Raw genomic sequence first — 72089 nt, forward strand, 5'->3', positions numbered from 1 at the left:
GGTACCGGAAGATTGTTTGCCATTCACACAAGGGTAGAGTGTTTTCATCCTACCGGTACCGGAAGATACTAAACCGATATGGATCCGGTCACACAAATTGTTGTGTGAGTTGAGTATTTGATAGGTGTGTTTTTTACACCTTGAAAAAACAAAAGAACTTATTTTGGACATAGTAGTTGTGGGTGAGAAAAGGTTTTCACCTAGTTTGTTGTCTGGCTCTGCATCATATTGGTATCAGAGAGCGAGTTGGATCGCTTGGGGAAAGTGATTTGTGGTGTATTTCCATGGAAGAAAGTGAGGGAGAGGCTAGCAACATGCCTCCTAAGAGTATGTCTCAAGATTCCACCAAGAAGTTGTTTGAAGAGATGTTTGGAAACAGAGTGAGGGAGTTAGAGAAGGCCAAAGGCAAAGGAAAGGAGGGTGAATGTGACTCTGATGAAGAAGAAGAACAAGGGGGGGAAGAAGAGACCCCAAGGTAGGAAGCTGAGTTACCTGAAAACCAGAGATGATTTGTTGAGGTCCTAAAGTCCATTGGCAAAGAATCCTCATCAGGTAAAGATGACATCCCTATGTTTAGTGGGAAAATGAATGCAGAAGAAGTGATAGATTGGATTGAGGCATTGAAAAACCATTTTGAATGCAAAGAGACCCCTGAGAATAAGAAGGTTATCTTTTCTAAGTCCAAGATGAAAGGAGCAACGCTCACTTAATGGAATTACCTCCAAGGCAAGAGGGTGAAGGAAGGTAGAGATGTGATAACCTCATGGGATAGAATGTTGGCAAAACTAAAGGTGTAATTCATCTCAGTAGACTATGAAGTCTAAGTCTACAAGAAGTTGCAAGGTTTGAGGCAAAAAGACCTTGATGTGAGTACATATACCAAGGAGTTCCATAGGTTGAGTCTAAGGACCAAACATCACGAGGAGGAACCGGAGAAAGTGGAAAGATATCTTAGTGGATTGAAATATAGTATCCAATATGAGATTAGCATACTAGCACTGAAGACAATGAACAAGTGCTTTCAACTAGCACTAAGAATAGAGGAGAAGCTAAAGAGAAAGAATGATTTGAATAAAAGAAGTAGAGGGGGAAGAAACTTCAGAGGCAGAGGACCTATGAATGGTAGAGGATAGAATCCTAGGACATAAGGAGAGGCTAATCAAGAAAGTTAGGATGGAGATGGTAACATAAGAGGGGGTTTCAGAGGAAGAAGACTTAATCATAGAGGTAGATTTGGTGGAAGAAGCTCAGAGCCTTTCAAATGCTACAACTTCAATCAAGTAGGTCCTACCATAGCTAAGTGCCCTGAGAAGACTGGATCAAGATCCCAATGAGAGAGGAGAACACATTTGGTTCAAGACACTTATTGTCAAAGTGTCAATTCACCTGATTCCTACGCACTTCCAGAGAGAGGAGAAGCCTTGATGATGAGGAGAACATTGTTGAAGGTACCAAGCAATACTAAATCTCCACAAAGGAAGACACTTTTCTAGACCACATGCAAAACAGGAGGCAAGGTATGTAAGGTTATAATAGATTCAGGATCAACTGAAAATTTAGTATCTTTAGAAATGGTAGAGAAACTAAAATTGAGAAGAATTCATCATCCATTTCCATATAAAGTTTCTTGGCTTATTAAAGGAAAACAAACCTTGGTAGAAGAGCAATCATGGGTTGAATTTCAGATAGGAGCATACAAAGACAATATTTTGTTTAATGTTATTGAGATGGATTCCTGTCATCTTCTTTTTGGGAGACCATGGTAATATGACTTCAAGGCCCTTCATTATGGACACAAGAACACCTACTCCATCACCAAAGATGAAAAGGTGATTGAAGTGATACCCCTGCCTGATAACAGTGAGGATCAGAAGGAGAAGGAGGCCAAGATCATGATCATGGAAGGAAAAGAGTTCCTCAAGGTAATCGAGGAAGAGGGAACACCTTGCTTTGCAGTGATGTCAGTACCAAGGCAAGAAGAAGAGCCCATTATAGATGGCAAGGTAGAAAAGAAAAGGGTGGCAGTCCCTAAGGAGGTGAAGGAATTGTTGAGCAAATACAAGGACATAGTTGCAGAAGAGTTGACAAGATCCCTACCACAAATAAGGGAGATAAGCCATTGCATTGACTTCATTCCCGATGCCACCTTACCAAACAAACCAGCCTACAAAATGACTCCCCAACAAAATGAGGAAGTTGCAAGGCATATTCAAGAGTTGTTTAATAAAGGTTTGATAGGGAAGATCTTGAACCCTTGTGCAGTCTCGACTGACTTAGCACCAAAGAAGGAGGGAACATGGAGATTGTGAACTAATTCCTGGGCCATTAACAAGGTAACCATCAGGTATAGATTCCCTATGCCTAGAATAGAATATTTTATTGATTATTTAGGAGGTGCAAGGTATTATTTCAAGATTGAATTAAAAAGTGGTTATCACCAAATAAGGATTAGAGTCGGTGATGAATGGAAAACTGCTTTTAAAATAAACGAAGGATTGTATGAATGGAGGGTGATGCCATTTGGGTTGTCAAATGCCCCTAGCACTTTCATGAGACTCATGAATGAGGTGTTGAAGGAGTTCATTGGTAAGTTTGTCATAGTGTATCTAGATGACATCCTAGTGTTTAGCAGGACAAAGGAGGAGCACCTAAAACATTTGGATATGGTCTTGAGAAGGTTGAATGAAGAGAAACTAATGATAAACATGGAAAAGTGTGTATTTTTGCAGGAATGATTGACTTACCTTGTGTTTGTGAGTTCTAGAGGAAATTTGAAAAATGGATGCTGATAAAGTGAATGCCATTCTCACATGGCCAACTCCTAGAACAATTGGTGATTTAAGGAGTTTTCATGGCCTAACTACCTTTTATAGGAAGTTTATCAGGAATTTTAGCCAGATTTGGGCTCCCATATTAGAGACCATTAGGGGTGGACAAAAGTGCAAATTTTCATGGACCAAGGAGGCAGATGAAGCATTTGAAATGTTGAAGAAAAAGGTATCACAACGATCGGCTCTTACCTTACCAAATTTTGAAAAAATCTTTCAGATTGAATGTGATGCAAGCCATTTGGCAATAGGTGTAGTACTTAGTCAGGAAGGTGGGCCAATTGCATTTTTTAGTGAAAATTTGAATGATGCTAAGAAGAAATATTCTTCCTATGATTTGGAGATGTATGCATTAGTTTTGGAACTAAAGAAGTGGAGGCATTATTTTCTTCCCAAAGAGTTTGTTGTGTATACATATAATCAGCTACTAAGCCTCCTAAATAGTTAGGAGAAATTGAGCCATAGGCATATGAAGTGGGTTGAGTCCATTCAGGCCTACACCTTTACAATCAAACACAAGAAAGGTGTCTCAAATAAAGTTGCATATTCTCTTAGTAGGAGGGCACTGACAGTTTTAGAAATCCAGTTGGAGAGTGTAGGAGTTGATTCTCTCAAGGGTATGTATGCTGCAGATGAAGATTTCAAAGACATCTACAAGGTATGCACTGAGTTTGGTAGCCGGTATCATTTAGAGTATTCTAATTATTTGATTCAAGATCATCTTCTTTTCAAAGGATGCCAATTATGCATTCCTAAATGTTCAACGAGGGATAATATAATTAAGGAGAATCACAATGGTTGTAAGGGGGGGCACTTTGGATTAGACAAAACTCTTGAGTTGGTGAGAAAATTTTATCATTGGCCTAAATTGCAGACAAATGTCAGAAAATTTGTGGATTCATGTGTGGTGTGTCAAAAGGCCAAAGGGACAACAACAAACACAAGACTATACCAACCATTGTCCATTCCTTCAAGACCTTGGGAAAGTGTGAGCATGGACCTTGTGATGGGTTTTCCAAGAACTCAAAAAGGTTTTGACAATGTTTTTGGGGTTGTTGACAGGTTTAGCAAGATGGCACATTTCTTGCCATGCAAGAGCACAAGTGATGCTACATATGTTGCAAACCTTTTCTTTAATGAAGTGGTGAGAATACATGGTTTACCCTTGAACATTGTGTCAGACAGGGATGTGAAATTTGTAGGACAGTTTTGGAGGACTTTATGGAGGAAGTTAGGCACAAACTTGTCTTTTAGTTCAACTTATCATCCCCAAATGGATGGCCAAACAGAAGTGGTCAATAGGTCACTCAGAAATTTGTTAAGGTGTCTCACCAAGAAGCATGGTGAAAAGTGAGATTCCATCATCTCCCAAGAAGAATATGCCTATAATGATTCTGTCAATAGGAGTATCGGAAGAAGCCCTTTCCAAATTGTTTATGGATTGAATCCAAGAGGTGTGCTGGAATTGAGAAATATACCCTCAATTGAACATATCAGTGCTTGTGGAGAAGAATTTGCGGAAGGGATAAAGGAGATTCATATGACCAAGTCAAGATGCAATTGTAGAGAAGTACAGAGAAGTACAAGGAGTAGGCTCACATAAGAAAGAGAGATGTACAGTTCCAAGTTGGAGACATGGTATGGGCAAATCTGAAAAAAGAAAAAGAAAAAAAAGGAGATTGTCAAAAGGGAAACACACAAAGCTCATGATGAGAAAGTTTGGACCTTGTCAAATACTCAAGAAATTTGGTAACAATGCATATGAAATCCAATTACCTTCAGATATAGGTACATCCCCAATCTTTAATGTTGCGGATCTGACACCATTCAAAGGTACAGTGCAGGAAGATGGTACATTCCAGGTGGAAGATGCTGCAGACATACTGAAAGACATTCCAACTCAAGGGCAACCCAAACTTGAAATGATATTGGACACCAAGATTGTGAAGAAAACTAGGAATAAGGTCTACAAACAATAACTTTTCAAGTGGAAAGGACTCCCTAAGGTAGATGCAATATGGATGGATGAAGACGAGATGAAGAAACATGGGACTACATTGCAGGAACTCATCTCAAGTGGACTTGAGATTCAATCACCTGGGGAGTATGGTCCAAGAGCACCCAAAGACACAAATGAAGACACAAATGAATCCTAAAAGAGCCTAATATCACCCATGAGGTGAAAATGATCATATGTAATAGGTTGATAGGTTTGTGAGTCAATAAGACCCAATTGATGTAAGGCATTGTCATGGTTGCATTTTATGAGCCACCATGGATAAATGACCATGTGGGTGAGTAGGAGTCTAGGAATGAGTCAAGCAAATAAATATTGGTCTTAGAAACATCAGACCAATCCTTGGAATAGGTCGAATACACCTTGGAGTTGCCATATTTGAAAGTGCAAGTTGACAACTTTTGTTGTCATTGCAAAATGTTGTAAAAATGGATAACTAATCCTCCAACGGTTCTAAAGTTTGAAAAGTGGTTAGAAATCGTTAGGGAGGTTATATTATGCCCACTTGGATTGATTCTAGGGTTGTTGTTGGAGTAGTTATTGAATTTGATGAAAGTTGATGATGTTTTGGAGCTTAGAGCAATACAATATACTTGGAGTTTCCTGAAATTCTGTGTTTTTGTTGTTCATTTTTTGACTATTACGGATTAGAGGATACCTGGAACCAATTGGATGAGTTAGTTAAGTCTATTACCTTTCATTTGAATAAATTTTGATGTTTCATAACAATAGAGTTGTAGAGATCCATCAAAAACTAACCAGACTGCTCACAAACCCTACCGACCCCTAGGGTTTCATTGTAAGATGCCCTTAATCTGACATTTTTACCAGAAGATTAAACAACCTATGGGAAAATATTAGAGGGGCCATTGTACCATAATATTTTGGTGTTTTTTTGCAGGGAGGCTCCAAGCCCGAAGAGTTCGAATTGACCTTAGGTGAGCATCTCTATGTGACCAGTCGAACTAAAGAAGTGGAAATCACTTGCAGAAGACAAAGAAGATGGGATCAAGTCTCAAAACCTTGGATTTGGTGGTTTGACACCTTATCCCACCTTGCAGAAGGGTTGGTTTAGTCGGCGGACTAATACAAGGGTTACTTGCTTTGTAAATTAGGCCTAATTGTATTAATTAGTTCTGGAAGGACAGTAAGGGTATAGACCTTTCAACTTGTGGTTAGTGTATGCAGGAAAATATGGTGACCAAAATGAATAAATCGAATCTAAAAGACCCACACATTAATGAGACTCTTGATGCAAGTATATGAACTAATTCAATTAGTTCAACTTCCCAAGGGGCATCCCATTGTTCTTTATCTCACAGGATCCCTAAAGTCAATGTTTTGCTCTCAGATCATTGAGCAAATGATTTAGGAATGACAACTCCAAGAATGAGTGATATTTGATCTATATGCATGAATGCATTCTAAGATATATATGATGTGTTCAAACTATGATGATTAAGCTAGTATCAAGATAATGATATGATAAAGATATTGCTAAATTATCCTAATCATGATATGCTAGTATGGATATTTTATTGATATGAAAATGAAATGCTTTTAAATGTTTATGATGATGTTTTAACAAAGAGAGGCTAAAATGATTAGTAAATTAGACTATAATGTAGATGCATGAAACTTGGATATATGGAAATGAAGAATGAGAGCTCTATTTATAGGGAAAATAGAGCAATGGATGGTTAAAATTGAATAATCTTAACAAGGGCTAGGATTGAAAGTTAATCAATCCATGTTTACAATTCTCACCAATGAAATGGTGACAATTGTCAACATGAGGTTGCCTGAGAGGAGATGCAAGAAGCATTAAATGCTTGAGAAGACATGAAGGTTACCCTAGGAGGTAAGGGTTAAGGTTAGGTTAAAGTTATCCAATGGATAAAGCTTTTATTCAAGGGGTAAACTCTTTTGCAAGGGCTAATAGGATAACCAAGGTTAAAGCCATGAATGCTTGATGAGACCCTTGAGTCAAAAGGATGGTTAAGTTAGAGGAAAGTATCTAACCAAAGGTCAAAGATGAGTTAACCATAAATGGTTATGTAAGAGCCTTCAATGGTTTGGAAGACTTTAGAGGTTAACCATTTGAAGACACAAAGCCTTTAATGGTTATTGAAGACTTTTGAGGCTTTGAGAAGTGACTTCTCTTTGCTTAGGAATGTGACAATAATTAAGAGATGAATTAGGCTAAATTGGAAATGATTAGAAGAATCTAGAAGGGGTTTATGAGGCAAGTGATCGATGTAAGAAAATGCAAGTGGGGGGAAAAGGATTTTAATTAAAATAAAATTACTTTATTTTAACTAAAATAGATGCAAATTGCATAAATACAAGTGGGGGGATTTAATAAATAAATTAGATTTATTTATTTGCAATGATCAATTTAATTAAATATAAATTTAATCAATAAGGGAGAAAAGGGAATTAATTAAATAAAGTGATTTATTTAATTAAAAGCTAGAAAAGGTTTAGGTGAATTTAATTAAACAAATTGAGTAATTCATTTAATCAAATAGATGAAAAACGAAGAAATTAATTAAATAGAATTTAATTAATAGGAGGAATGGGGTTAAAATAAATATAAAATATTATTTAAGAAAGTGGTCAGATTTATATGTCTACATTTTGCCCCTCTTTGAAGTGATGTGTGTGCACGTGTTGATTCAAAGAAAAATTTCCAGATATGCCACCAAAATTTGATTGATATGATGTTTGTGTGTCAGAGTGTCAATATGATGCCCCAGATGTAGATTTGATGAGCGCTATTGATGATGCCCCCTCAGGAGATGAATCAAGGATCTGGTGAAAAGTTGTCAAGTTTATGATTGTTTTTTAATTAATTGCGATATGAGAATATTGACTACGTTGGATGCACATTATTGATTCACCTCTCGAAAAAAGATGATGTTGATAAGGTTAATAATGAAAAAGTGGGAGTAAAATGCATGCCCCACTTATTAACCTTTCGATTTACCCTATTAAAAGGTAAAAGTGACTTTGAAAAATCATTTGCACATTTGTCTCTTTGTGATTGTGACATTTGGAGCTCTGACAACAATGCCAATTCCATATTCCTCACATCGATTTGAGCGCGTCAGGCAATATCGGAGACCGGCCACATATGGCCCACCAATAAGTGGCTGAAATCCATCTTTGTTTTTGATTAATTTTATTTATTTTCGTCACGTTTTTCAATTTGGGGTCGGATTTTGCCGGTTTAGTGTGTAGGGTAGGTTGCCTAGCGCATACGATAGGAGTTTTAGCACGTAGCAAACCCTAGGTAGGTTTAGCGTCTTAGTGCCACATTGTAGCATAGTCGGGGGGTAGGTTAGCATGTAGGATGATTTTAGTGCACAAGATATGCATAGTAGCGCAATGGGTAGGTCAGTTAGTGCATAGGATATCTTAGCGCATTGGGTAAACAGGGTAGCGCAAATGGTGTGTCAGTTAGCACGTAGGGTGTGTTTTATAACGTATTCATGGAAAAGGCTAGCACATATGTGGTAGCTTAGTGCTTTGGGGCCCTGATTTAGCACGTGGGGTCCAAAGTTGAAAAAAAAGTGTTGTGAAGAATGCGTCGTGAGTCAAACAGATTAGATAGATTGTGTAGATGTCAATATGAGTCCGTCGATTACTCTAATATGGTTCATGATCCAATGTGAGTCCTATTTTGTGATGATGTCTGATGCGGATATGCTGCTAGATTACGATATGAGTCTATGTTCGATATGGATCTTGTTGCTTTCGATATGAATTGTTGAATTGATTCGAGCCTTGATTTTGATATAGGTCTGATTCTGATTTCGATATGGGTCCTGGAGTCTAATTTCGATATGGGTCTTTGATTTTCGATATGAGTCTTGATTTTGATATGGATTTTTTATTTTCAATATGGGTCCTTGAGTTTGATTTCAATATGAGTCCTTGATCTTGATTGCGATATGGATCTTTGATTTTCGATATGGGTTCTTGATTTCTGATTTCGATATGAGTCCTTGATTTTTCGATATGGGTCCTCTAATTTTCAATATGGATCTTGATTTTCGATATGGATCTTGATTTTCGATATGGATCCGATTTTCGATATGGGTCTTGATTTTGATATGGATCTTGATATGATGCATTGATTGATTCACTGATTGATGTGAATATGTTTATGATGTGTTCTTGATATGCTTCGTTGTTTCAAGTTGATTTGCTTTGATTGCTAATAGATTGGATGGAATTGAGAACTGATGATGGATACTTGTTGATTTGCAGGTAGATCTTGGCATGCTCCAGTCTCGAGAGCGATTTCTGAGGCCATGGACACCTAGCTCATGTTTGTCATAGGTTGACAGAGATGTGATTGAGAGATGTGGGGTATCATCTTTGTTAGACATGCCTCGATATATCATTAACCGAGATTTACTGATAGCTTTGGCAAAGAGGTGGCACAGTGATACGAACACCTTTCACTTGGTGACTGGTGAGATGACAGTCATACCAGAGGACTGTTATCGAATTCTGCGGATTCCTGTACTGGTCAGGGCTTTGTTACCTTATGAGTAGACTGAGGAGGGTGGCACAAAGGCTCTCTGTCATATCTTTTAGGATGATGAGATTAGTGGCTACGAGATCTCATGGCATGAGTTTTTGGATTTAGGTTATGCTTCGCTGCCATTAGTATTAGCAGGTTCCACTGGTGGGTTCATATGTCCCGACCGTAGGTCGAAGGGACTAGTCGTTGGATGGGGATTGGTTTTGGAGGACATGGTGACGTAGGGATGCAGGTTTGCATGGGAGTCTTGCATGTTGGCCCATCTATACAGAGAGATTCACCAAGTAGTATATCTCGGATATACTAGTTTATCAGCCGAGGTGACATTGTTACAGGTGTGGGCCTAGGAGCATATACCAGTGCGAGACTACTTGCAGACAGGGATAGGCCAGTTGGTCTGGCATATGTTTATGGGTATACATTTGTAGTTGTCCAGCGTAAGCTGGGCAAACTAGAGCATTGGCGGAGGGTGCTAGATGATATCGATATGGTCATTTGGACACCGTATATGGATTGTGAGGTGTGGGCAGAGGACGAGCTAGAGATGACCTATGTATATATGTCGAGGTACCTAATTGGGCAAACGCCCTTTATTATTGAGCGATCTTGCACAGTCACGATCATCGACGGTATGGTAGACAACAGGGGATGCCATAGGGAGCCTGTTTGTATGCTCGTCGATGATAGGATGTATTAGAGTGGGGACCTACCCTAAATAGCATATCAGTTGTAGATGAGTACATGTCCCTGGTGAGACAGGTCTGGGATTATGGGGTCGGGATCATGGATGTTGGGATGACAGAGGAGTTCTCCACCTACTTTGTGACACATGTCATGGCACGCATATCTGATTTGGCAGAGCTATTGTCTTCTTTTGATGATGATGATGATGATGAGGAGCCACAGAGGCGAGGGGGAGCTAGATGGAGAGAGGAGGATGAGGGAGAGGAGGTAGGAGAGGGAGGTGGAGGTGGTGGTGGGGGAGATGGAGGTGGAGGTGGCAGAGGTGGAAGTGGCAGAGGAGGTCTCGTTCTTGGTGCCGATGGGGGTGAGAGGCTAGGTGTGGTATTAGTTGTCGTAGGAGGGATAGAGGATGATAGGCGACCTACTCAGAGGAGGAGATCTGACGTTCTATCTCCACCAGCGCCTTGGACAGGGATAGGTTTAGTTGGGATTGCGACATTGGTACCCATTTAATCAGGGTGCCCACCCATTGACAGGATTCACAGATCAGAGTGCTACAGGAGTTGTAGGCACACGTGCTAGCGCAACAATGACAAATTACGCAGGTTATCACAGAATAAGATACAAAGATAGAGTGATGAGGTTGGGCAGAGGCCCTTGCTGACAGGTTAGAGAGAGCCTTGGTCAGTGCCCTAGTTTGGGACACACTGAGAGAGAAACAGTAATCGACCAAGGAGGTTGAGTATTATAGGCGTTTATACGAGGAGGTGGTCCCTTGAGATCACAAAGCTCCTAGCTATGTTGCGGTGGCGTTCACTAGATCTCGTCATAGCCATACGAGGACAGAGAGTAGAGGTGTTATGGGGCCTGCCCAACGTGATCCATCTGGTGGAGATCCGGGAGCTGGGACATCTGGTATCAAACCGTCTGCCTCAGAAGATAGTCATACCTAAGAGACCCGTCATTGTTGCATTTTGATCACTTTTTTTATATTTTGACAGACATGATATCCCTTGTACATTTCGATCATATATATATATATGGCACTGATTTTCTTTGATCCACATGTGATGTGTTATTGATGATGATTGATTTATGATATGCATTATGTTTTGATATGATGATTCTATGAGGATGATTAGATGCTTAGACAATAATGATGTTCTTTATCTTTTGATTTTTGATTATTATATGATGATGTGAATGCATGATTCATGATGAGATGGGTGATAATGTGATGATGTATTTATGTGTTTATTTTAAAATGAGATGCGATGTTATCTGAATATTTATGATTTGTGAGATGTATCTTGAAAATGAGATGTATGATTATGATAATGATGTGAGATGTATCTAAAAAATGAGATGTATAATAATGACAATGATGTGAGATGTATTTTAAAAATGAGATGTATGATAATGATAATGATGTGAGATGTATCTTGAAAATGAGATGTATGATAATGATAACAAGACTAATGCAAGATTTAAAATGATATGCAACTAAATGCAAGATTTAAGAATGATATGCAACTAAATGTAGGTTAAGAATGATATGCAACTAAATGATCACTTTAATTTTGTCGTTGTCATTCCCATTTAGTCACTTGTTTGTGCTCCTTTTGTCATCATTGAGCTTTTGATATGTTCAAAGTTAATACAAGCATCATGGTATAATTGAACCATAAGGACCTAAGTAAAACTTACATGGATTTTGTTATTGCAAAATGACACAAGCGTCGAGGTATAATTGAACCAAGATGACCTGAGTGTTTCCTGCATAAACAGACAAGATTTAACCATTTTTATGTGCAAAGTGGAAAATGTATTCAATGATATGTTTCCAATCATGTCTCAAGATAAATTTGCACCATACGAATGATCGCCTCATAGACAGAAAACCAAAGAAAATATTAGATTCTTTCATTGCTTCTCTAGCTTAGTGCATCCTTGAGTAGCTCAAGAGATCTAATGATTCACAAATCAAGATACAAATAGTCAAAGCTTAATGTTGAATATAATCAAATCATAATTCAGAAAAACCATCCATCGTGTGTGTGTGGAAGTTGCAGTTGGATAATGATCCTGTTTTCTAGCCCGATGAGCAGTTTTGACATTGGTTCCCTAGTATGTTGCGATCCTTGTTTGTTGTATGAATGCTAAAGTGAGAGGAATGTTGCCCCCAGTTATGGATACTCATTAAGGTGGATATATACGTTGATAACCAAGCCATGGTGGGATATGATATGGATAACTATTTAGATAATCAAGGACAATGACTACACTAAGTATGTCCAGGATAATGTTGCTTGTATAAGTATTTGGTGATGGCGATCAGCTAAGACTAGAGGGATCAAATATATGAGTATTGATAGATAGAGGAGTTGTTCTCTCACAAATAGCGCTTGTTGCCAAGTTTTCGCCACTTGTTTTTATTGCACTTTTTGATATGTTTTTCAATTTTTTTTTGTATTTTTTTGATTTTTTAATTTGTTTGCTTTTTTGCTTGATCTGTGCATTGGACGACTCAAGTGTAGAACTTCTTCAAATGGATGTTGTTAGTTGGTTTGTCGAGCACATCCCCTTTTGAATTTGACAACTGATATGTTCCTGATCCATAAACTGATATGATGACAAAGGGTCCCAACCAGTTAGGTTGAAATTTCCCCTTCTTTTCTCGATATTGCTAATTTCTGGGATTTTCTTTTAGTATGAGATCACTTACTTTGAAAGCCCTCGGGATGACTTTGTGATTATAGCTTTTGCATATTCATTTCTGATATTCCTTGAGATTATCATAGGAACGTTGTCATTTTTAATCAAGAAGCTCCAGTTCCTACAACCTGTTCACTCGATATTCCTCATCTAGTATGAGGCCCTTCAAAGTTACTCAGAGAGATGGGATTTCGACCTCAAGAGGTAGAATTACTTCTGAACCATACACCAATGAATATGGTGTAGCCCTTGTAGGTGTATGGATACTAGTTCTGTAGGCCCAGAGTGTCGGATTGAGTTGTACGTGCCAATCCTTGCCAACATCATTTACTATTTTCTTGACGATTTTCAGGATTTTTTTGTTTGATGCTTATGCTTGGCCATTCCCCTGTGGGTAGTAGGGTGTGGAGAAGCGATGTTGTATTTTGAATCATTCACATAGCTCTTGCACATCTTGATTCTTGAAAGGATGTCCATTATCAGTGATGATGGAGCTAGGAATGCCATATCTGCAAATGAGATAGTTGAGGATGAATGATGAGATCTGTTTTCCAGTTATGGTGGTCATCGGAACTGCTTTGATCCACTTGGTGAAATACTCTATGGCGGTGATAATAAACTTATGCCCATTTGAAGAGGAAGTATGAATCTTTCCTACCTGATCGAGTCCCCATTGACAGAAAGGCCAAGATGTGGTGAACGGTTGCAACTCTTGTGTTGGTGCATGGATGAGGTTACTATGAATGTGACATTTAGGACATTTCTTAGCAAATTGATAGGACTCTTTTTCCATCGTCGGCCAGTAATATCCCATTCTTAGAAATTTCTTGGTGAGAGTAGGGCCACTTGAATGCATATTGCAAATACCTTCGTGAAGCTCATGTAAGGTAGAGTCAGAATCGTTACGATCGAGGCATTGAAGAAGAGTACCATCTAGACCTCAGAGGTAAAGTGTGTCAGTAGTTAAGGTATAGCGGGTGACTTGTCGAATGAAGTTGCATTTTTGGTTGAGAGATAGGTCGGGTGGGAGAGTATTGTTTTTGAGATAATCATAGATCTTCCCGTATAGAGGAGAATCTGAACCAGTTAGGGCGTAGATAACTTGGGATAAGGAATTGTCATAGGCTGGAGAAAATAATTGCTCTACCAGGAACTCATAACGACTCTATTTATCTGGAATTTGTAGCAGTGAGGCAATAGTGACCATTGCATCGACAACTCTGTTGTCCAATCTTGGAATTTGCTCAAAGGTGATGTGCACAAAGTATTTTTTGAAATCATCCATCATTATTTTGTAAGGCATTACTTTATCATCTTTTGTATGATAGTCATCGTTGATCTAGTTGATAACTAATTGAGAATCCCCATAGACTCTCAATTATGTGATTCACCATTCTACAACCACTTTGATTCTTGTTACCAGGGCTTCATATTCAGCAATGTTCTTGGTGCATGGAAACATCAATATATAACATCTTGGAATTGTGTGCCCCTCTGGAGTGACGAACAGGATGCCGACACCCGATCCATGTTGTGTATAAGATCCATCAAAGTATAGGGTCCATTTCTTGGGGGTGATAGTGAGCACATCCATGTCTAGATATTCCACCTGTAGTGGTTGTTGGTATGGTAGTGGTGCTTTTGCTAGTTGATCTGTAATTACCCGTCCTTTAATAGCCCATCATTCTATGTACTGAATATCAAACTCACTTAGAATCATGACCCATTTAGCTAATCATCCTATGAGAGCTGCCTTGTTGAGTAGATACTTGAGAGGATCGATTCCTGCTACTAGCTTGATTGTGTGGGCTAACATACAATGGCAGAACTTTTGAGAAGCAAACACCACTGCTAAGCAAGCGTTCTCAATGAATGCATAATTGAGTTCATATTCGTTCAAAGTCTTGTTGATGTAATAAATATCCCTTTCTTTGCCTGTTGGATCTTCTTGTGCTCGCAATGCCCCCAATGATACTTATGTTGTTGATATATAGAGGATGAGTGGCTTGCCTCCTATCGGAGGTACCAAAACTGGAGGATTCATCAGATATTGTTTGAGCTGGTGGAATGATTCCGCACACTTGTCTTCCCATCTCAAACGTATATCTTTATGAAGCAAATGATTGAATGGGAGACATTTTTCTGCTAGCTGAGCTATGAATCGTCTGATGGATTATAGTCATCCCTAAAGAGATTTGAGTTGGCTAATATTTTTAAGAGGTGGCATCTCCATGATAGCCTGAACCTTTGTTGGATCTACTTCGATGCCCTTTTTTGATACAATGTAGCCTAACAGTTTGTCAGATGTAACCCCGAAGGCACACTTCTTAGGGTTTAGTCTGACCTTGAATTGCTCCAATCATTGAAATATTTTATCTAGTATGCCCAGGTATTCTGCTCGAGTGAATGATTTAGTGAGAAAATCATCCACATAATCCTCCATGAAGTTATGCATTATGTCGTGGAAGATTGTTGTCATGACTCTTTAATAAGTTGTACCAACATTTTTCAAGCCAAAAGGTATGACGTTCCAATAATACGTTCCCCCTGGATAGGTGAATGCAGTTTTATCTTAATCCTCTCGGGCTATCCTGATTTGATTATAGCCAAAGAAGCCATCCATTAATAATAACATTGTGTGGCCTGCTGTTAGATCCATAATAGTGTCGATGCTTGGCAAAGGAAAGTCATCCTTCAGACATGCTTTATTGACATCTCTAAAAATTTTACATATTCTGATGCTTTTATCTGGTTTGAAAACTGGTACAATGTTTGAGATTCTTTTAGCATAGTCTATAGGTCGATGAATCCGACATCTAATAACTTCTTTAGTTTTGCTCGACAGGTTTAGCTCCAGGAGCGATGGATAGGTAATGCATGATTAGATTTAGATCTACCCCTGACATGTCAACATGAGACCAAGAAAATTTGATTTGCTTTTCTTTGAAGAATTTGATAAAATCCGGTTGTTCTTCTTCTGTGAGTGATTCTGCCAGATGTATGGTTTTGACTGCTGCTTTTGTGCTGATGTTTATTGATTGAGTTGGCTCAATCAATTGGTGACCTTTCTTGATAATGTTCAGGAAGAGTGTCAAGACTCCCATCTTTAGGTGCCTCAAAAAGGTTTTCACCTTTAGATACGTGCTTTATTTTTACTTTTTTGTCATCTAATAATACCATTGACTGGTTTTCACAATTAGATCGGTTGTTTATTTCATTTTTGCGATTGAGAGACTTGGCACTCCCTTGATTAAAGAATATCATTATTTTGTTCATTGGTGGAGCACGTTTCTGGGTTCACTAAGCACAGGTATTGGACAATTGATTCATCATTTGGGAATATTGGTACATCATGATGTTCGGGTTCTTCCCAGTCCATGAGATCAAGCTATATGAGTGGTAAGGAGTCATTTGGTGGGTTAAGATTAGTTGTTGTAAGTGTCATGATGGAGTCATCGTTATAGTCATTTGGGATATTGGTGAGGTCTATGATATTTTTGAGGTCTTCGATGGTATTTTCTTCGATACTGCCTTGTTCGTATTGTCGTTGCTCGTTCTCACTAGCCTCGTAGATATGTCGTAGTCCATATTTAAGCAATTGAGATTCTGGGCCTCGTCCCTCCTGAGAAATGGGTGTGTATGCATGGATGGTATCCACCTCAATGTATTCAGTAATATCAGAACAACTATCCCACTCATATTCATTGGAATCAGTTTCAGAATCACTGCCCCAGGTTATCTCGTTGTATATGTTGTATGGTGAGAAAAGATCACTGATGATTGATACCAGTTTTGTAGCTTGTCCTGATTTGGGATCGGTGCTTGCTTGTACTCTTTGAATTTGTTCGTACACTATTTCCCTTATGTGAGTAGCAATTTATTTAGGTGGTGGCTCCACCTTGGTTTGATCGGGTTCTTGCACATGATGTACTTTTTAATAAGAATCTCCCTCCTTTTGAATAGCGAGCTCTTCTTGTCGTTTCTCATTTTCTTGATGCTTTTGCTCCTTCCTTGTCTTTTCTGTTGCTTGGTGCAGTTCTTCTTGCCATGAGTCTTCCTTATATTTTTTCTTTTCTCTCCATTGAGGTTTTTGATGGTGATTTTGCTTTTGCCTAGGCGGAACATGTTGTCCATACCCAAGTCTTGTTTTGTCTCTTGCAAATTGTGAAGGAAGTTGCAAAGGTTCTACAATGCCTTCTTGGTGCTTGCCAATAGGTCCTTTTCCTTTGTATCCCATTTGTTGCATCTTCTGAAACCCATTTCCATATTGTTTTGTTGGTATGGCCACTTCTATGGTAGCACCTCTGACTTCTTCATCCTTGTATAGCCAGCGTGCCCAGTTGGATAAATTTACCATCAAACTTAGTGATGGGTTGTGTTTCCTGATGTCTTGATGTGGAAGGTTGTCCATAAGATTTTGGTGACATTGGCAATTTAGATAGACATAAGGGTTCAAAAGAGTACTCCCCCATGCCTTGGTCCTTGATTTTCATTTTTCGCTTGAAATCTATGGATAAAGACTTGATTTTTTCTTGATGGTTGGATGCTGAGGAAGCTTGGGCCTCCCTGTTGTGTGGAACCAGGCTATCTTGAGCTGCCCCCATAGCATTGCAATACTAAAAAGGGTTATTATATGCAAATATTGAAATTTCTTGTCCATTGCAGGGGAACTTGATACATTGATGGTATGTGGAAGGCACCACTTGCATTTCATGGATCCATGGACAACCCACTAGTATATTGTATGTTAAGTCTATGTCCAAGACTTGAAACATGGTGTCTCTTTGTACATGACCTATCTGAATGGGTAATATTACAGTTCCTTTAGATGATCTCTCTTCATCATCATAGGCATTGATGGTGATTTTCTTTTTGGGATCAATAGACTGCTTAGAGAAGCCCAATGCATGGATAAGCTTTAGAGTACAGATATTGAGACCAACTCCTCCATCTATCAACACTCTTTTTACTCGATGTTCATAGACTAAGACTTTGATATGGAACGAGGTGTTATGCGAGTGATTCAAGGAGACACCATCGTGTACAAGAAAAGATATGTTGTGTGGCATGGTCATATGGGCCACCATGGCTTGGAATCGATCAATATCCAAATTATTTGTAACAGTTGTTTCGATAAGTGCTTGCTCCAAGATATCCTTGTGTTTTGGTAAAAGTTTGAGTTACTCAAGTATAGATATCTGAGTGGGAGTTCTCCGTAGTTGGTCAACTAGGTTATAGTGAGTTTTGGGGAGATTTGTTGATGTTGATGTGTTCCCTTTTAAGACATATTTCTGCACTCTTGTGGTTACATTTATCGAGGCATGTTCTTGTTTGTCTTTGATTTTTATGACATTTACTTGATTGTCATATGTCAATATGTGATTGATGGTGTTTTCATATATGTGATTAATACGAGCTCCTTTGGTATTGTTGGACATTGATGATCCTCCTTTGTCGTAATTGGGAAGAGGATTTTTGAAAGCTTCATGATCACTATTGGTTTTATGACCATCAACCATTAAGTCGGCCTTATGACCATCAACCATTAAGTCGCCCTTGTCGACCATGTCTTGAACTATGTTCTTCAGCCTCATGCAATCATTTTTGTTATGGCCTTTGTTTCGATGAAAATCACAATAATGTGAGTCATTCCACTAGGGTGGTTTGACTTGGGGTTCAAAGTTGCTTGTGGTTGGCAATGTAATGATCTTATTTGCCAATAGCTCTCAGAACGTCGATTCTAAGGTTTGTCCTATTGGCGTGTATATTCATTGATACGAAAAAGTATTAGTGTTTCCCTTGTGGTTTGTATTGTTCCCTTGGTTGTTGTTGTTGTTGCCTTGGTAATTTTCGTTGTTTGACGTTGAAGCTCCTTGGTTGGTGTAGTCACATAAATCTGTCCACTTAATTAAATGAATACTTAGTATTTATTTGATTATTTAACCATCAATTAATAATTAATTAAATTAATATTTAATTAATTCATCTTAACCCTCTTCTCCTATTAATTAAATAAATTATTCAATTTATTTGATTTAATTCACTTAACCAAATTCAGACCATTAATTAAATAAATAAATCATATTTATTTAATTAAATATTCTCTCACATTTAAATAAATTAATATTTATTTAAATCCCCCAAAATCCCACCTCTCACACTTAAATAAATTAACATTTATTTAAATCACCTTTATCCTCCACCCACTTGTATTTTCCTACAAATGCAAGTTGCACAATTATTTTAAATAAATAATTTATTTAAATCACCTTTATCCTCCACCCACTTGTATTTTCCTACAAAAGCAAGTTGCACAACTATTTTAAATAAATTATTTATTTAAAATCCTATTTATCCTCACCCACTTGAAACCTTTAATGGTTTCCCTTAAATTCTTCAAACTTAATAGCTTCCTTCTAGAGTCTTCTCAAACCTTTAATGGTTTCCCTTAAAGTCTTCAAAACTTAATGGCTTTAAAGTCTTCAAACTTGATGGCTTCCTTCTATAGTCTTCTTAAGCCTTTAATGGTTTCCCTTAAAGTCTTCAAACTTGATGGCTTTAAAGTCTTCAAACTTAATGGCTTCCCTTGAAGTCTTCTTAAGACTTTAATGGTTTTCCTTAAAGTCTTCAAGCCTTTAATGGTTTCCCTCAAAGTCTTCAAGCATTTTAATGCTTTATCTTCTTTTTTCTCATTTAAATAAATTAATATTTATTTGAATATTTATCCAAATGCAAATTACACCATTTAATTGAAATAAATGATTTTATTTTAATTGAAAATATCAAAATTTCTCCCATTTGCATTTTCCTACAAAATCCACTTCCATGCCTAAACCCCCTCTAGATTCTTCTAAACCCTTCTTAATTAACCTAATCCATCCCCTAAATATTGTCACATTCCTAAGCAAATTGGAGTCACTTCTCAAAGACTCCAAAGTCTTTGAAAAATAATTAATGCTTTGTGTGTTCAACAAATTAACCTCTAAAGTCTTCCAAACCACTTATGGCTCTTACATGACCATTAATGGTTAATTCCACTTGCACCCATGGTTAAGGACTTTGACCCCTAACTTAACCCTCATGTAACCCATGTGTCTCTTCAAAGCATTTATTTCTTTGACTAGGGTAACCATCATGTCCCCTCAAGCATTTAATGCTCCTTATCTCTCCTCTCAAGCCTCCTCATGGTGACACTTGTCAACATGGGATTGGGTTGAAAGTTTCACATGGATTGAATATCTTTCAATCCTAACCCTTGTTAAGATTACTCAATCTTAACCCTTCATTTCCCCATTTCTTCTATAAATAGAACCCTTCTCCTCAAGCAAAGGAGGAAGCATTAGAGTATTGTTGTTATACTAGCATTAGCATAGAGCTTTCTCATAGCATCACTATCTACACTTGCATAGCATTTGCTTATCATATTCAACTATCTTGAATCTCCATATGGCATCCATGGCTAGTGCTAAAAGCTGAGAGCTACACTCATTTGGGACTTGGAGAGGAGAGGAACAAGGGAGGAGCAACTACGAGCATCTTGATTAGCTATTTTATTCTATGTTTATATGCTTTCTATTTCATGCTTAATATCTCTCTTGATATGCCTGTTTAGGATAATCTTTTGTTGCTAACACTAATGTTTGTTTCTTGTGCTTTTGTGTGTGTTGCCATCAAACATATTTTCTAATCCTTTTTGCAGAGCATCATTTGGTGAACCTGACGTGAATCAAAGAGCAATCATTTTGAAGACTACTAACTTTTGAATGTTTTAATTGACACATAGGTCATTCTCTTGCGTTTTTGTTTTCAATTTAGCACCTTCGCAAATTGATACTTTAGTGCTATTGTCTATATTGTTGCTCTTTCATGTTAAATAGCACTTCTGTTTTCACACAGAGTAGAGCTATTGTAACAGAGAGTTGTAAGAAAATTCCTTGTAACCGAAAACCAAAAATTTTAGGCTTGTAGAAGCCCACCAAAACATGCGGATTTTTCTAACTAATTATCTTTTGTGCAGGTTTTAACTAACCCCTACATTAGGATTTTTTAGCAATTTTAGCTTAGGAAATAAATTTGTTCATATTTCTAACTTCGTCTTTCAAGTTAGGATAAAATAAATTCATTTTCCTTTTGGTTTAAAATCAACTACACATTCATTTGGAGTTTTAAAAATAACCACATCTTTCATTTAGAGCTCTAAAAAGAATCACACTTGTTCAAAGTTAAAAAGAATCACAAAAACAAACATGCAAATTATTTTTTTTTGCAAAGTTAGGAACAAATTCTTTTGGTGCTTAAAATCAACAAGACAAATTTTATTTCTTGCATCAAGATAAAACTCACAATCCACACTTCCATTTTTGGTGCAAATAAAATTCACAATCAACTTGTCTCATTTTTAAAGCAATTTTACTTCATGCAACGTGTTTTTCATTAAGTTGACCAGGATTTTCAAATTCTAGTTTACTTAAACAATTGTCTTTGAAAATTAAAAAGAACACCATGATTGTTGGAGCAACATCTCCAAATAGATAGAAAATCATTGCGATGACAAGTTAAAAGGAACAAGTGAATTTTGTGTTTGGCACACTTGTGCAAAAGAGTTGGTCAAGTGGTCCTACTTCTAACACACACTATCCTCTCCCTTGGCTCTTGTGGTCCTAGGTGCAAGAGAAAAGTGTTAGTAACACTCAAATTTTATCTTTTTAAAAGAGGCCTGCCAAGGGATCGATACTCTTGGGAACGACCTCGAGCAGTAAATCCTTTGAGCCGCTATAGAAATCAGGTGTGAGCGAAAGCTGTAGCCTTGGGTATAGCTGTTCCTACAGTGTAACTGGCCGAAATGACAAATGGGCCCCACCACTGGTTACAAGGCTCTTAAGTGAGTCACTGCAGAATGAACTTATGTCCAAAAACATCGAACATGACTAAACACCTTTAAGTAGTAGCCCACCCATTCTATTGATTGAGGATATTTGCGATATAATTTAGTGCAAGAGCATAGATGGTTTTGCTCCCAAGATACTCACCATACATATTTCCTTGAGTAGAAACATAGATTTTTGAAAAGTCACTTGTGGCTTGATAAAAAAGGTGACTCCCCTATCATAGGGATCATCTATTTGTTATGCTTGTGCAAGACTTAGTATATCACATCCTTACCTGCCAAGGCGGGATTCATAAGGTATGTATTATCAAAGTCGAAGAAATATCAAGATGTGGGCTAAATTTATCACAACTAGCCATTTGACCTTAGGGATAAAAAAGTGTTTGAAGTGTGTTCGTTTTAGTCAAGACCAAGTGCAAATTGAGTCGACTTCAGGCTTTGGAAATACACCTTAAAATACATCTAAAAGAAGGGTTATATAAAAGTCCAAGGATTGGGTTGATCTAAACCCATACTCATTTGTGCCTTTGGGGCAACATTCTTGTGTTTGTGTGTTTGCTTTGTTTTCTTGTCAAAGAAAAATCAGAAAATCACTTCCCAAAAACAAAGTATTCATCCAACCAAACATCTGTCAAAACAACCAAAAACATCAAAAACAAGGTACAAACAACAAAGAGTCAAATTTTATGACCATTCTTCACATCTTGCGAAAGAAGAAGCGTCATCAGAAAATCAACTTGAAAAGAAGACCATTGAGCTCAAAGGCTTTGATCAAAAGGAGGAAATTCTTCTATATAAATAGACAAATCTTTGTCTCACATAGAGTCTTTCTGCGTCACATGCGTCTCTACCTTCAAAGAAAAACAAACAAATTTGATTCCGAATCATTGAACCGCAGAGCTTTTATGCAATATAGAGCTCTGAGTTATCACAAAAACCAAGGAGGAAAGATTAATCCCAACTTCTTCCCAAATGTCTGTATCACATACAACACAGCTCAAGAAATACCACCAACACCCGAAAGGGAAGAGATAGAGTTTGTCCCATTTGTAACACAAAGTTTTTATTGAAGTCGAAAACATTTTCATCCATCATCTCACTCATCCATCATCACTTCATCATCAATTCGTCCCAACTCTCAAAATATTAGGAGGTTCTTGTCCCAAGTTCTCTTTTAGATATTGCTTGAAATCAAACACATCACATCACTTTTTAGATTGTTTCTACATCTAGGATAAGCTCATCCTAAGAGACACATCTACACAAGTTAAAACTAGTTCATGAGTGAATCCTCTCATTACTAGGTAGTTAAATCTGTAACACATCTCAGATTTCTCTACACCTTATCACATCAAAACTTATCAAACAAACAAGCAATTCAAAGAAGGAATTTCGGTTACATCCACCTTAAAGGTGCTAGAGATCCACATGCAACACAATTCACCAACCATCAATCTCTCATTTCAACAAAAACTCATCATCATTTTCACACAACTTCAACAAAAAGCTTATAAACAAAATGGCCCAAACCCGATCACAGTCCAGCCAACGAGAAATAGAAAGGGAAGAAGAAGAAGAGGAAAATCTCAATGAATTTCAAGAAGCACTTGGAGGAAATGCAAATGACAAAAACCCAAGTACTCCCACTCCTGCAACAATAGAAAGGGCTCAGCATAACCCTCTCTTTAACAGACTTTTTGACGAAATACTCAGGAGCAATGCGGATGCTCACTTCTTAAGACTCGCTCAAGAAGGAGCAAAACTCCCCTCTGACTTTGATCTTGCCCAATTAAAACAAGCATCAGAAAGACAAAGTCGCCATGAAGAGGAAAGAGGTAGAGATCCCATCAGATATAACATTCCTCGAGGTAACCCACCACCTCCTCCTCCAAATGAAATGGAGATGTTGCGGCAACAAGTCGAGAATCTCGCCCAACAGCTTCATAGTGGTGTCAAGACTAACCAATTCTCACTCAATGACATCTGTCCCTATCCTTTTGATAGGAATCTTTACATGCCACCATTTCCACGAGGATTCGAAACACCCAAATTTGAAAAATATAGAGGAAAGGGGGATCCCCGCGATCATGTTCGAGAATTTCATTCCGCTTGTCTCGAAGTAGCATATAAAGACACATACCTAATGCGCCTTTTTCCCCAAAGCTTGGGAGGAACAACCACATCATGGTTTTCCCAACTACCAGGTGGCATTAGAACATTTGAGGAACTTATCCAAAAATTCCTCGCTCATTACTCTCATAACATTGAACGCGACATCACCATGGCTGATCTGTGCAACACCAAACAAAAACCAGGTGAACTATTCTCAGTATTCCTGCAACGATGACGCCAAATGTCTAGCAAACGTTCTCTTCAGTTACCTGAATGAGAACTAGTGGAAATATTCATTTCCAACTTAAACGAAGAAATGGAATTTCACCTGGATGTCAAAGACACTGACTCTTTTAATGATATGATCACCAAGGGTTAAAAATGTGAACGGGCACTCATCAAGAAAGGACTCATCAAAATCTTTAATGAACCAAAAGATGGTCATCGCTCGCGCTTCAATAGTGATAAACCAAGCTTCTGGAATAAAAACAAGAATATCGTCAACGATGGGGTTGTGGATGCCCAGACTATCCAAAACGCACATCCTATGGTTCGGTTTGCAGGACAAAATCCTCCACCTCAAAACAACACAAATGTTCCTTCTAATCAAGGTCACATCACATCTCATGATGAACCTAGACCTCGTCAGCAAAAACAGAAACACACATACACTCCCTTAGGGGAGCCCATTGAAATAGTATTGCGACAACTCATTTCTCAAAATTTGGTCACTCTACCTAAACTATCAAACTATGAGCCTCAGGTCAAACCGGCATGGTGGAGAGATACTGAACACTATGAATTCCATCAAGGAAGAGGGCACAAGACAAGTAATTGTCACCGATTGAAAGATCTCATTCAGGATCTTATTGATCGAGGAGAAATTGAAATTGAAGGACATGACCCAAAAACAACAAATAATGATAATCTGATGTTCAAAAATCCACTTCCATCACAAGATCAAAGGGGTCCTTCCACTTCTAGGAGAGGCACTGATACCACTGATTATACACAGGCTACGTATAATTACACTGTAAATCATCTGTATGATGCCAATGAACAAGTTGCAACTATAACCTTCAAAAATCCCAACTCAAATTGCAATGTTGTTACGCGTCGCGGCAAAGTTACCATAAAGGCAGCTCCACAAGGCACCACCTCCATCCCAAAGCAGTACAATCTTGTGGAACAATTAGACAAAACCCCTGCGCTTATATCCATTTTAGAGCTTTTGCGTCTATCGCCATCTCATAAAACTATCTTGGATTAAGCACTCCAAGAGGTGTCAGTCCCTGCAAACCTGAATACAGACCAATTTCAAGCAATGGTTGGAAGTCTAAAGTCATCACCTTGTCTCACTTTTTCCGAAAGTGACAACTCTTCCTTCCAGCAACCTCATAACGCTTTGCTACACATTGAAGGCTTTATCAACCAACACAGGATCAAGCGAGTCTTGATCGATAATGGAGCAGGCCTGAACATTTGTACACTACAGTTGGTCACAGCATTGGGCTATGCGGTAGAATCAGTGGATCCTCGCAAGAAGATCACAATCAAAGCCTATGACGATGCAGAGCGTTCATCCAAAGGAGCTGTGGTAATACCAATCTGCATGGGCCCTGTGGTAAAGCACATCATCTATTAGGTTCTAGACCTTCCTCTGCCATACAATCTATTATTAGGGAGACCTTGGATACATGCCATGCAAGCCGTTCCATCTACCTACCATCAATGTATCAAGTTCCCACATAACGGTGTAGAGATCACAATTTTGGGCGATGCAAACCCCTTTGCATTTTGCCATAATATCAATCATCAACCAGAGATTACTGTTCCTAATAATAGAGAAGCCATTTCCTCCACATCATATATAAGTCCAGCCTCTCTTGCCAGTTTGAACACCACTATACCAAAGCAAGAAAAGCTCAAGATGAAAGTAGCAGAGGAAGGCCTTGGGGAATACAACTTGAGTCAACTCTTTTGTGTAGGACAAATGCCTACTTCTCCTCGAACACATGGTAAACCACAACAGTTACTCCAACAACCACTAATCATGCCCGCATGTGCTTTGATGCCTTTCATCCTTGGAAAGAGTCAAGAAGAAGAAACCCAAGATGAGGACTTAGCGGAATGGATCTATAAAGATCCCATCACCACTGATATACCACAAGTTAAACTGCCTACAGATCAGTATGGCAAAGGTCTCCTCATTATGCAAAGAATGGGATATGATGGTCAGAGTGCTTTGGGATATTGCAAACAAGGACGACATGAACCTCTGCTGCCAGAATTAAAGCCCAAAGGTAATATAGGCCTAGGCTTTGAGAAAGAAATCTTTCCTAAACTCAAATTCAAAGGAAAACCCAGCAAACCATTATGTCAACCTACTGCAAAAAGGACACCTTTCATCATTAAAGCAGCCTCAAGCACCATCCCGACTGCCCCATCGAGGTTCACAACCCCAACACAACCATCTACAATACCAATCAAACCAGTAATCCCATTCGCAGCAGCCATTACATCCATAGTACCATTAGCAGTAGCAACTGTATCAGAACTCGCAGCAGCATCTATGGTACCAGTAGTTCCCGCAGAAGCCACTGAGTCAACACTGCCGATACTTCCTGTGCTAGATTCTTTTATCCCCATCAAACTTCCTGTAGCACCGATCACTACAAAGGTACATCAACCAATCACACCTGCAGTGTTTAACTCAAAAGACATCCCAGTATGGTATAGCAATCGGATGCTGAAAAGTGATTCAGAGACCGACTCACATGAATGGGAATTTGATTCGGTACAACTTAATACTTCAGATGAGGAAGACACATCACCACCTCCACCACGCAAAGACATCCCTATTTACGGAGAAGCACAGATAAAGACCACTTGGGTTCCTGAACTGGAAACATCTTCCACAGACCCTACGTCTCATCCTACACCTGATTCTGACAGGGAGAGTACCATTAACGACCTTCACCATAACGTCTTAACCCTCACTGATACATCTAACACACTTAACCTAATCGATGAAGTAATGCCCATTATCCACCCTGAACTCATCGAATGGAACCAACCAAATCCCCCATGTCTTGACTTCTTCCAAAATGATGAGGCCATCATTGACTTTTTGGAATTAAGGGATAACCTACCAAGCGGGGATCACAAAGTTGGATTCGCCATAGAACTTAATAGCGCAACATACTTCAGGGCGGATGCCAAGCCTTTCAGCTGCAAAAATATAACAATAAAACATGGATCTTCCAGTGAAAACCACACTGTGGCACTGTTTGATCTGACAAAAGTAAAAAGAAAGAGCATATCCAACGGTGAAAACCTCTCTAAGGCACCTGAGGATGAAGGGTTTGACATTCTCTCTACTAATGTACAACAGGAACGATCAATGATTCTCATCGAGAAAACCAAAGAATACAATGTGGGGACTCCTGAAAATCCTCATCTCATACATCTGGCATTTCTTCTCACTCTAGAGAAACAACCTAAATTTATAGAGTTCTTCCAGAATCGTCAGATCAACTTTGCATGGTCATATGAAGACATGCCTGGGCTTGATCCTGATTTAGTCATGCATCACCTCACCGTAGCAGAAGGAGCCAAACCTGTCAAGCAGAAGCTTCGTAAGATGCATCCCCAGATTGCAGTGCTAGTCAAAATAGAACTCAAGAAACTCCTAGATGTTGGTTTCATTAGGCCAATTGATTATGCAGAATGGATCTCCAACATTGTGCCTGTCAGCAAACCAAAAGGGGGCATCCACATTTGTACTGACTTCAGAGATCTGAATAAGGCATGTCCTAAGGATGACTCCCCCCTACCAAATATCGACATCATAGTGGATCTAACAGCAGGACATGCCATGCTTTCACTCATGGATGGCTTTTCCGGATACAATCAAATAAAGATCGCACCAGAAGATCAACATAAGACAACCTTCACATGTCCATGGGGCACATATTGCTGGAATGTAATGCCTTTTGGTCTAAAGAATGCAGGAGCAACCTATCAAAGAGCAATGACCACCATCTTCCATGACATGATGCATACCATGATGGAAGATTATGTTGATGACTTACTAGCAAAATCACTCACCAGAGAAGGGCATCTCCACATCTTAGATAAAATCTTTGATAGACTGGAACAATACCATGTTTGACTTAACCCAAAGAAATGTGTCTTTGGAGTGACCTCCGAGAAGCTTCTAGGATACATTGTCTCAAGCAAAGGTATTGAGGTCGACCCAGCAAAGGTAAAAGAAATCATGGACATGCCACCTCCAAAGAATATCAGTCAGCTAAGGACATTACAAGGACGGCTTCAATCCATCCAAAGATTCATTGCACAATTGGCTGATAAGTGTCACCCATTCACACACCTGCTACACAAGAACATCCGCTTTCAGTGGGATGCCCGATGCCAGCAAGCATTTCAGACACTTAAAGACTATCTCATGAAACCACCATTGCTGATCCCACCAGATCCAAGTAGACTGTTGTTACTCTATATCTCAGCAACCAGTACAGCATTGGGTGTACTACTGGCACAACATAATGCAGAAGGAAAAGAGTGTGTTGTTTACTACATCTCTCGCACACTGGTGGGCTATGAACTCAATTACACACCTATTGAGCGAGCTTGCTTAGCAGTAATCTTAGCAACCACTAAACTGAGGCACTATCTGTTAACACACAAAGTACAACTCATTGCAAAGATTGATCCACTCAAGTATTTACTTAACAAAGCAGCATTGACAGGCCGCTTGGCCAAATGGGTGATGATTCTAAGTGAATTTGACATTGAGTACGTGGATCGTAAAGCTATCAAAGGTCAAGTTATTGCAGATCAGTTGGCTGATGCACCACTCATAGGCGATCATCCTCTCATTTTCAATTTTCCAGATGAAGAGATATTCATGATCACAATAGCACAACCATGGAAACTATATTTTGATGGTTCATACACTAGGCACGGCTCGGGGGTAGGCATTCTGTTTATCACACCTTAGGGTGATAGCATCCCGAAGTCTTACAGGCTCACATTTCCATGCACAAACAACATAGCAGAGTATGAGGCCTTGATCACAGGACTCAGGTTAGCCGTACAATGGAAATTACAAGAACTGCAAGTATATGGCGATTCCCAACTAGTCATTCGACAAGCAACAGATGAATATCAAACCAAAGATGATAAACTCATGCCATATAAGCAAATGGTGGACACTCTAAAGACATCATTTACTACTATCACTTTTGAGCAGATACCAAGAGATCAGAATCGAGCTGCTGACGCTATGGCTACCATCGCATCTCTCCTAGATCTTCCACAAAATTCAACACGCTACAAGTTCTTGGTAGAACAGCTTTGGATCCCCGCTTATGATATCCCTAAATCCGAGATGATATGTCGCCTTGTTGGTTCTGAATCGCCATGGTACGGTGAGTTCTACACCTATCTCCGCGATCACACCCTTCTTCCCAACCAATCAAATAACCAACGTAAAACCTTCATTCGCCAAACTGCTCGATATACCATTATTGCCGAAACCCTATACCGACGCGGTCTTGATGGTACTCTCCTTCGATGTTTGGAACAAGATGAGATAACAAAGGATTTGGAAGAGGTACATGAAGGAATTTGCGGGACTCACTCAAGTGGTCCGTCACTAGCCAAGAAACTCATGCGAGCTGGATATTATTGGCCATCTATGGAAAAGGATTCCTACTACTTTGTCAAAAAATGCAAGAAATGTCAAGTTCATGGCGACCTGATACATGCACCGGCCCAGGAACTGCAACCAATCACGACACCATGGCCTTTCTGTCAATGGGGCCTTGACCTTGTGGGTAAGATTCATCCATCTTCATCCAATGGCCATAAATTCATTATTACCGCCACCGAATATTTCACAAAGTGGATTGAAGCTGTTCCACTTACCCAAGTCACCGGCAAGCAGATCGCCTCATTCATCCTCAACTACATCATCTGCCGGTATGGTGTACCCATGTCCATCATCACAGATAACGGTCTTCCTTTCAAAAATCAGGATGTCCACGAACTTTGTGAGAAATTTCATATCCAACACCGCTTTTCCACTCCCTATTACCCACAAGGCAATGGTCAGGCCGAAGCATCCAATAAAAACATATTGAGGATCCTAAAGAAGACAGTCAATGATGCCGCCCGTGATTGGCATGTTCAACTAAATCTGGCACTATGGGCATATCGAACTAGCATTCAAACCCCTACAAGTGCAACTCCTTATTCATTGGTCTATGGTGCAGAAGCTATCTTGCCTATTGAGGTCGAGATACCATCATTACGGGTTTCCTTGCACAATCTCATCGATGACGAAGCCTACAGAGTATCCCGTCTTCAGGACTTAGAGTTACTTGATGAGAAATGACAAACTGCATACAATCATCTCAAAGCCTATCAGCAGTGCATGAGTAGAAGCTACAATCACCGAGTTAGATCTCGTACATTTGAGGTAGGTGATCTTGTTCTACAAGAGAATCCTCGCAACCAACCACATAGAGAACATCGGGGAAAGTTTGAATCAAACTGGCTAGGCCCATATGTTGTCACTGTTGTATTTGGGTCCAGGGCATATCAGTTGGCTACATCAGAAGGAGAACCACTCGCAGATCCAATTAACAGCATGTACCTAAAACAGTTTTATACCTAAGCTGTACAAAGCATCAGGCTCCCCTGCATATCAGAAAATACCAAAAACATTCAGAAAAATGTCCTAAAGAAATACAAAAACATTTAAAAAGTAAAGAAAAATCATGCATCCAAATGGTGAACAACCACTCCGGTGGCACCTTGGGTAAATGCGATGGTGAAAACCTGGCAAACAGGCGCCACTCGTAAAGACAATGGCTCCAGTATCTTTCAGGCTCGTTGTGATCACATTCATACATACACACATCCATCCATCCAAACCATGGCTTGTTATTTGATCTGTAATCAAAGATAATACTTCATGCGTCTTGCATCCCACTTTTTCATAGTCATGTCTACACTTGGGGGCAATACCCTTAAAAAATCTAGATGATGGAAGTGGATTCTACATTACTGGTGATTCATTGACAAAAACATTCAAAAAGGTCTCACAAAATCCAAAAATATTCAAAAAACGTCTCACAAAATCCAAAAACATAAAAAAACATCAAAAAACATAAAAAATAAAACAAAAACATGGCAACGCATTGTACATACTCATCCGCACAGATACCAAACAAACATTGTGATATACTCCACAAAATGACTACTTATCAATCGACCACACAATCAACATCAACACTCAAAATTGTCTTCAACAAGGATGCATCCTTCCTTACCAAACCAAAAACAAGATGACATTTTCTTTGACAAGAAAATTCTGTTTACGCTATCAAATACTTGGTTGATTTATGGTCTAGTAATTTATATCAAGTTCCTACGGCATTGTTTGTGTATCTTCGACACATTATTCCAATGAAGTTCTGGGGCATGTACTAATGGTGTCTACGTGGGAAGTTCACTAAGCTATGTGATCATAGGCAAAAATACAGTCATAGATCACTACGGCTTGCTGACTACAGCGTATACCTCGACCATATGAGCATGAACCATTACCAAGGATCCATATTCTTTATTCTTTATGTATATACTGTTTGTTGCAGGTATAATGCTCCTTCTTTGGTTCCTCCTCATCCAAACTGGATAAAGGTTTTATCTTTTATTACGGTATGCACTTGTCTCAGGATATGATCAGCCTAAGATCAAGGAGGACGATCCAAGTCATGCATGAAAGGAGATAATCCTTGTCTATTCCGCAAGCAATACTCAAGTCAACTTGATCCATTATATCAAGTTGCTTGTATTAACTTGCTATATAAATCCATGTAAGAAATACTCTGGTCATCTTGAATCTTTATGTCAAGTTGCTTGTATTTTCTTACAACATTTTAAAGCTCAATGATGAAAAATAAAGCACCATGGATCGTCATTCCATCTCATCTGTATATATTGCATTTCATTGCATTCCACCCATCCATACATTCATAATAGCTGCATATCATGCATACATAGTCATAATAATGCATACTCTATTTTACTCATCTTCTTCCATAGGACTCGGTCCTAGTCCTCCATATCTTCTATCTAACATCAAATCCCCCCTCACCCTCCCTATCTTGATCATCAACATCATCCTAATCCCTTCATCACTTCCCATCCTCACTCATCCACAAAATTAAGCCAGTTACTCTGTCTACACAGATACATAGACTCCCACAAACCTAGACTATCAACAGATACTCTGATCAAGTATCTTCGGGTCTCAATAGGTAATCGATTATGCTAATCCTAGACTACATCAGACATTTATCATAATGACCTAGTCTCAACGGGGTTGCCATGATTCCCCACAACCATCCATCACACGCACATACTATCAATTGATCAACCAATCCAACACAATCCAACGGACAATTACATCAATTGTCTACGTCTCAACGAGTATTTTGCTTCATATACCTTGACTTCATCGGACAATTATATCAATTGTCTAAGTCACATCAGGTCACTTTGATTCACTTACTCAGACTTTATCATGTCCAAGCGACCAACTGACATCAACTGTCACGCTTTGACTTGACTGGGGCAATTAAACCGATTGCACCAGATTGTCCAACCAATTTTGATCAATTGTATAGCATCAATCCAAACCCCACACTACATCTGTTATGTATCTCTTGCATGACTTCAGGGTACTCGCTGGCTTGTTGTTTCTTCATATTCACTCCATTTTTCTCCCATTCTTTCATCATTAGTTCTAATTTCTTCTATTCTACATCCCCTCCACTTTTCATTCTTTTTCGAGAGACCGCCCGATTTTTCAAAAAAAAATAAAAAATAAAAAATTCGGCCCATCTCTCAAGGGGGCATACCACCCATTAAATTTACATTTTATGGGGCATTTCTTCACACCTATTTTTCTTTCTTTGAAACAACGCGATAAACTGCACCATCTCAAAGAGAGGCAACTGTAGTCACATAAATCTGTCCACTTAATTAAATGAATACTTAGTATTTATTTGATTATTTAGCCATCAATTAATAATTAATTAAATTAAATGGAATTAAATAATATGCTCTGCTAATAGGCGAAAATGCGAATTAAAAATACTATGCATTTGGCGAGTTTTTCGGCGGGGGGGAGCAGGCAGGTTTTCGCCTCTTGTCCGAAGAGCATCTCGGTCTTCAGTCCGCCTTGCAAGAGAATCCCTGCAAGAAACACAACGGTGTCAAATGCAAGAAGGGTTTCGGGCTTCTGCGAGGGTGACTCTGGGAGAAATAATGAAACTAGGGCAAGAAACGCCAAAACCCTGTCGCTTCCCTCCGACGGAAGATGGCAAGTGTATCATTCGAAAAAGACCCTCAAAAAGATGGGCAATAATAAAGGCACAGCTTTAAATATGGATAAGTGCAAACAATCAGATCCTAAGCTTTCTCCGGCTACAGGGGCTAATTTGGTGCCACTCGGGAAAGTTCGAATTTTTGAGCCAAAACCTAATTTTAGGCAGAGGCGTATATGCATGATCCCGGATTATCTAATGGACCCCCAATTCAATTTATATAGCAACTATGGGGTTTTTGTTAAATGGACTGGATTCGGTGATGATATAGAAAGGATTGTCGACTGGTGGCTGGCCCTATATCCGGGTCAGGTAAGTATTTCTATACTGGAAAATAATTTTCTTGCAATTTTATGTGATAATCATAATACAAAGGATGACATTTTGCATGGTAAGGCTAAATTATATAGAGGCTTTGGTTTTTTTCGATGTGTATGGAGGCCGAATTTTGACCCACACTCACAGAATATAAACAAATACCCTAGATGGATTAATCTGGGTTCTTTACCTATCGAATATTTGGATCTTAAAATTTTGGAATTCTTAGGGGAACAGTTCGGGTCCTTTTTGGGCTGCGAAAGGTTAGAAAGAATGGTTTTAAACAAAAACAACAAAATCTTAGTCGAATTTGACTGTAACTCCCGGGTCTTGGAACCCACCAAGCTAGTAACAAAAAGGGGGGAATGGAACATTAATCCCACCTTCTATGATGGGGTCATAAATGAATCCGATATCTGGTTGAAATCAAGCCCGTCACAGATTAAAAGTATCGAGCATAAGGAAAACCCTATTTCAGATCAGAATGTAAATATCACATTAAATTCTATCCATGATAATGCTGACTGTCCTCCTGTGACTAATACAGATGAAAATATTCACAATAGTCTCAGTAATATTAATGACCTTGATAAGATAATAGATGAGGCAAATTCCATAAAAGCAGAAGCCTTAGTGGAGATGTCAAAAAGAATCTCCGATTCGGTGGATTCATTGAAATCCCCTTCTGAAACAAAAACAGTCGAAAACTTGGGGCAAGAAATTGAGGCTGATCAAGAAGTAATGTCTTCTAGAATGGCTGCAGCTCTAGAGGTATTCAATAACAATGAAGTTGAAAATCTTTCCCCGGAAGAGGAAGATGAGAAGAGGTTTCTAATTCAGGAACTTCTGGCCTCTATGGATATGGGAGACAATAATGAGAATAGGGAAGAAGATATCTCCCCGCTACCTGTCAATGATTACACAACTGCTCAGTCCCAGCTGGGAGAGGATGACGGAGAAGGAGTGACAATTCCCCATCAATCCTTAGGAATAGCTAACATATATGACGGGAAAAACACTCCTGACTGCGCTAGAGAAGCAAAAAGTAGAGGCAGAAAATCCTTAAGCGAATTAAGGTTGCAGGACGGAAATGCAAAAGACTAAGGCAAATTAACTGCCTTCTTTGATGCTGGGAAGGGGAAGGGCCTTCCCACGGTCCAATGAAAATCTCTTCGTGGAATGTTAGGGGCATGAATGCCCCTAACAAACAGCGTCTAATTAGACGCAACATCATAAAATGGAAACATGACATCGTTCTCCTTCAAGAAACTAAATTAGCCCAGGTAGAAGCTGAGGCTTTTAAAAGTAAACTAGGTCTTCTAAGCTGGGAATTTGTGGAAGCCAGGGGTGCCTCTGGTGGATTAGGTATTATTTGGAATCCACGTAGTATATTATTCTGTCCAATAGCAGGAAACAGAAACTGGCTATTGGGAAAGGTTACCAGCAAACTCAGTAAGCTCTCATTTACCCTTATAAACATCTATGGCCCGATTCCTGATGCTGGGAAACGTAAAGTGTGGTCGGAAATCTCGTTTATGATGGAACTCGATCCCTCTTCCCCTGTTATTCTAGGAGGGGACTTCAATGCTATCCTAAATTTATCAGAGAAAAAGGGTGGTATTCGCAGGGAACCGCAATCCTTAAAAGACTTTAGAGAGTGGGTAGCCCGTTACAATCTGATTGATATAGAAACTAGTAATGGAATGTATACCTGGTACAATAGAAGATCAGGCTTTACTCAAATCGCTGAGAGATTAGATAGATTCCTTTTTAGAGGGAATCTGAGTGATCTAGCAATTAACCTCTCAGCTTCGTTACTCCCCTCTTCAGGCTCTGATCACTATCCTGTCATCCTCAATATTGAGGGTGAGGCTACACCGCGGTGCTGCCCCTTTAAGTTTGAAAAAATGTGGATGCAAAATCTGGATTTTTATGATCTCGTAGCCAGGTGGTGGTCTGAGATTAATTTTCAAGGTTCAAAAATGTTTTGCCTGGTAAACAAACTAAAACATCTTAAAAGAAAGTTACTGAAATGGAATTATGAAGTCTTCGGTAACATTTTTGAAACCAAAATTTCTTTAGAAAAAGAAATTGCAGACCTTAATGATAAAGTGTTTAGACTTGGAATGGATCAGGAAAGCTTCCTCAAAGAAAAGGAGCTCCTCGGGAAATATGAAGATACGTTAACAAAAGAAGAAATTTTTTGGAAACAGAAATCTAGAGAGAATTGGCTTCAAAATGGGGATAGGAATACTAAGTTCTTCCATAACAGTACAAAAAATAGGAGAATCACCAATAGTATTCACAAGATCATGAGCAATAATGGCATCCTTCTAGAAGATCAAAAGGACATAGCTACAGAAGCGGTGAACCATTTCAAATCCTTATTCAGTTCGGAATCTTCTCCTAAAGACGCCAATTTAGCTTTGCTTAGGAATATTCCTAAGATCGTAACTGAAAACCAAAACAAAGCACTTTGCAACAAAATTTCAGAATCTGAAGTAAAATTAGCATTGGGGCAACTTAACCCGGATAAATCTCCAGGCCCCGATGGCTTTCCAGCTTGCTTTTTCCAAAAATGCTGGCACATTATTGGTAAGGAGGTGGTGGATGCTTTGGAAGCTGTTAGAAACTCTGGAAGTATCTTAAGAGAGATCAACAATACTTTCATAACTTTGATTCCTAAGAAGGAGGAATCAAGAAACTTTGATGAATTCCGACCTATTTCCTTATGCAACACAATCTACAAGCTTTTTACAAAAATTTTAGCGAATAGATTGAAGGGCATTCTCCCTTGCATTATTTCAGAGGAACAGACAAGATTCGTTCCAGGCAGATCCATCTTTGATGGAATTATTGTGGCTCAAGAAGTCATGCACTCGCTACAACAAAATCGTTCAGCGGCTATGATGATCAAACTAGATATTAAAAAGGCATATGATAAAGTCGATTGGAGATTTCTGTGTAAATGTTTAGAATCCTTTGGGTTTTCTAAACAATGGATCAATTTAATATTCGAATGCATCTCATCTCCCAGGGTATCATTACTCATTAATGGTTCCCCTGCAGGCTTCTTCCAGATATCTAGAGGGATTAGACAAGGGGATCCTTTATCCCCTTTCTTATTTATCATAATGGCAGAGGGCCTTGGGAGAATCATTTCAAGTGCTCGCATGAATCAGATTATTAAAGGGGTTAAAATCACTAACGGAATGGAGGCCATTACTCACCAGCAGTTTGCTGATGACACAATGCTGATGGGATGTGCGAATAGGGCAGAAGCCATGGCTTTCAAGAGGATTCTTGACATTTATGCTTTAGCATCGGGTCAGGAAGTAAACAAGAATAAATCGGAAATCTTCTTCTTTAATACATCGCAGATCTTAGAAACAGATATATGTAATATTTTTGGGTTTGATCGAGGAAAACTGCCATGTAAATACTTAGGGATACCGATGGATAAGGGAAACAATTTAATCTCATTATGGAAAGGTATCCTTGACAAGATGGACCTCAGGTTGAATTCTTGGAAGAATAAAATCCTCTCTTCGGCTGGGAGGATTACTTTACTTAAAGCTGTTTTGGCGGCTATTCCGATATATCAAATGTCCTGCTAGCAACTACCTAAAGGAGCTCGACTCGAATTGATAAAAAAGATGAGGAAGTTCTTTTGGAATATGGTTTCAGACAAAAAGAAATTCGCATTGATTTCATGGGACAAAATTAGCCAACCTATCAGTTTAGGGGGAGTTGGCATCAAAGATTTGGGGGTTCAAAACATGGCTCTGGGGGCGAAATTAGTCTGGAAAATGTACTCGGATCCAAATCTTAAATGGGTAAGGATCCTCAAAGCTAAATATCTTACTAATTCCAACCCTGATAGCATTTTGAGGACGGAAATTGTACCCAAAGGATCCAAAGTTTGGAATTTTATGATGGAATGTAGAAAGGTGATCAGGGATTATCTTACTTGGGATATTGCGGATGGTTCTGAGGCTCTATTCTGGGAAGACTCGTGGGGGGGCTATCCAGCCTTAGACAAATCTGGGATAAGCCTAGAAGGTATAGAACATTGCAAATCTATCAAGGGCAGGTTTGTTAAGGATTATATCAAGCTTATCTCCAATGATCCCGCTTTGGGTTGGGAGTGGAAACCCCTTGATGAGTTGGACTTGTCAAATTCTGATAAGGAGATCCTCTGGATTAATTTGAGGAATAGGCAATTATCATTACATTCTGGGAAAGACAGGATAATATGGGCGGGTAGCTCTTCAGGCATTTACAAAGCCAAAGAAGGATACTCACTTTTAAAACTCAGTCGAGCTGCAACTTACCCTAATATACCAATTAGCCTATGCTGGAATAACATTGGTCTCCCTAAAGCTGGCATCTTCGCATGGGCAGCTTCCCAAAAAAGAATTCTTACCTCAGATTGGTTCTCAAAATTAGGCTTCCTGGGTCCATCGAGATGTCCTCTATGCGAATATGAGGAAGAAAACGCGGATCACCTGCTTCTCAATTGCAGTTTCAGTCAGAGATGTTGGGATTGGCTTTGCTCAAGCCTTGGATGGATGACGCCGAGACCTAGAGACATCTCAGAATGGCTGCTTAGCTGGCAACCGCCTCACACAAAGGATATATATCACTCAGTATGGTTAATTTCCCCGGCAATCCTCATTTGGGAAATATGGAAGGAGAGAAACAGGCGGATCTTCAAAGAATCAAATTTGAGGGTAGAATCCCTTCTAAATAAGATCGAAGCAACAATTGTGGAAAAAATCAATAATAATCTTAGACACACACAGGTTAAGTCCATTAACTTATCCAGATGGGATGAGGTTCTTCGATCTAAATGGTTGGGTTTGATAATACCCCCATTTATTGGGAAAGGTGGGAATCAGACTGAGATGGATAGGAAGCTAACAAAATGGGCACCTCCCCGAAAGGGCTGGGCTAAGCTAAATTTTGATGGCGCGTCCCGTGGGAACCCTGGTGTAGCAGGTATTGGATGTGCTATCCATCAAGACAACGGTGATCTAATAGCTAGCATAAATATGCCCATAGGTGTGGCTTCAAATAACATGGCTGAGTTTTTAGCATTGCGGGAGGGTCTGATTTTAGCTAAATCACTCAAGATTAAATATCTGGAAATTGAAGGTGATTCGTCATTAACTATTAATGCAGTCAGGACTAGGAATATATCTAACTGGAAATTGAAAACGGAATTAAAAAGAATTCTGGACTTGATCAAATACTTTGAGGAAACTTCGGTTAAACATATTTATCGGGAAGGTAACTCTATAGCTGACAAGTTAGCAAATCTAGGGGCAGATGGTAATTCGTCTGTCTTTAGGAAGGTTACTCCATCGGATTAAAACTCTGGCGTTGGTATTGTCAGCATCTCACTTCACTCCTCTCCAAGTCCTCTCCTTGCCCTCTTATATATATCCTTGGATTTGTGGTCTTGGTTTCCTTAGTACAGCATTTTGGTAGTCTAAGTTTCAGATAAAATATATAGATATATATACAGATATATATATATATATATATATATGATCACATATATATATATGTATATATTTGTAGATTAACCCATATGGATTCGTTAAATACAAACATATACATAAATATATATTCATATATATAGATATATGTATATATTTACAATCATATTAAGAGACATATATATATATACTCATATATATATATATATATATATATATATATATATATATATATATATATATATATATATATATATATATATATATATATATATATATATATATATATATATATATATATATATATATATATATATATATATATATATATATATATATATATATATATATATATATATATATATATATATATATATATATGTGTGTGTGTGTGTGTGTGTGTGTATGTATGTGGGTGTAAATAGACACTCATACACTTACACACTCACATACACACATATATATAAATACAGATATTATATATATATGAGTATGTGTATATATGTACTAAAACTAACTCATTGATAACCTTATGCTTGTACCATTCTATCCCCACAGGAAAAGGGGTGTTTCGGGAGTGTTGCAAGGTGATCGGTTGCTGTTGGTTATTCAGGTTTTGGCTCATGCTGGTCTTTCCTCCAATGCATGTTTCGAAGGCCCTGGGCAGCGTGGGTATAGTCTTCTATATCAGATTGATGTCTTTTATGGCACATTTGTGTCTGTCGTGATGCATGTCATCTGAGTTTAGAATGCCCTGGGCAGTGTGGGTATAGTTTTCAATGGCAGATTGGATGTCTTTTATGACAAATTTGAGTCTGCCGTGCTTTGTGTTTTCCAGCTAAGGTTTTCGGGTTTTTTGTTCATTGCTTCGATTGATAGCCCTGAGACAGTTAGAACTGGTTTCTGTAGCATTTATAGAGGTAAAGCTGTGTTCTCAATGGTGTTGCATATATACGAATATACATATAACCTAACAAATATACATATTTATATATATTCATATATATATATATATATATATATGTATATATGTGTGGGTGTAAACAGATAATCTTACAATTTCAATTGGGGATAGGATTATGCTGGTCTCCCCTCCAATGCATGCTATCTGTATATAGAAAGCTCTGGGCAGCGTGGGTTTAGTCTATAATGGCAGATTATATGTCTTTTATGACAAATCTGAGTCTGTCGTGCTATGTGTATTCAAGCTAAGGTTTTCTGGTTTTATTCTTCATTCAATGCATCGATTGTTAGCCATGAGTTATAGTGGGGTCTGTTAGAAATGGTTTTTTGCTGCATTTATAGTGATTTTGCAGTGGTATTGGACTTTCCTTGGTTTTAGTTTACAATGGTGATGCATATATATGAATATATATACAATCTAACAAATATACATATATATATATATATATTCATATATATATATATGTGTATATGTGTGGGTGTAAGCAGATATTCATAAAATTACATACACACAGATATACTTATAAGTACAGAGACTATATATATATGAGTATGTGTATATATGTTCAAATATCCTTTTTCAAACCTTCATATATGTTTGTATCATCCTCTCATCTCCTGACCCTGTTTGTGGGTAAAGGGGTGTCTCTGGAGTGTAGCAAGGTGATGGGTTGATGCCGGGTATTCATGTTTAGGCACATGTAGGTTCACACTCCATCGCATGATATCTGTGTTTAGTATGCACTGGGCTGCACGGGTGTAGTCTTCAATATGACAGATATGATGTCTTTTTATGACAATTGTGTCTACCAGGCTATGTGTATTCATGCTTAGGTCTGTGGCTCGGTTTTCTGATAATCTTGATTCATTGCTCCGGATGTGATTGTCTTTAGCCCTGTTTTATAGAGGGGACAGATTGCTCTAGTGTCTGTTGCAGTTATAGTGGTATAAGCTGTGAATTGGACTTTTCTCTATCAAGTGGGGTTCATTCGGATTATTATTATCTTATGCAAAATAATGGAATGTTTTTTAGTGGTTTTGAGGAGGGAAATTGAGATCAGCACAGTCTTAATCATTGCTTCAGATCTGTAGTAGGTCCTATTGAATTAGCCTCTGTTCAGGCCCTTTGATCTTTTGTTGTTTAGACTCTATGATAATCTCGCATATTGACATTTTAATGTGCATACATAGACATATGAATTCATTTATGCTATGGAGTATCAGATGCTTGCTGAGTTAAAAGTGATTAAGGAACTGTTAGAAATTGATCCTTCCCATTAGTGTAGGCAGAATTGTAGCCTGGATAATCTCTTAAATTGAAGCCTAAAAGGTTAAAATTGGTTTCAAGCTAAGGGATATCCAGGCTACAATCCTCTTACATAAAACAGGAAAGATGATTACTATTCATTGAATGATTTTTTACAAATTATCATGTTTACTATGCTACTAACAGTTTGGCAAAGTAAGTTGCATTAAGGTTTTTGCAGATGCGGGATACAGGTCTTAAAGTTAAAGCTCGGAATATTAATGGATTCTCCATTTTTGTGAAGATGGGTCCATCCAGAAATTGGTGCAAGCTTTTATGTACAAAAAGAAACTAAATGTCTTATTAAGACAGTCATCTCACTCAGATGAGGAATTGTAAAAAAAATTTCAGTTGTTTGTTATCTGATCCCTTAAGGGATCTGGGCTAGACCGAAGGTTTTCTTATCTCCATTCTTTCCTACCGGTGCCCACACTGAATGGAGATGTAAAAATTTACAAAAGAAATAAAATATGGCTTCGGCCTTTTATTGATCAAAAAAAAAAAAAATTAATTAAATTAATATTTAATTAATTCATCTTAACCCTCTTCTCCTATTAATTAAATAAATTATTCAATTTATTTGATTTAATTCACTTAACCAAATTCATACCATTAATTAAATAAATAAATCATATTTATTTAATTAAATATTCTCTCACATTTAAATAAATTAATATTTATTTAAATCCCCCAAAATCCCACCTCTCACACTTAAATAAATTAACATTTATTTAAATCACCTTTATCCTCCACCCACTTGTATTTTCCTACAAATGCAAGTTGCACAATTATTTTAAATAAATAATTTATTTAAATCACCTTTATCCTCCACCCACTTGTATTTTCCTACAAAAGCAAGTTGCACAACTATTTTAAATAAATTATTTATTTAAAATCCTATTTATCCTCACCCACTTGAAACCTTTAATGGTTTCCCTTAAAGTCTTCAAACTTAATAGCTTCCTTCTAGAGTCTTCTCAAACCTTTAATGGTTTCCTTTAAAGTCTTCAAAACTTAATGGCTTTAAAGTCTTCAAACTTGATGGCTTCCTTCTATAGTCTTCTTAAGCCTTTAATGGTTTCCCTTAAAGTCTTCAAACTTGATGGCTTTAAAGTCTTCAAACTTAATGGCTTCCCTTAAAGTCTTCTTAAGACTTTAATGGTTTTCCTTAAAGTCTTCAAGCATTTTAATGCTTTATCTTCTTTTTTCTCATTTAAATAAATTAATATTTATTTGAATATTTATCCAAATGCAAATTACACCATTTAATTGAAATAAATGATTTTATTTAAATTGAAAATATCAAAATTTCTCCCATTTGCATTTTCCTACAAAATCCACTTCCATGCCTAAACCCCCTCTAGATTCTTCTAAACCTTTCCTAATTAACCTAATCCATCCCCTAAATATTGTCACATTCCTAAGCAAATTGAAGTCACTTCTCAAAGACTCCAAAGTCTTTGAAAAACAATTAATGCTTTGTGTGTTCAACAAATTAACCTCTAAAGTCTTCCAAACCACTTATGGCTCTTACATGACCATTAATGGTTAATTCCACTTGCACCCATGGTTAAGGACTTTGACCTCTAACTTAACCCTCATGTAACCCATGTGTCTCTTCAAAGCATTTATTTCTTTGACTAGGGTAACCATCATGTCCCCTCAAGCATTTAATGCTCCTTATCTCTTCTCTCAAGCCTCCTCATGGTGACACTTGTCAACATGGGATTGGGTTGAAAGTTTCACATGGATTGAATATCTTTCAATCCTAACCCTTGTTAAGTTTACTCAATCTTAACCCTTCATTTCCCCATTTCTTCTATAAATAGAACCCTTCTCCTCAAGCAAAGGAGGAAGCATTAGAGTATTGTTGTTATATTGGCATTAGCATAGAGCTTTCTCATAGCATCACTATCTACACTTGCATAGCATTTGCTTATCATATTCAACTATCTTGAATCTCCATATGGCATCCATGGCTAGTGCTAAAAGCTGAGAGCTACACTCATTTGGGACTTGGAGAGGAGAGGAACAAGGGAGGAGCAACTATGAGCATCTTGATTAGCTATTTTATTCTATGTTTATATGCTTTCTATTATATGCTTAATATCTCTCTTGATATGTTTGTTTAGGATAATCTTTTGTTGCTAACACTAACATTTGTTTCTTGTGCTCTTGTGTGTGTTGCCATCAAACAGATTTTCTAATCCTTTTTGCAGAGCATCAGTTGGTATTTCGTTGATAAGTGTTAATGCCTTGATTAGTAATTTTTTTTTATCATTATTGGATGGTGGGTTGTCTGATAAAGTCAACACTGGTTGTTTAGACTTCACATTGTTGGCATCAATTACCCCATCATTAACAATGTTTTTGTTCCTTGTCCAAAATCTAGGTTTGTCTAAAGTGTTATTGTTTCGATTGTTAAAGGTGTTATTGTTTGACGAATTAACACCTTCCTTAAAGAACTTGAATTTTCCTTTCTTGATGGAAGCTTCCTCTACTTGGATACCATTTTCTATCAATTTTGCAAAAGATGGTATGCATTGGAGTTTGATTTGATAACTCATCTCACTATTTAGATCATCTATGAAGATTTCCATCTTTCCCTTTTCAAGCACATCTCGTGGATATCTTGAGACCATGCGCCTCCATCTTTGCAGAAACACCGTGAATGTTTCATTGTTCTTTTGTTTCGTGTTACACACATCTAGCATGTGATTGCATGTTGGATGTTATAGGAGTATTGTGTTATGAATTTGTTTACCAACTCATCAAATGTTCTGATGGGAGGCGTAAGCTTTGACAACCACTCCATTGTTTTCCCTCCCAAACTTCTTGGGAATAATCTCATTAAGTATGTGTCATTGTGAGAAAACTCTAATCTCATGGTACAAAATTCCCGAACGTGATCACGGGGATCACTCTTACCATCGTATTTGTCATACTTTGGTATATCTGAATTTGGGGGAAAAGGTACCATGTTCAATCTCTTATCAAAAGGATAAGAACAGATTTTGTCCAAGGAGTATCGTACTGTGGTTCCTTGTTGCATGTCCTGCATTTGTCTTTGCAGTGTTTGGATTTTTTGTGTAAGAGAAGCCATGGGTGCATTTGTCTTTCGATGGGGAGGTTCCCCCCGTTCATTAAGATTGTCCCGAATGCGGGCACGGTCTTGTTCATGGGTGTGATCTTGGTTGCATATGTTTTCTTGATCATGTGCCTCTTCTTCTCTTCATTGTTCTTGATAGACATAGTTTCTTGATCTTGTTCTTGAAATTCTTTCATCTATATTTCTTAAGTTTTTTGTGTCGAAATCCTCAGGAATGTTGACTCCTTTGCTAGTTAGCATGAGTAGATATTTTTCCTTATCTGCTTCTATAAGTCTTTCTATGAGTTTTTGGAAAGATGTGTTCTCTTGACATTCTTGGAGAAGTTCTTTAGTGATCTTTTTTTCTCCCATATTTGCATATTTATCAAAAGGATTGGACAGTCTATGACCCATGCTTGATTCTGGTTGTGATTCCTTCTCTTTATTTTTCTGAGATCGAGTGACAATGGACATTAATATATCTCTACTGTGATGAATTCTTCTTCTTTTATTGGGGTTCTTGGTGGAGTTGGTGGCTCAGGTTGAGCTTCGTTGTAAGTGATAAGAAACTTTGGAAACAAAGCGGGGTTAATCCTTCTTCCACTATTAAGGCGTTGGTTGAATGTTGCTTTCTGATTGTAAGCCATGTACTTCTCAAAGGCTCTTTGTCAAATTCATTTAATTTTCCTTGGATATATAACCGCATATGATGCAAGAATGCGCGATGTGATGCAAATAGTTGACTGTTGATATAGATAAATTTATTCCTTTTGATAAGTGCCTTAGAACTAGGTTGTCTCTTCTTCAACGTAGTCTTTTGATGAAGACTTCTTCTTCTCAAAATATGAGGAGTGGTCATACACAAATGATCAAATGTTGATATTGATGTAGATGTTGGATATGGATACTTCATTTGGAAACTCAAATTTACTTTATCAAGTAGAGGTTTAGTTTGATTCGCCTCCACGACAAAATGTGTCAAATGATATGAGTCAAGTTTCCTGATCTAGAAACTTAATTTGACAACTTGAGGACCTAACTAGGTATTGTTTTTATTGGAGTTGAGGAAAAATCAACTCTACAGCTCCCAAAGATCACCTACATGCAAACCTGTCACAAAAGGAGAGAAGCAAACAAGTTATGAAGGCCAGAATTTAGAGATCCAGAAAAGAGGAGTCATATTTATTGTGCAACAAGAATGCAATTCAATAATTATAGTTGTTATGAAAATACAAAGAGAGAATCCTTATAAGAGGATACTTGAAACCCTGAAGAATTATAAGATTCCTGAGTTTAGCTTAAGCATAGAGTATAATAGACTAATAATTAAATAAATAATTATTAGCTAATAAAAGATTACTCTAACACCCCCCCTTAAGATGAACTTAGGGAGTAGGTAAAAAATAACTAAGGGCAAAAAAAGCATGTACAAAATGCAGGAAAGCAGCAATGGGTCCCGATAACTAGATCTGATGAGGTACCCAAGTACAATAAAATCTTTGTAAAGTGGAGAAAAATGAGTAAAACCCCGTGAGAACAAAAATCCACTCCAAGAAGAGATGAAAGCTCAAGTGAAGGACTAAGAAGCCTCCAAACAAGAGTGTTCCAGAAGATAGGAACAAAAAAAGAGAATGAACACAACTTAAGCATGAAATAGCTCCAAACACTATCCAAGAGTAACTGCTGATCTGAAGAACCTCCACTGACATATAAATTGATCAAGTAGAGAAGACTGTAATCTGCATGTGTGCCTTCAAATGACACTGCTCGAATCAAATGGCAAACAACAACAAACAACTGAACTTGAAGATATAGATGGCATGAAACACCAAAGCCTGAAGAACTAATCAATTGAATCAAGGAAGCATTAGAACCAATAGGACAAACCTCCCCATAATGCTGAAAAGGGAGAGGGATAGGTACACTGAAAAGAACGACCAACAAGAACTGTATGACGAAGAACCAGGAACAGTGTAAGTGCAAATAAAGTACATAATGTCGTGGAAGGAACACTCACTTGACATACATCATGAGGCCAATGTCGTGGAAGGAGCACTCACGTGACAAAGGTAGATGTCAAACAAAGGCAAACAACAACCCCCCCATGACACTTTATAAGTAGTGCATGTACAATAAAGTACAAGATGTGCAAGATCCCAAGTATACAATGTATGGTGGCACTTTATCTCAGTGCGTTTGCATAAATAAAATACTACAATGATCAGAAGAGATAGAAGACTGGAAACAGAAAGCCAAAAATGAGACATCCTACTCAAAGAAAGAGATCTCAGGTTCTAAAACATCCAAGATATTCACTAGAGTGCTGAAAAATAAAAAACTGAATAAAATATACCTGGAGAAAAATCTGGAAAGAAAACTCATATGGCTGGAAAGTACACAGAACAAGCTTTCCAACAATATAGTTTTCAAAAAATGGAGTTCGGATGCTCAAGTGATGTCTCCCGGAGTGCAAAAAGGAACCTTTGTCTTTGAAAGCAAAAAATGCCATAAAAAATGCAAAATCAAAAGTTCAAACCTCCAAATCTAGATAGATCTCAGAAAGAGCTTTCCAACGATATAAGGTTTGTCGAAAAACGCCTCCGTATGCCCAAGATATGACCAAAAGAAAAAAGAAAAAACCCCTTTAGGGCATAAAAAGGGTAAAAAAAAAATTTGACGAAATTTTTTTGACGCAATTGTAGGTACAGTCATATGGATTTTCGTGTCTCGAAAAATGTGTCAATTAAAAATCCTGGCCTAGATGCCCTTGTCATCGAAATAGGTTGAATTATATATCAAAATTTGTGGAATCGGCCTCCTGAATCCAACCGTGAGGTCCTTTTGGCACCAAAATGTACCAAAAAATCAGCTACCCCCATAAATGGAAAAAAAGCAACTGCACAAACCCCCGAATACACAAACTTGAAGAACAAGGCCCAAAATCTCTCATGAAGAGAACAGGGGCATGCGGATCTGGAGCTTTGATACCATATTGGAGTTGAGAAAAAATCAACTCTACAACTCCCAAAGATCACCTGCATGCAAAGAAGCAAAAAAGCTATGGAGGCCAGAATTCAGAGATCCAGAAAAGAGGAGTCATATTGATTGTGCAATAAGAATGCAATTAATAATTACAATTGTTATGAAAATACAAAGAGAGAATCCTTATAAGAGGATACTCGAAACCCTAAAGAATTATAAGATTCCTAAGTTTAGCTTAAGCATAGAGTATAATAGACTAATAATTAAATAAATAATTATTAGCTAATAAAATATTACTCTAACAGTTTTGATAGGATTTGTTGGATGGTGGAACTTTGATCATTGTTCTAATACTCTTTAATTTTGTTGGATGAAATCTGATCTCAAGCTAGTTGATGATTTGATACCTCTTTCTAAGAGTGTTTTGTTGGATGCAGAATTTTCTCACTTATGATCCTTTTTGAAGGTTCGTTGCTGGATTTGTCAGAGGACCCAAAAGGGTATCTGAAACTGTTGATAAATTTTTTCCAAAGTGACTGGTTTGCTCTCTGTTTTTTAGTAATTTTGACCATGCGCTAAGACGGAGACCTGATGTGCTAAAGACTATTCTCAAAGCGCTATAAAATGTCTCCTATGCACTATGTTGCCTTCCCCACGTGCTATTTTAGATTGTTGGATAATAAAATTGCTGGTAAGTTATGTGCTAATATGTCCCTTTAACGCGCTAATGTTTGGTATGAAAGTGCTATAATAAGCTTTGAACGCGCTAGGCTGATGCTTGTTTGTGCTATAGTGATGTTGAGAAGTGCTATCTAAATTTTTACCAGTGTGATAATGCTTATGCGTTAATGTGAGTGATGAAAGTGTTGACTGTTGGTTGGAACACACTACTGAATGTTTGAGATGTGCTAGGATGTTTCTCCTATGCGCTAACTGTCCTATTTTCTCCGTTATGATGTTTTTGTTGTGATGTTGAAAAATAACACTAGTGATTTTGATGGATGATTTTTTCTGAAAATGACTTGAAAACACAACAAATAGAAGAGATAACAAATTGTCTATGCTAAACAAATAGTGTATGTTCTTTTGAGGATGTTTTCAAATCCCCGATGTTTTCACTAGTTTGGATTACAAAAAGACAAATCAAGCAGACTCTTTATTCAAGGGTCATTAACAATATCATAGCCCACTAGTCTCGATACTCTATCAGCTCAAACAACCTTGTCACCCCCTAGGGGCGCCCTTTTTTTTTGCCTTTTGCCAGAAATTAATGCAAATATGAATTGCTTCACAATTGAGTAGTTATCTTGGGAGATATATGGTGAGTGATCTTGGGGGTGGATTCTTTCCCACCCTTGCACTATGATATTGCCAATGTTTGGCAACTGACTCGGTTCAAATTTTATAATGCTAAGGTTTGTAATCAGGCTTTCGTTCGGTCTTCAATGATAAAAAACCTCAGGAGGCTTCCCAACCTTTAGAACAAAGGCTTTACATATCTTAAAGATACTGGGGGAAGACAAATCACTGAGCAAAACAGTTGAAGGGGACTTTCATCAGCCTCCACATTTGATTATAGTGGGTTGGAACACTTGGCGATAAAGTCATTTCCCACTTAGGTTGTTCCTCTCTCACTAGTCATTAATGGTACCCTAATGGCAACTCGAGAGGGCAAGCCTTCTAAAGGATTTAAATGCTTGAAGTAAAAGAAGGCATGAAAGAGTGGGTTGATTTTTTGGTCACCCAATTAAGGGGAGAGCATATACCTTCCACTTTCAAGTCAAGGCAAACAAGTGTTCTTTTTAACCTTCAAAGCAATGATGATCTATCCTCTACTTGGAGATGTTGCTCCAACAAGCATGGTGTTCCTTTTAGTTCCTCATAGCAATTTGTTTATTAATCTAGGAAGTGAAATCTTGGTTAACTTAAAACAATGCATGTTGCTTGAAAGTGAAATGCTTTTGTAAGAAATGGACAAGTTGATTGTTCTTTTTAATCTTGCAAGAAGGGGTAGATTGTTCTTTTTACCTTTGTGCAAGAAAATTTTAAAAATTGTTGTTCTTTTTAGAATCCAAAATGAAGTGTTTTCCCTAATCTTGCAAGAAAGTAAATGTGAATTTTGTTGTTCTTTTTAAACTTGCAAATTTTGATTCTTTTTAAATCCAAAGAAAAAATGTGGTTGATTTTAAGCCCAAAAGAAAGATGATGTTCTTTTTAGTCCAAAGGAAAAATAAGTTCTTTTTATCCAACTTTAAAAAAAAGCTACAAAGAAAGCTTAAATCCTAAGTTTAACCCTCCCAACCTGCAAGAAACTTGTTAAAATTTGCAAGAAAAGAAGTTAGAAAATAAAAGAAAAATATGGTGGGCTTACACAAGCCTAATTTTTCTAACTCTGTTACAGACTTTTCATTTCCTCTGTCAGAACCACGTGCCAAACTTCTACATAGATGCGCTATAGAATGATGTCAAAGCGCTAGAATAAAACCCCTAAGCGCTACTCTAATGCTTGAATGTGCTACATTGATACTTCTATGTGCAGAGAAAGCAGAGAAGGTTATGCACTAACAAGAAGGTCAAAAGCACTAGAAGATGGGTCCTATGCGCTAAACAGTGAGATGAATGTGCTACTATTTGCCACATATGTGCTAAAGTATACCCCAGATGTGGTGAAAGGGTATTCCAGCGTGTTTGCAATCCTTAGCTTGCACAAAAAATGATGTATTTATGGGGGACGTGCCCCACGGTGGTCTCTAGAAATGTATGCGAGAAAATATGGTGATGAAAATGAATAAATCGAATCTAAAAGACCCACACACCAATGAGACTCTTGATGCATGTATATGAACTAATTCAATTAGTTCAACTTCCCAAGGGGTGTTCCATTGTTCTCTATCTCACAGGATCCCTAAAGTCAGTGTTTTGCTCTCAGATCATTGAGCAAATGATTTAGGAATAACAAATCCAAGAACGAGTGATATTTAATCTATATGCATGAATGCATTCTAAGATATATATGATGTGTTCAAACTATGATGATTAAGCTAGTATCAAGATAATGATATGATAAAGATATTGCTAAATTATCCTAATCATGATATGTTAGTATGGATATACTATTGATATGAAAATGAAATGCTTTTAAATGTTTATGATGATGTTTTAACAAAGAGAGGCTAAAATGCTTAGTAAATTAGACTATAGTGTAGATGCATGAAACATGGATATATGGAAATGAAGAATGAGAGCTTTATTTATATGGAAAATAGAGCAATGGATGGTTAAAATTGAATAATCTTAACAAGGGCTAGGATTGAAAGTTAATCAATCCATGTTTACAATTCTTACCAATGAAATGGTGACAATTGTCAACAAGAGGTTGCTTGAGAGGAGATCCAAGAAGCATTAAATGTCTGAGAAGACATGAAGGTTACCCTAGGAGGTAAAGGTTAAGGTTAGATTAAAGTTATCCAATGGATAAAAAAATTATCCAATGGGTAAACTCTTGTGCAAGGGTTAATAAGATAACCAAGGTTAAAGCCATGAATGCTTGATGAGACCCTTGAGTCAAAAGGATGATTAAGTTAGAGGAAAATCTCTAACCAAAGGTCAAAGATGAGTTAACCATAAATGGTTATGTAAGAGCCTTCAATGGTTTGGAAGACTTTAGAGGTTAACCGTTTGAAGACACAAAGCATGTAATGGCTATTGAAGACTTTTGAGGCTTTGAGAAGTGACTTCTCTCTGCTTAGGAATGTGACGATAATTAGGAGATGAATTAGGCTAAATTGGAAGTGACTAGAAGAATCTAGAAGGGGTTTAGGAGGCAAGTGGGAGATGTAGGAAAATGCAAGTGGGGGGAAAAAGATTTTAATTAAAATAAAATTACTTTATTTCAACTAAAATAGACGCAACTTGCATAAATACAAGTGCGGGGATTTAATAAATAAATTAGATTTATTTATTCGCAATGATCAATTTAATTAAATATAAATTTAATTAAAAAGGGAGAAAAGGGGAATTAATTAAATAAAGTGATTTATTTAATTAAAAGCTAGAAAAGGTTTAAGTGAATTTAATTAAATAAATTGAGTAATTCATTTAATCAAATAGATGAAAAACAAAGAAATTAATTAATAGGAGGAATGGGGTGGGGTTAAAATAAATATTAAATATTTATTTAAGAAAGTGGTCAGATTTATACGTCTACAGTTAGAGTCCGAGCCTTTGGGGAATTGTGTAACTTGATAAAGGGTATCTAAATGTGCCCTTAGTTTTTCTTGTCCTTCGGAATTTTGTTAAGTTGTGTTTGGAGAACTCAACCGGTAGGGCTACTAGGCTACCGATAGGGCTACTAGATAATAGGACAATTGTGAGACAAGTATCCCCTAACACATTTGATAGTCAGATCTTATGGGTGTTTTGTGTTGGTTTGACCTCCAATAGACAAAATCCAATAGGTTTCCATCCCACCGGTACAGGAAGATTGTCTGTCATTCACACAAGGGTAGAGTGTTTTCATCCTACCAGTACCGAAAGATACTAAACTGGTATGGATCCGGTCACACAAATTGTTGTGTGAGTTGAGTATTTAGTAGGTGTGTTGTTTATACCTTGAACAAACAAAAGAACTTGTTTTGGACATAGTAGTTGTGGGTGAGAGAAGGTTTTCACCTAGTTTGTTGCCTGGCTCTGCATCAAATTTGGCCTATGAATAAGTTCAAATATGACAACTAGATAGTGATAAAACAAATGTGGTTGTGAAGAAGTTGAAAGTGAGTGTAAATGTTTTTTTATAAGTAAATTTAAATATGGCAAAAGAAATTTTAAGGACTAAAAATTGTTTTCCCATGTTAAACCAAAACTTTGTGCTCAAGAAATTAAAAATCTAAATACGACAATATGAATCGACACACAAAACAAACTAAAAATAATTGACATTGAGCAAATATATAATTTGTAAAATTTTAGAGTGGTTCAAAAACAAGTTGTAAAATACACCAAATATGAATCAGTAAATGAAATAAACTTTTTAAAAGTGACATTTACAAAATATCCATTTTGTAATATTTAAGAGTGGTTGAAGTTCAAAGAATCACATTATAAATATTTATCTAAGGAAGTCATAATCTACAAAATTAGAATACACATATATGTAATAAAAGGAAGAATATTGAATATTGAAATGTATTGTCTTGTGAAAGATTGTTTAATATATAAGTATTCCAGCCAAGTACTCTTGGGCAATAAATAATAAGACAATCATTATATTAGAAAATCTTCAAAAAAGATTAGTCATTATATAATGTGTCAAGAATTTACATCGATAGATATAGGTTGGCTCCATATTAGCAAAATAGGAGTTTGGCTACTTATTGTTCAATATGTATGTACATAGGTGTAAGCCAATTACATATTTTGATTATCTATATATATAAGTGTTGGGTATTTACATTGTAAGTAGTTAAAATAACTAATCACTTATCGTATAACTCCTTAAGAAAATCACATAGTCCCTCTGATTTGATGCAAGTGGCTTGGAATGTTGACACTGTCTATTGAAGTTTTTCAATATCCAATTCTTGAAAAAGAGGTGTTGGTTCGCATGCAATTCTGACTTTATGTACAATATGATGACATCTATTTGACACACTTGAAGCAAAATGTTGGACATCCATTCCAACAGATTCTAGTTGATTCACAGAAAAACATGATTATGCTTCCGTAGTTGAGTCATTCATTAGCATTAAGGGGCTTTGAATACTGTTGGTTGTATCTCCACTAGATAGTTGAATGATTTCATGACTATTTATATGCTTAGGCATTTCCTAGGAGGAGTGAATTAAAAGAAAGTATAAGTAGACTGAATCAAGCAAAAAAATAAAAAATAAAATTGATAATTAGTTTGAAAAAAATCTTTAAATTCAAAAATAGAGAAACAACACCTCCAAAGCACATCAAAATACAAAAAATATAAATTCTATATTAAATTAAATTTAATATGATTTGAAGTAATCAATAAATAAATGTTAAGTTAAAATAACAATAAGTATATTTAAACTTCAATATTACAAAAAAAAATTCGAATAATAAAAACAATTGCTTTACCCATATTTCTTTCTTGTTGTATCTTCTCAATTAATATGGCACACACGAGATTATGACTGCAATTTACGTATCTACTTGGCTAGCTCTATTTCAGTACTCTCTACTTATAATAGATTAAGACTACAAATGTATGTATAACTTTAAACTCCTCCCCTAGTGCTTATCGCTACCCATTCGTACCAATGAGTATGGGGAGATTTAAAATCCAAGCGTCACAAGATGACACAAATCAACTACCAACCTCTCCTGCTACCGACTTGTATGTATTAATTGCTTTAATGGTGACGACATTGTAGTAAGAATATTCGGTCGATTGACAGCTTACGACATACACAGCCTACCCTCTGACAATATACTACTAGCGCTTGCACCAAAACAAAGGTGCAATGATTAGCCGATAGTAAAATATACTTTAATAATGATTAGCCGATAGTAAAATATACTTTAATCATTATGTTGGGGGTATAAAATTAGAGTGTGAAAAATGCATTTATTAGTGATAATTATCTATAATATTCAAACAAAGTGATTAATTTATGAAATCTAAACACCAATATTATTATTATAATATAATCTTAAGTAAAAAAATATATATTTCAATATTTCAAACTCTAATTTTAATCTACAAATACCCAAAAAGATTAAGATTATTTTTCATTACTCATAAATTTTAATGTATTTTTTTTTTAATATAGTTTTTTGCCAATATTTTTTGAAGTAATTATATTGTAGACATTTTTTTCTTGTCTTATTATATAAAGAGATTATTCCTCCATTCCTAAGATGTTGAATGACATCACTACCTATTCACATGTCCAAAAAAAAATTTCGGATTCAATTCACATGAAGTAATTTACATAAAGTACTATTGATGTTAATCATAATCTTAGTGAAATAATTTTTATTTAACCAAATTATTTAATATTTTTAATAATTAATAATTATGCGATTTTTGTGAAATCAAATGTCAATTTTCAAAAAACCTTTTTTAGTAGATATGTCGGATTCCATGGTGGCCCAGTGTAGTTATCAATTCTTGTTATAACATATGCTGTAATATCTAGTGGCTTGGACCCATATTGATACACAATGTCAAGTATTTCACCTAGAGCTCCATTTACGAGGCATGCTTTGGTCCATATGTTTGCTATTAGCATTATTCGTTGGCCTTTGCATAATAGAACTTGTTTTTTGAGTTGTTCATCCTCAGATTCAACAATTGGTTGACTTCGAACGATTGTCGCATTGCTAATTGTAACTGGACAATTCAATTTTCGCAACATCTTTTTGTTATGACTCCTTACCAAGTCATTTGTAGGAAATAGGTGTATTGATTTGTTAAATTGTTCATTCTGAATGGGTGTAAGATCCTTGGTTGTGTGTGACATCAACAATTGCCAATCATCTTGTTTTGGCTGTGCATTCCATATGTTGGTAAGAATTTGTCTAAATCGTGTTTGTGCTGGATCTCCACCTTATTGGCGAAATACTGTTTCTAAGGTTATGGTTGTCGTAAATAGGTCCCATTGTGCTAGGTCACTTGAGTGGGATGTGTAGATAGGCTTGTCCATTACAGGTGCTAATTGTGCAAGGTTGCCGATCATAATCATGGATATCCCTCTTAATGGTAAATGTTGTCTATTCGGGAAAGCTTCACATAACCTCATGTCTGTTCATATAAGTAGTTTTGGTACTATGAATCTCACCTCATCAATGAGAATTTATTGTACACACTTCATGTCTTCTTGGAACCCTTGTAATGGGTGCACATCTTTAATAGGGATTTTGAGTGTTGAGTGATGGTGGGTATGCATAGATGTGTACCTAAGGTTCAAATAGAAATTTTTAACATTTAGCTATGATTTTTGTATCTTCTTTGAAAACATATTGTGATATGTACAAATAATATGATATTGTGCTTTTTTATTTATATTCTAAAATCTAATTACACAAACATTAATAATTTATAGAATTTAAATAATCATGAAAAAGATACAAATACAACTCTAAATCCCCCTTAATTCAAATTTTGAAATTTGTGACCAAAAGAACCTAACCAACGCCCATATAAATATTAATATATTATTTAAAAGCCATTTTTTATTCATTTTTAATTCAAATACTATAGAGTCTTTTATTTAACACTTTAGTATCCTCCTAACTTTGTTTTAATATACTATTTAGTTTCTAAAACAATAGAATAAAAAAATGAAACATATAGATTATATGAGGCTTTAGGGTTATAAGACCAGGCAAGTTTTTTTGGGCAGCCATTTAAACGGAAATATTGCCTACGCGATGATCGCGTATCAGATAAATACAGAGAAGGTTGTGTGACAGAATCGGGTAAATACAGAGAAGGCGGGATGCAAACTACCAGGAACAACTAAAAACAGATAAAAGTATAAACAAATATAGACAACAAATCTATTTATCAACAACATAAAAAATCCAACAATTTTTTTTTATTTACTCACCTTTGAAAAGGTTTATGTAAACAACAAAGGGAGCTTCTCCTAACTATAATCAGATTTGTTTCTTGCCTTGTTGAATTATGGCATGATCAAATGTCGATTTTAAAGAGCTTAGGAGGCAATGGATTTGCACCTAGATCAATGCGCATTAAATGAGCCTCATTAATTTGGCAAATATATTTTGTGGGAGAGATGACAGTTTTGGCAAATATATATCATGGGAGAGATGACATGTTTGACAAATCTGAAATAGAGAAATTTCAGCAAATCTTAAAAATAAATATGCTAAGATTTTTTGGGAGAATGTTTAAATCTCAGCTATCAAGTGAAATAGTGTTCGATCTCATCAAAATTATTATGAATAGCCAACTGAATTAGATGGATTGAACCCGTAACAAAAATTTTAGGTGTTGGTCATCTTTTTTTTAATAAAGAAATTGGATTTCAACACGTTGGGATTCTCTGACATCAACTTATATGGATCTCTAGCCTTCTGATGTCAAGGAAATTTTGAATTGTCCCTAATCCTCCAAAGAAGCTAGGCATCTCATTTTCAAAAATGGTCTTGAGTTGTGAACATAACAACTTCCTCCTCTACTTCTAATAGTAGATCCCAGTGCTTGGATGGAATTTTGTTAGTTCCAGCAAGGGCATGCTTATGGTACTTTCCTTTTAAATTTTAAAAGATCAAATATTTGAATAATTTAAGAACAAATTGCAAACTCATTACAAACATTCAGAAATTTCTAGAATTTCATAAACATTTTGTCACACAATGTTTGATTAGATGTCCATAGAAAATGGTTTATGTGAAACTGATTCAGCCAATTCCATTTTTTACAGAAACTATGAAATATTGGATGGATTTTTCTTCGTTCTAGCAAGGGCGTGCTTATGCTACTTTCCTTCCAAATTTGAAAAGATCAAAATGCAAACTCATCACAAATATTTAGAAACTTGAACTAAATCAAATTTGAAAATATCAAATTGCAATATCCCTAAATCTTCCCGTAAGATCACCAATTCAATAAGAATAAAAAAATATTTTATTCAAATTAAACAAAACTGCAGAAAGCCACAAGAAAGGAACTGAATAAAGAGCCTCATCCCTACACAAACACTACAATAGATCCATTTATTCAAAACTATATATCTATCCATCTATCCATCTATATCTATCCATATGTGTTTGTGTGCTGATCTTCTTAGTATAAAATTAAAACTTGAACTGGTGGCTATGCAATCAGATAATCTAGTTCTAGATAAACGGGGTAAACTCGATATCCAACAGGCCCTGAATATAGAACTTAAGCTACTGCAGGATTTAATTTTGTGCACTTGAAGATAAAAGTGTTTGGGTGTTCTAAGTCTGATGATAAAATTAATTTGTCTGACTCTAAATATATACAGACATTGCAGACTAAAAACCTTCCATTCTTTCACAATAAGCTTTGTAACCACCGCAGGTATGGGATAAACATAATAAAATGTAGGAAATTATATAAAAATGTCAAAAATCATTTTTTTCTAACAATTTTGAATCAAACACAATGTTCTAATTCAAGCATAATGGATGTGGAACAATGAGTAAAACTTGATTGCTACATTGTTTCCCACTCTCTATAAGACCCTACTGTCAACGGAACTTGGATGCATCATTCAAACATCAGTATCAGACTCAACTATATAAAGTTTCAAAATAAAATTTAACAAAATATCACTTCACCTGAACTAACTTTAATTGTAGCCTATTTGTTGATCTCAGTTTTTGTTCTCCTTCTTCCTTACATGGTTGTATATAAGCACGAAGAAAGCGGTGGGCGACAAACAACAGGGTTCTGAATTCGCGATCAAATTTCTAGATCAAATTCCTAGTTTCACGCCATGCAGAGGTTTACCCAGGGAGAAGTTATCTTGCCCAACAGTAGGTTTTAGGTTTTACCATCTATTTTAACAATTTCATGACACGTAACACTTTACCTAAACAGGTTACTGGGTGCGTGGCTATACTGGAACATTCCGTTTGCGTAGAATTGACATCGTGCTACAAAATCATTGCCTAGATAAAAAAAGAATTCCGTGTGGCATTAGTAATAGTATTACTTGCTAAAATACAATTAATAATAAAATTCAATGTGGAGCCATCACTATGCCAAAATGTTTTATGACAATGTCTACATTATTCATTTAAAAATAATGAAAGGTGAGTAGGTTTGTGGATCTCGATGATGTTTTAAATGTGTATATTTATTTGTTGAAGAAATCTGCAGTTATAGAATAAGAAATTATATATGGGAATCTAATTCCACTCCGCCTGCTTTTTTTTTCCTTGAAACATATTATTAATTTGAAGAATGGAATTTGATAAGCATGCCATCAAATCAAAGCATAAATAATATACTTTGCACAGAAGTTAGTGAATAGAATCATTTCACCCTACGGAGAATTGAAGAAATTGATCGCGGGTGATTCCTTTCCGATGTGCGTGAGACAATACTGGTGGGCTATGCCCACGTTAAATAGCCTATCGATTGAAGGTGATAAAATCTGAAAAGATTATAAACCCAGAAAACTAGTGCAAATGAATAGATATCTAAACTATGAATGTAAATGATACGAAATCAAAGTAGCAACACAGAGTTAGTCTCCAAGAGAGTAATGCAAATGCTAGAAGAAAAATAGCATTGAGAGGATGCAAAATCAAGAAATACCAAATACAAGCCAGGTAGCATGCTTTTATAGACCAGGGAGAGGGAAGAGGTGGCAATACCGACCAATCAAGAGCAGCCATCTCTTGGACTAAAGATAGCAAGTATCTTTCCAAGATAGAAAATGGATGCACACATGTAGGAAGGTGACACCTCATAACCACTCACCTAATTAAGCATGATTTATTAACCTAAGAAATATTAAAAGAAGTGTAGAAAAAACCTAGGAATATAGGGAAAAAATAAATAACCCACTAGGAAATAAAAACCTACACTAACACCCCCCCCTAAGCAAAGCTTAGGTGGATGTAGAAATGGGTCCCGACAAATCAAGCCTGATGAGGTACCCATGTACATAAAATTCCCCCAAAAAGAGAGAGAAAAGAGACCCCCCCCAAGAGTAGAGAGAGTCAGGACTCCGAGTGAGAGGAAGAAGCCCCCCCAGAAGATGAAGCATCCTGCACCCCTAGCAAAGCTCGCAAATGAAGGAACTTGCTCTCAGTGAAGGATTTGGTGAAGATATCAGCAACCTACTCGGAAGTCGGACAGTAGAAAAGGTCGATGACGTGGCCATGGATGAGCTCTCAGATGTAGTGCATGTGGATCTCGATGTGTTTGGTTCATTGATGATGGACCGGATTCTGTGAGATCTGAATGGCACTCTGGTTGTCACAAAATATGACCGATGGTCATCTGATCTGGATACCAAACTTAGTTAGGAGATTTTGAAGCCAAATGGCCTCAGTGGCGACATTCACAGCCCCCCGATACTCGGCCTTAGTAGAAGATAGAGCAATAGCAGATTGCTTCTTGCTCGACCAACAAACAGGACCTGAACCAAGTGAGAAGTTGTAACCTGAAGTAGATTTGCGATCTTGAGAATCGCCCGCCCAATTTGAATCTGTGTAGCCCACCAAGTCAAGCTCAATGCCCGCTGCATAGTGAATCCCAAAACTGTGAGTACCCTGAATGTAGTGAAGGATTCTCTTGGCTGCTTTCCAGTGCAGCTCATGAGGCTCCTCCATGAATCAAGAGACCATGCCTACAGCATATGAAATGTCAGGTCTCGTATGAGTCAGATAAATGAGACTCCCAACAAGTTGTCGGTACAAAGTGCCATCAACAAGTGGAGAAGAACACTGAGCCTCAAGTTTGACTCTAGAAAGAAAGGGAGTCGGAGTAGGCTTACAATCAGCCATATGAAACCTCGAGAGCAAATCTAGAGCATACTTGGATTGGTTGATGGTGATCCCAGAAGAAGACTGGTAGATCTCAATCCCGAGAAAGTAATGAAACAAGCCCAAGTTAGTCATCAAAAACCTGTCATGAAGGGCATTTTTGACAGCTCCAATAGTGGATGAAGAACTCCCTGTGATCAACAAGTCATGAACATACAAAACCAAAAATAGGAGTGAATCATCATGTTGCAGAATGTAGACATTGGGATCAGAATGGCACCGAGTGAACCCAACTGATAGAAAGAAGGAGTCCATCTTAGCATACCAGGCCTGAGGAGCCTATTTGAGGCCATAGAGAGACTTCCGAAGATGGCACACAAGTGAAGAATCCTGAAGGAACCCCTGTGGCTGCTCCATGTAGATCTCCTCCTGAAGGTCACCGTGAAGAAAAGCACTCTTCACATCCATCTGGTGCACTTCCCAACGATTAGCTGCAACAATGGCAAGAACAAGTCGGATGGAATTCATTCGAGCAACTGGCGCAAAAAACTTAGAGTAGTCAATCCCAGGAACCTGGGAGAATCCTTTGGCGACCAAGCGAGCCTTATACTTGTCAATCGACCCATCTGCTGCAAATTTTGTCCGATAGATCCACTTACATCGAACAAGTTTTCTTCCCTTAGGAAGAGGGACAAGATCCCAAGTGTGGTTCCTCATTAAGGAACTATACTCCTCTTGCATAGCTGTATCCCACTCAGGAATACCAGAAGCCTCATGAAAAGACTGTGGATCTGAGGCAGTAGCAATGAAGACATGTGGAGCACCCTAGAACTATGAACGAGTCCGCCTGGTGTCTGATGGATCCCCAACCCAATCACTTGCAGATTGCAAGGTTTGTCTAGCCCAAAGTGTACCAAAAGATGGAGAATCATCAACCTCTGAATGATGACTAGGAGAGGAAGGAGGTGAGTCCTTTGAATCGCTCTCTGCATCAGAAGTGGAGGTAGAAGACTGCTCAGGTGAATCTGAATCATCAGAGGAGCTGTCATGTATCCCAAGTGACTCCAATGCCAAAGTAGAAGGAGTTGGAGAAGTGGTAGAAAGTGAGCTCGAGGAGCCCTCCTCAAACTGAACACTCCTCTCAATGAACAACTCATGTGTAGTAGGGTGGAGCAACCGATAACCCTTCACACCATCAGGATAACCTACAAATATGCAAGGTCTACTCTACAGATCCAAGGCCTTGTGTTTCTCTACAGGAATGTGGGCCCATGCAGGAGAACCAAAAACTCAAAAGAGCTTAACTGATGGGTTTCGACCATTCCAAGCTTCAAAAGGAGTGACTCCCTTCAAGGCTCGGTGAGGAACATAGTTATGGATATAACAAGCACAATTAATGGCCTCTACCCAATACTGTGGTGCAAAAGATCTGGAGTGAATCATGCAGTTCACCATTTCCTTGAAGGACCTATTCTTTCGTTCTGCCACACCGTTCTGCTGAGGATTTTATGGAACTAAATGCTGCAAATCAATTCCCTCTGAAGTGCAAAAGCTCTCAACCCGATGGTTGACATACTCACCACCATTGTCAGTGCGCAAAACTTTGATGGCTTTCCCGGATTGCTTCTCTACAAAATTTTTGAAGTCCTGAAACTGATCAAATACCTCAGACTTCTGTTTGAGAAAGTACACCCAAGTATATCGAGAAAAGTCATTAATGAATGTGAGGACATATCTGGCCCTGCTGAATGAAGGATGCTGGAATGGACCAGTCAAATTACTGTGAACTAACTCCAGTATCTGTGAAGCTCTCCATGCTTTTCCTTTATCAAACTTTTCCTTAAGATGCTTACCAAGTATGCAACCTTGGCAAACACCACTTGAAAACTGAACCGAAGGCAACCCTGTGACCATACTTTGTTGGTTGAGCTACTGCAAGTAGCGGAAGTTGAGATGGCCAAACCGCTCATGCCATAATCTACTCACATCATTGGAATGAGTGAGCAAAACAGTCGAAGGAGGAATAGGAGCAAAGTGAGAAAACAGATAGAGTCGTGACTGATGATCTGCTCTCCCAACTGCAACTATAGAATCACTGTGCAACTCACGAATCTCCACTGAATCAGAGTGAACTCAACCCGCTTGCCTGAACTGTGTGAGTGATCTGGTATACTGATAGAAAATTAGTTGATAATGAGGGCACACAAAGAACATCATCAAATGTGCCATCCCTCACATCAACAAACCCTCTCCCACATACCTCAATAAGAGTGTTGGTGCAGGAGCACCTAACCCAAACATACACCAGGAGGTTAAAGATCATGCCATGAATCATTTCACTCATATTTGAGTTTATATGGTCATTTTAATATATTTTGAGTCATTTTGTGAAGCATTGTAAGACATTTACTCAAGATGTGTATTTGAGTCCTAATATGGTCTAGGAGGTCATATTGTGCAAATATGCCCATGGAAGGGTAAATAGGATGTAAAAGTTTGTTTTGAGTCCATCTAAATGTATTTCAAGTGCACAAGCAAAGATTAGGGGTCATATTTATCAAAATGTCAAAATTGTCATCGTGTTAAAAATGTTGTCAAGCACAAACTGCATTATAAAGTTGCAAACCAAGGATGTAATTGGTCTTGGGTAGTTGTAACTACCATATGGATATGTGGAGGTTATAAAAACCATCATTTGGTCGAATCCAAGGGGTGTGTGTAAGATTGGAGGAAGGAAATGAATAACATTTGAAGTTTTTACACACTCCACATTGTTTTCTGGGTATTGTAGTCTGATCATTCACGTTTTTCTTTATGAAAAATCTTTTGTATCCATTGGAAATATATTTGATATGATTATGGAATGAGTTAACTTTGTTTTCCCTTTGGTTTCATTTAATTTCAATCAGTTTGAAGCAAGTTATGCAAGATTTGGTGAAAACTATCAAAAAAACCCTTCAAATTGGGGTTTGTGGAGAGTTTCACTAAAATATTTTGAATGCACCATTGGAAATTATTGTAACTTTGGTGTTTGATATAGGGTTGAATTATCTTTTAAATGAATTTAGTTTCAATGTGATTGGTTAAGTATTTCATGAGATATTTGATGCCCTAGGCGGACTGGGAATGCAAATTTCTTGTTTTTTCTGTAACAGTCAAAATGGTCTCGGTGCAGAGACCTTAACTCGTAACTCCACCGTTGGATTGTTTTCAATTTTGGATATGGTTTTAGAAACCTAGTTTTCTACAGCCTCACCGAAGCGATCTTCCAAATATGCTCAGGTATGAAAGTTATTAATGACTGAGTATGGGTATTTAGTTTAGTGAAGAAATCCTAGATTGTGTTGAAATTGCTTGGACTTAAACTAATTAGTTCATTTTCCAACATATGACCCCTCATTGAATCTTGAGTGCCAAATAGTGTTTCTAACTTTTTCTAGATTTCATTTGGCAAATTTAAAGACTCAATATGAAAGAGCAAGTCAAGAGAAACAGACAAACACAATGTTCCATATGTCTCATCACATTTGTTAAACCACTTAGGCTTATCTTCATCTTTAGTAGGTTCAGTTTCAAGCCCCATAGTTACCCTATGTAATCCATCTTTCCTTAAGTAGATTGTCATGCGTGATTTCCACTCAAAGTAGTTATATGGAGTTAGGATAGGCACTATTGTTTGATCCATGATGAAGAAGTGTAGAAAAAAAAATGTTGAAAGGAAGAGAACACAATCAAGACAACCCCCCGCCCCCTCCCCCCTTTTCACTCAATCAAAGACCCCCCCAATAAATTATGATTTGGCACTTTATATTAGTCCATTTATAACTACCACTAACAATAAATACTAAGTGGTCTTGATTTCAGTGCATTACAAAATCCCCATGAAAAGCATATGCTAAGAATGAACTTTTGGCACAATATCCAAAAAAATAGCACCACTACAATCTACACAAAAAATCATGCACTTTCAAAAAAAGAATCACCTCGATATGAGGTCATATGTGAAAGTTATGATCCTTCGAAGTTCACAAAATGAGAACTATGCAGTGTCATGACTGAGAATCTGCAATTTCGGAAAAATCTCTGCATCAAAATCAAAAAATGGCTACACTAGTGCATAAAGCACCAAAAAAATCCAGAATAAAAAAAAATTCGTGGAAAAAGGAGTCTGTATGAGCAAGAACGAAGCATTTGAAAATGACCTTCAAAACTGCAACAACCAACGGAGAGAGGTCTTGCTGTAACTTTCTGAGTGTGTTTCTGCAAAATATACAGTCTGCATGCAAAAACTAAAAGATACCCAGATGGTTTTTTTGTGCTGCAAACAAAACCCAGAAGGCGTTTTTCTATTTGATGTATAGAAGATGTAGATCTAGTGTAAATAGAACGACTTTAGATACAAAAAATGACCCCAGCAACTAAAAAATGACATGCAAAGGCTGAATCAGCTACCAAAGTCAAGAGAAGGAATGCTGGAACCTGCAATATTGATTGAAAACACCAAATATGCAATATGGTTGTCAGATTTGATCTTGAAACCCCAGTTTTGCAACTATGTATGATGATCTCTGATTTCAATGAAACGAAAGCCAGATTTTGACTTTCTCAAGCTTCCTGGATGCGTTGGAATAGCCACAAATGCTTCTAGTATAACCAGAAATGCTGCAATCACCCAGATTCCATAAAACACATGTGCAACCCCCAGCAATAAAAAAATTTCGTCAAACTTTTTTGATTCTCAAGATCATTCAAAGATGCAAGAGAAGAGCATACTGGGTTTTTTGAAAAACTATAATAAGATTTATTAGCCCCCCCCCCCGAATCTCTCAAATATGGAAATTAAAATCTACTCTTGCACATAGAATAGCTCTGATACCATGATAAAATCTGAAAAGATTATAAACCCAGAAAACTAGTGCAAATGAATAGATATCTAAACTATGAATGCAAATGATATAAAATCAAAGTAGCAACACAGAGTTAGTCTCCAAGAGAGTAATGCAAATGCTAGAAGCAAAATAGCATTAAGAGGATGCAAAATCAAGAGATACCAAATACAAGCCAGGTAGCATGCTTTTATAGACCAGGGAGAGGGAAGAGGTGGCAATACCGACCAATCAAGAGCAACCATCTTTTGGACTAAAGATAGCAAGTATCTTCCCAAGATAGAAAATGGATGCACACATGTAGGAAGGTGACACCTCATAACCACTCACCTAATTAAGCATGATTTATTAACCTAAGCAAGATTAAAAGAAGTGTAGAAAAAACCTAGGAATATAGGGAAAAAATAAATAACCCACTAGGAAATAAAAACCTACACTAACAGAAGGGAGTCGATTCTCACCTTTTTACAGGGTCAACAGGAAAAAGAGTAGATATTGTGAAGCGAACCATACAAACAAAGCTCTTCAAAAATTGTTGAATTTAATCCAACGATGTAAACTCATGCAATCATCTTGCATTGTCTCACTGCAATTTTCAACCATTGATGGGGAAAAGAGGTAGTCCACTTCATATTAGGAGATGTCTTTGGTGTAATAAAAATGTGGAAGGTCTAAATTGCTTAATTAGCATATATTATATATCAATAATGAAAAAGTAATTTTGTAGAGATTGATAATTAATATTGAAAATGTGTTTAAAAATTGTTATTAATTTTTAACAAGTGTCTACGTAGTGATGAATACTTTGTCTTTATAGAATTGCAATAATATTAGTTAGTAGTTGTTGTCTACTCAATAAACAATAAATGAGGTAATATATAACAATTTATGTACTTGTTTAAATATTAATTAGTATAAGTATATTATTATTACTTTAGTATATTAGACTATTTTTTAAATATAATATAATTCTATAAGTCTCCTCTTCTATCCAGGGTTCGAATCAAATCAAGAATCTTTCCAACAATAGTGGGGAAGACATTGCAAATTGAACTATCCTCAATCGAGTTGAAATCTCATAAATCCCCACCACCTATTGAGAACATTGAAAAAAGCATCTCAACATTATCCTCCCTCTCGCAATAAGCAATATTGGTTCAATTAATTAGTAACGATGAAATAAGGAAACTAAATAATAAATCCCCTCGCCGAAGGCCTGAAGCAACGCCCTTATCCCACTCATTCCCCTGGCTAATTCCTTCCCACCCTTAGGCCCCTCACGTCTCCTCCCACACCCTCAAGAGCCCAAAAATATAGTATTCTTGAGCTATAATTCCCTCCCACCCAAAACTAGTGGCAGGTGGAAAAACAAAAACATATACGTCCTAAGGGGGCTTACACCCACCCCTAAAATTTTATAGTAATTAGTAGATTAGTTGAAAAAGTCCTCCTACACATGTGTGTGTATACATATGTACATATACATACATACATATACATATGTGTGTGTGTGTGTGTGTGTGTGTGTGTGTGTGTATGTATATACTAAAATAAGAGACACAATGTGTCAAGTTCTTGTCAATTGTATAATGATTTGGATTAGTCTTAAGGTTTGGTAGCAATAGTATTTTGAATGATTGCTTCAAAAGTTGTATTAGAATCAAATGTGAGAAAAAAAAGCAAAGTTAGAGTAGATAATCAAGAGCGCAAAAGAAACTATAAAAAACCAAAACCAAAACAGAAAACCCAACACTTGAAACTAGAGGCCAAGAAAACTAAAAATAGAATAAATGGTGAATTCACAAAAACATTTTCTAAATAGGTCAAAAAAGAAACAAGAGTATAAAATAGAATGGAGTGAGTCCTTGATTTGAGGAAGGTGTGGGTGTTCAGTTTGAAAAGTACTATCTTAATTGTCTGATGCAAAGTGACATTTTGTATATGAAATAGTGATTGACTAATGTCCAAGCTGGAAATCATACGCAATTTTTTGCACCTTGAGAGCCTCATATTAAATGAAAGCTATGGAGCTTCTGAAATGCATTTAGTTTTCCAAACAAAGAATCTCTATTTGTAAACAATCAAATGTCAAGAAGTTGAGTATTGAGCAAAAAAGAACTACTTAAGTTGGCCTAGGTTATCTTAAAACAAAGACAATGGTAAAAAATGTTTGAAATTTTTATAACCTAAAAACCCTGAATATTAAAAAAAAAAACTAATACACAAAGCCTTGAAAATGCATCAACATTATTTTAATGTTAAGGTACTTGATATTGAATTGCATTCTAATTTAAGTCAAGAATTTCCAAAGTTCAGATTTTGTAAAAATGACATGTTAAAATTTTTACATTAATATATGAGGCATTCAAAATAAGCAAAAGAAACCTTAGGAATCAATGCAAAAAAAACCAGATTTATGTTTAGACCAGAACTACATCACTTCAAGTTCTTTGTACATTGATCTTATTCTTTTGCAAAGAAGGAAATTAGTTTTAAATCACTTGTGCATAAAATGTACAATGTATAATAGTGTGATGCATGCTTATCATGGGATGTTTAATGTTTCATTTATATGTTATGCAATGCTTTTGGAATTGTTAAGAAGTCTTCAAGTTCAGTGGGAGATCTTGTGGGTCCAAACTTTATTACCAAAAATGAGAAAGGGAAAATGTGATAGCAATGAAAACATAATAGAAAACAAATATAGAGTTGCATATACTATCAGAGAAAAAAATTCTATAAACTAGGCATAAATTAATTCCAGCAATCATTGCGACAAGAACCATGCATACCCCTTTTTCTTGAGAGAGTCCAATTACGAAGGTATTTATTCCATCTGATGTGTTGCAGCACATAAACCAGTCCTCGTCCACTGTTATCTATCTTCTTGTTTATTATATTCAAGAATGTAATCAACGCTATTGAGACTAGACTATTGATGTAGAGTCTAAGCAGTCGAACCCCAAAATATATAAAAATGTAACTTTCAGATGCAGTGTTGTCTCTGGTACTTCCACATTCACATAGGTTTAATGACGTAAAAAAAAAACATAAATCATTGATCATCTAATACTATCTCTATAGATATTTTTTGCATTCCAACATAGTCATTAAATCTTCAAACTTTACATGATACCAAAGCTTTGTAACTCAAAATTATACAAAGGAAGACATTGATAGAGAGTAGAAACTAATAATGTAGAAATAGGGCACCTCTTCCAAATGCAAAAGGGCATGCATTTCTCTACTTCATATATAATATTTCAAAGGGGATTCATCCATCTAGGACATATATTAGCAAGAAGATGAAGTAAAGGCATAAAATCTTGTAAGAGAGGAAGATGTTGATCTGAAAATGGCTTCTCTAACTAATTGAAGAACTAACGACACAATGGTTGCTTTCATCCACCCTTGCCTGGGAATGTTTTTCTCTTTTGTTTCTACCATTTGATCACAGTGAATAAAGATTTAGTAACCATAAAAGATTTGATATGACCTAAAAATATTTGAATGTGTTGAGATCTGATGCACGACTCTACATTTATATAAACATTTGAAGATTATTCATATGGATTTCATCGTGGTGAATTGTATTGGATTTAATTAACCTCAGGCTTGATCCAAAGGCAGTAAGCAAGTGTACCACCAACTATCCAAGAGGTAGAGGACTTTCCTACAACAAGTCATATTACCTAAAAAAGGTAGGGGACTTATCCCCAAGTTTCCTTGGTAATTTTTGTTGAGGTATTTGATCCTTTGCAGTAATCAAATGCAAATTGCCTAAAAATTATGGTGTTGATTTGGCAAATCAGATAAAGGTGAAAACAAATGTAAACTGGATGAATGAACAAAAACATTTGCTAAACTTGTGTCAAAAATTTTATGTAACATTTTGGCTAGGAGCTATTTGACTCATGATGATGGTAACAAAATATGATAAGAATCATAAACAATCACGATGTACATATCTATGTTTATCATATGTGATTGATTGGTAATATATATTTATACTTGACAACTTCTCTATGATTAGTTACCAAATTTTGTAATGAGTGATGTAGTTCATCATAAAATATCGCCAAGGTTTCACAAAAGAGCTTGAACAAATATGAAAATAATAAGGCAATGTAGTGTCAAAAATTGTACACCTTTATTAGTGTGTCCAATTTCACACTCTCCTAGCACCTATTTTATTACTTCACTTTCCTCTATGCATTATAAGACCTTTATTGTAATTAATTAATATTATGGGTCTTATTCCAATTTATTACATCATCACACTCTTATTCGAGCCCTTAATTCTAGGTGTGCCCTTTATCATTTTATCCTTATTTATCCTTTATCCTACCCTAATTTCAACTTCCAAGACACATTCCACATTTCTATACATTATGGTTTGAGCCACTGAGCTGGAATCAACATTATAACTCCGTTATTTTGCATTCTTCAAAAGTCAAAAAAAGTTGTCAGGACCAGGGCGACCTACCACCATTGTCTCTCACTTTTTTTGTTGACTTTTGGGAGGATAATTTGGCGGTCTTATCTAATTCAAATCCCACTCTTTGTAAAAATATATCAAATCTAAATCGTCTTAAAGGTTATTTTGATTACGAAATCCCTATATAAGGTGTCCCTCTCAATTCATTTTCAACATTACATCTCATGCTAACATTATAATCCAATTCAAGAGCAATTCTTCTTCTTCAAGAGAAGATCCGATTCAAAGAGGAGCAAAGTACATCAAGGTACCTTCCATTTATGTTTTATCTATGATTTCATGATGGATTTTATGTGATTTATCATTTTATTGCATCAACACATGGAGGACTTATCCTAAGATCATTGCATCACCCATTGAAGTTATAATCATCTACATTCAAGTATTTCAATTCCTTGCCCTCAAAAGGCAAGCTTTCCAATTCAATTCAAGTTCAATTTCTATTTTGATTAGGGTTAATTTCAAACGTGGGGTTCGACTTAAAGAAAAACCCTTTGTTTCTTCTTATGTGCAACGACAGGTACTCAATAGAGCCGAAAGACCTTATACAACATTAGGATCTCGATACAAACCCAATCCCAGAACTTGGACCTAGTTTTTAGGGACCAAGGCATTGGGGCACCCCTATCTTAGGACCAAGGTGTTGGGGTGCCTTGGTCCTCAACATTTCTTGATAGTTTTTAGGGGTCAATTTTAGACAGTCTCAAGTTCCAAATTTTTTAACAACAACTCATACTCAAAAGAGAAAAGCGTTATGGCATCTTGGTCCTGCCAAATCAACATTAGATTTTAGTCATAGGTGAAAAATCAAATTTCTTGCTTAGTTCTATGTTTTTTTACAACATTTCTGATTATTTGTCAATCGTTTACAACAACTTAAGTGTTTACTTTCTTCATATCTTAGCCATAGTTTCGTATTACTTCAACATATCTCCATAGTTCATTCACTTTCCATAGAAATGAAGGAATAGAAACCCTAGAAGTGTCATTTGACTCTCTTTTATAAGAGTTACTCAAATACGATTACTCCTCTAGGTGATTTCATATTCCAATGTTGGTATGAAAGTTGATCTTGGTTCTAGTGTTACCCGGTTTCATTTTCATACTATATAGGCAAGATAAGAAAGACAAGGATTAAAAGAAGCGGTCCCTATGAATTAATCAAATCTTTTAAATAAATAAGTAAACTGAGCATGTTTTGTTTAGCGACAATGAAATTTTCAAACAAAGATCATATTCATAATCCTCTAATTCAAACGGGTGTTGAGTCATTGCCAAATTAAGAGCAAAACTTTCTTGGTAAACGATTTTTTTTTAGAAAAAAAGAGAAACTCTAAGGCACTATAAATTCTATAATTTCAATTCAAAAATAAGTTTTAAAGGACAAACAATTTAGTAGGAGAGTCTTTACATCTTGAGAAATAAGAACTATCTACATTATGGGTTGATAAATTTTTTGAGAATTGACATACGAAGATTTGAAAAATATGCTAAAATTAGTCAATTGGCCAAAGTAGCCTATAATTTTATTTTTTTTAAAACCTGATAATTTAATGATATTGGTACTTACATACCTCTTTATGCTTGCCATCATCAGGAAGGAAAAAATCTTCTACTAGCAATGTTGTAGAAATGAGGTCTTTGAGAGCAAGAATGCCTTTGTCTACATTTCCAACCACTGAACAAATCGTACTATTAAAGCAAGAAAGCGCTGACAGTATAATAATAAAAATTATCGTAGGCAAAGATCATGAGGTGTGAATATAGAGTTGTTGAAATTAGGCCTTTTACTTACCTACCCATATTCAAAATTTAAACCATATGTACACCAAATTTAAGCCTAAATCATGGCAGAAAGTCTACATTTAGCCGACAAAGTGAAACTACTTATCGTTTACTTGAATGCGAGTCCTTGGTAGCAGAGTGATTGATTAGATCTCTCCTGTAATACTCTTTAAAATGCTCCCTAAATGATCTAGACTGATGTATTTAACAAAAGTTAAAAAGACACTTGTTAGCCCTAACTAGTTTGAAGTATGACATAATATTGATTATTTTTATGGTTGATTTGTGGTGAAACAATTGTAGATATCATGAGGAGTGAATAGTTTAATTTCATTCTCTACATTGACAATATCTTTACTATTTACATACCTGCATTCAATAGATTAGATTTGTCTAAATTTTTGAAGATGGCAAAAACAAATGATTGCATCCGATTGAGTCTTTCTGTCTTTCCATTAAAGAAGATAATATTTTTGAAGACTTCTTTAGATTTTTTCAAATTTTCTTTTTTCCATGTCTTGTCGAATTAAACTGTAGAAATAAATAATTTGTTTTTAATAAAAATGATTGTGTAATGATTATAGGTGGTATAAGACAATAGGAAAATAAATAAATAATTGTATTTAAATTATTAAAATGTGTACAAATAATGGAATTATAGAAACATAAACATTTTTAAAAATTTACTAATACGATTGGTCAACTGAACGCACCAAATGAATGCATAAGTAATCCTACCCATGGGCAAGAACTAATAATATTTAATATATGGTACTTCAAATTTAAATTATTAACAAATTATAAATACATGTGTGTGTGTGTGTGTATTATTTTAGAATATTGGGTTTAGAAATAAATATCAATTTAACACATTTTCAAAAAGATAGAATATACATGATTTTTTTTAGATCTACATAATAATTTATTGTCTAAATCTAATTAAATTCAAATAAAGTATTAATGGTAATGCTTGTAATTAAATAGGGACGACCCTTTGGTGAAACGTTGGGGCTTCTTGCCTGTAGTGCCTACAACCAATGTTCGAACTTCGCAGGATTACTCTCTACCATGTCA

The sequence above is a fragment of the Cryptomeria japonica genome, chromosome 8, assembly GCF_030272615.1.
Source record: "Cryptomeria japonica chromosome 8, Sugi_1.0, whole genome shotgun sequence".
In the NCBI taxonomy this organism is placed as follows: domain Eukaryota; kingdom Viridiplantae; phylum Streptophyta; class Pinopsida; order Cupressales; family Cupressaceae; genus Cryptomeria; species Cryptomeria japonica.